This window comes from Manis javanica, chromosome 5 (genome assembly GCF_040802235.1).
Source record: "Manis javanica isolate MJ-LG chromosome 5, MJ_LKY, whole genome shotgun sequence".
NCBI lineage: Eukaryota > Metazoa > Chordata > Mammalia > Pholidota > Manidae > Manis > Manis javanica.
In genome coordinates this window covers 48,990,340-49,062,428 of record NC_133160.1, presented here as the reverse complement: position 1 = coordinate 49,062,428, position 72,089 = coordinate 48,990,340, and the positions used below count along the sequence as shown (strand labels likewise).

General features: G+C 36.0%; 1 protein-coding gene across 3 annotated transcripts; it reads left to right on the top strand.

Moving 5' to 3' along the window:
* Nucleotides 1-21,721: 21,721 nt before the first annotated feature.
* USP38 (ubiquitin specific peptidase 38) lies at nucleotides 21,722-58,898 on the top strand. 3 transcript variants are annotated; one of them, XM_017668819.3, is made up of 10 exons: nucleotides 21,722-23,017; nucleotides 24,515-24,650; nucleotides 30,681-30,810; nucleotides 32,508-32,609; nucleotides 35,964-36,122; nucleotides 44,020-44,213; nucleotides 48,824-48,917; nucleotides 49,116-49,222; nucleotides 50,391-51,747; nucleotides 56,748-58,898. In XM_017668819.3, exons 1-10 carry the CDS (start codon nucleotides 22,336-22,338, stop codon nucleotides 56,907-56,909), a joined length of 3,123 nt encoding a protein of 1,040 aa, XP_017524308.2. In that variant the 5' UTR covers nucleotides 21,722-22,335; the 3' UTR covers nucleotides 56,910-58,898. The 3 variants fall into 3 exon arrangements, with proteins under 3 accessions (XP_017524308.2, XP_017524309.1, XP_017524311.1); XM_017668820.3 differs by having other exon boundaries at nucleotides 22,649-22,926; XM_017668822.3 differs by lacking the exons at nucleotides 21,722-23,017; nucleotides 24,515-24,650 and adding an exon at nucleotides 25,116-25,231.
* The last annotated feature ends 13,191 nt before the right edge of the window (nucleotides 58,899-72,089 follow it).

The following is a 72,089-nucleotide window of genomic DNA, read 5'->3' as shown; positions in this document are numbered from 1 at the left end:
GAGGGACTGCTATAGATGGAAGTGTTCCTAGGTTTGGAGAGCTGTCAACGGAGGTAGTGAAACCACAGTAGAGAGGGTGGAGTAGCTGATTGCAAGGCAAATGCAGAATTAAATTGACAATCCCCAATGTCAATCAAGGGACAGAAAAAAAGTACAGAATTTGATACTTAATATATAAAGAATGAAGGAGGAAGAAAAAGGAAGAGAAATAGAAAAGAATCTTGAGATTGTGTTTTTAACAGCATACTAAGTGAGTTAAGTTAGACCCTTAGATAGTAAGAAAAGTAACCTGGAACCTTTGGTAACCACGAATCTAAATCCAGCAATGGCAATAAGTACATACCTATCAATAATAACCCTAAATGTAAATGGACTGAATGGACCAATCAAAAGACACAGAGTCACTGAATGGATAAAAAATCAAGACCCATCTATATGCTGCTTACAAGAGACTCAATTCAAACCCAAAGACATGCACAGACTAAAAGTCAAGGGATGGAAAAGGATATTTCATGCAAACAACAGGGAGAAAAAAGCAGGTGTTGCAGTACTAGTATCAGACAAATTGAATTCAAAACAAAGAAAGTAACAAGAGATAAAGAAGGACATTACATAATGATAAAGGGGTCAGTCCAACAAAAGGATATAACAATTATAAATATATATGCACCCAACACAGGAGCACCAGCATATGTGAAACAAATACTAACAGAACTAAAGGAGGAAATAGAATGCAATGCATTCATTTTAGGAGACTTCAAAACACCATTCACTCCAAAGGACAGGTCCACCAGACAGAAAATAAGTAGGGACACAGAGGCAATGAACAACACACTAGAACAGATGGACCTAACAGACATCTATAGAACTCTACACCCAAAAGCAACAGGATACATATTCTTCTCAAGTGCACATGGAACATTCTCCAGAAGAGACCACATACTAGGCCACAAAAAGAGCCTCAGTAAATTCAAAAAGATTGAAATTCTACCAACCAACGTTTCAGACCACAAAGGTATAAAACTAGAAATAAATTGCACAAAGAAAGCAAAAAGGCTCACAAACACATGGAGGCTTAGCAGCAAGCTTCTAAATAGTCAATGGATCAATGACCAAATTAAAATGGAGATCCAGCAATATATGGAAATAAATGACAACAACAACACAAAGCCCCAACTTCTGTGGGACGCAGCGAAAGAAGTCTTAAGAGGAAAGTATACAGCAATCCAGACATATTTAAAAAAGGAAGAACAAACTGAAATGAATAGTCTAACGTCACAATTATCAAAATTGGAAAAAGAACAAATGAGGCCTAAAGGCAGCAGAAGGAGGGACATAATAAAGATCAGAGAAGAAATAAACAAAATTGAGAAGAATAAAATAATAGAAAAAATCAAAGAAACCAAGATCTGGTTCTATGAGAAAATAAACAAAATAGACAAACCTCTAGCCAAACTTATTAAGAGAAAAAGAGAATCAACACACGTCAACAGAATCAGAAATGAGAAAGGAAAAATCACAACAGACCCCACAGAAATACAAAGAACTATTAGAGAGTACTATGAAAACCTATATGCTAACAAGCTGGAAAACCTAGAAGAAATGGACAACTTCCTAGAAAAATACAACCTTCCAAGACTGACCAAGGAAGAAACACAAAAGGTAAACAAACCAATTACGAGCAAAGAAATTGAAGCAGTAATCAAAAAACTACCCAAGAACAAAACCCCTGCGCCAGACAGATTTACCTCAGAATTTTATCAGACATACAGAGAAGACATAATACCCTTTCTCCTTAAAGTTTTCCAAAAAATAGAAGAGGAGGGAATACTCCCAAACTCATTCTATGAAGCCAACATCACCCTAGTACCAAAACCACACAAGGACCCAACCAAAAAAGAAAATTACAGACCAATAGCCCTGATGAACGTAGATACAAAAATACTCAATAAAATATTAGCAAACCGAATTCAAAAATATATCAAAAGGATCATACACCACGACCAAGTGGGATTTATCCCAGAGATGTGAGGATGGTACAATATTCAAAAATCCATCAACATCATCCACCACGTAAACAAAAAGAATGACAAAAACCACATGATCATCTCCATAGATGCTGAAAAAGCATTTGGCAAAATTCAATACCCATTCATGATAAAAACTCTCAGAAAAATGGGTATAGAGGGCAAGTACCTCAACATAATAAAGGCCATATATGATAAACACACAGCCAACATCATACTGAACAGCGAGAAGCTGAAAGCTTATCCTCTGAGATCGGGAACAAGACAGGGTTGCCCACTCTCCCCACTGTTAGTTAACATAGTACTGGAGGTCCTAGCCATGGCAATTAGACAAAAAAAAGAAATACAAGGAATCCAGATTGGTAAAGAAGAAGTTAAACTGTCACTATTTGCAGATGACATGATATTGTACATAAAAAACCCTAAAGACTCCACTCCAAAACTACTGGAACTTATATCGGAATACAGCAAAGTTGCACAATACAAAATTAACACACAGAAATCTGTAGCTTTCCTATACACTAACAATGAACCAATAGAAAGAGAAATCAGGAAAATAATTCCATTCACAATTGCATCAAAAAGAATAAAATACCTAGGAATAAACCTAACCAAGGAAGTGAAAGACCTATACCCTGAAAACTATAAGACACTCTTAAGAGAAGTTAAAGAGGACACTAACAAGTGGAAACTCATCCCATGCTCTTGGCTAGGAAGAATTAATAGAGTCAAAATGGCCATCCTGCCCAAAGCAATATACAGATTTGATGCAATCCTTATCAAATTACCAACAACATTCTTAAACGAACTTGAACAAATAGTTCAAAAATTCATATGGAAACACCAAAGACCCCCAAATAGCCAGAGCAATCCTGAGAAAGAAGAAGAAAGTTGGGGGGATCACACTTCCCAACTTCAAGCTCTAATACAAAGCCATAGTAATCAAGACAATTTGGTACTGACACAAGAACAGAGCCACGGACGAGTGGAACAGATTAGAGACTCCGAACATTAACCCAAACATATGTGGTCAATTAATATTTGATAAAGGAGCCATGGACATACAATGGGGAAATGACAGTCTCTTCAACAGATGGTGATGGCAAAACTGAACAGCTACATGTAAGAGAATGAAACTGGATTGCTGTCTAACCCCATACACAAAAGTAAATTCCAAATGGATCAAAGACCTGAATGTAAATCATGAAACCATAAAACTCTTTAAAAAAACATAGGCAAAAATCTCTTGGACATAAACATGAGTGAGTTCTTCATGAACATATCTTCCCGGGCAAGGGAAAGAAAATAAAAAATGAACAAGTGGGACTACATCAATCTGAAAAGCTTCTGTACAGCAAAGGACACCATCAATAGAACAAAAAGGTACCCTACAGTATGGGAGAATATATCCGTAAATGACAGATCTGATAAAGGCTTGACATCCAAAATATATAGAGCTCACTCACCTAAACAAACAAAAAGCAAATAATCCAATTAAAAAATGGGTGGAGGAGCTGAACAGACAGTTCTCCAAAGAAGAAATTCAGATGGCCAACAGACACATGAAAAGATGCTCCACATTGTTAGTTATCAGAGAAATGCAAATTAAAACCACAATGAGATATCACCTCACACCAGTAAGGATGGCTACCATCCAATAGACAAACAACAACAAATTTTGGTGAGGTTGTGGAGAAAGGGGAACCCTCCTACACTGCTGGTGGGAATGTCAATTAGTTCAACCATTGTGGAAAGCAGTATGGAGGTTCCTCAAAATGCTCAAAATAGACTTACCATTTGACCCAGGAATTCCACTTCTAGGAATTTACCCTAAGAATGCAGCACTCCAGTTTGAAAAAGACAGATGCACCCCTATGTTTATCACAGCACTATTTACAATAGCCAAGAAATGGAAGCAACCTAAGTGTCCATCAGTAGACGAATGTATTAAGAAGATGTGGTACATATACACAATGGAATATTATTCAGCCATAAGAAGAAAAAAAAATCCTACAATGTGCAACAACATGGATGGAGCTAGAGGGTATTATGCTCAGTGAAATAAGCCAAGCAGAGAAATACAAATACCAAATGATTTCACTCATCTGTGGAGTATTAGAACAAAGGAAAAACTGAAGGAACAAAACAGCAGCAGTATCACAGAACCCAAGAATGGACTAACAGTTATCAAAGGGAAAGAGACTTGGGAGAATGGGAGGGTAGGGAAGGATAAGGGCAGGGAAGAAGAAAGGGGGTGTTATGATTAGCATGTATAATGTGGCAGGTGGGGGAAAGGGGAGGGCTGTGCAACACAGAGAAGGCAATTAGTGATTCTACAACATCTTACTATGCTGATGGACAGTGACTGTAATGGGTTTTGTGGGGGGGACTTGGTATAGGGGAGAGCCTAGTAAACATAATGTTCTTCATGTAATTGTAGATTAATGATAACAAAAAAAATAGCAGACTGTGCTTATAATAGCTTGATAAGTGAGTAGAGTTAGATAGTAAAGAAGGTAACCTTGAACCTTTGGTAACCACACTCCAAAGCCTGCAGTGGCAATAAGTACATATCTTTCAATAATCTCCCTAAATGTAAATGGACTGCATGCACCAATCAAAAGACACAGAGTAATACAATGGATAAAAAAGCAAGATCCATCTCTATGCTGCTTACAAGAGACTCATCTCAAACCCAAAGACATGCACAGACTGAAAGCCAAGGGATGGAAAAAGATATTTCACACAAACAACAGGAAGAAATAAGCAGGTGTTGCAGTAGTATCAGACAAAATAGACCTCAAAACAAAGAAAGTAACAAAAGATATAGAAGGACATTACATAATGATAAAGGGCTCAGTCCAATAAGAGGATATAAACATTATAAATATATATGCACCCTACACAGGAGCACCAACATATGTGAAACAAATACTTACAGAATTAAAGGAGGAAAGAGAATGCAATGCATTCATTTTAGGAGACTTCAACACGCCACTCACTCCAAAGGATCCACCAGACAGAAAATAAGTAAGGACACAGAGGCACTGAACAACACACTAGAACAGATGGACCTAATAGACATCTATAGAACTCTACATCCAAAAGCCACTATTTACAATACCCAAGAAATGGAAGCAACCTAAGTGTCCATCAGTAGATGAATGGATAAAGAAGATGTGGTACATATACACAATGGAATATTATTCAGCCATAAAAAGGAAACAAATCCTACCATTTGCAACAATGTGGATGGAGCTAGAGGGTATAAATAAGCCAGGCAGAGAAAGACAAACACCAAATGATTTCACTCATATCATGTATAGGAACAAAAAAGAAAGACTGAAGGAACAAAATAGCAGCAGAATCACAGAACCCAAGAATGTACTAACAGTTACCAAAGGGAAAGGGACTGGGCAGAAAGGGAGGTAAGGGGAGATAAGGGTGCGGAAAAAGAAATTGGGCATTATGATTAGCATGTATAATGTAGGGTGGGGAATGGGGAGGGCTGTGCAACACAGAGAAGACAAGTAGTGATTCTACAGTATCTTACTACACTGATGGACAGTGACTGTAATGGGGTTTGTGGGGGGACTTGGTAAAGGGGGGACCCTAGTAAACATAATAATCTTAATGTGATTGTAGATTAATGACAACAAAATAAATAAAATTTTAAAAAATTTAAAAAAAAATACTGTGAGCTCCTAAAAGGAGAACAGATAAGATGATAATAATATTGAAGAATGGAACATGTCTGTCTGCTGAGGGAAAGTGAGGAGAGTAAAGAGAGATTGGTGATACAAGGATGACTGATGAAGCAAGATATCACACGAAGGTGAGATGAGATGGAAGGCATAGCATCAGGGTTAACAAAAAGGGGAGAGACATTTTCTCCTCTGAGATTTAGAAGGAAGATGGAAAACATGTAAAAACAAAAGTTTTTTTCCAAGGAAGGGGGAAATTAAGGGAGTTGATGTGATAGTCATCAATCTTTCCAATGGTGTAAGAATGAAGGATGCTACCAAGGAGAGGCAGGGGTGCATGGGTGCTGGGAGAATATGAAATATTCAGAGATGAAAATGAAACTTGTTTAACAGCAATGAGGGCACCACAGATGGTGAATAACATGAATTAGCAGTGTAATCAACTAATCTAGTTTCCCAAATTATTCTAAATAATAATTCACAATCAGGGAACTAGAGTAGGAGAATTGAATTCTAGGGTTGACCCAACATTTGAATCCAACTATGAAAATTTAACTAAATTAAGTAATACCTGTGGCCTGTGAATACTGATCAGTTGAAACTCTTTCCTTGCTGTAAGGAAGATGTTTTATTAATCATACAATACTCTATAGGGAATTAAAGCTACTGTGGTACATATCATTGGTAAGAATCAAAAAACCTTGGAGTACAATAAATGAATCATTTAAAAAACTAGAATTTGCCTGTGCTGTAATATAAATTGAATAGCTTGGTTAATTTATCCTTGTGATCCATCACTTCCAGATGATTTCACCAGAACCAAAATATGGAACGTAATTATGGGATATATTAAGATAAAACATTTTTTGGTTAGAAAAATACAGGAGCACTGACTTTACCCTATAAATACCTTTAAAAGGGAACATGCTTTCTTTAGCTTTGGGACAATATACTCGGGTATTACCTCCAAAGTTTCCATTACAGGCTTAGAAAAAAGTGCCTTGTTATCCTTTTATCTCAAAGAAACCAATAAGCAAACAAAGAAAACAACTTCTAGCCTTTCCACCAATCCCACCCCTCTCTTTTCATAGGACCCTTTGTAATACAGAAACTCTGTGATTAGTACTTGCATCCATATTATATAGTCAAAAATAATAAATATATTCAACTTAGTAACTTTATTTTCTTCAATGTTTTTAATAGACATTTTCTTCTTAATAAACTTACCACACTCGCCAGTTTTCTGAGCTTTCTAAACCCATTCAAGATCCAGACAAGGACGGTATGCTCATCCCCTAATGACCATCCTCATAAATACAAATGACAGTCTAAACCACAACTTTTACCTTTTCAGATGGAAAGGAAAAAAAGGAAGGAAAGAAGGAGAGTGGGAAGAAAGGAGGGAAGGAGACAATGGAAGGGGAGAAGGGACTGGGTCTGAAGAGCCAAAAGATATGGTCCAGTAAAATCCTACACTGCTGTTTTTTTCTCAGCCAAACTACCAACAAATAAAAGAAGGAAAGGAAATATTTGTTGTGTGCCAGTATGTGTCAGACACTTTATATGTATATTAGATTAGGAATCTGTAGACAAGGTGGTACTATCTTCATTTTGCAGATGAAGAACCTGAGGTCCAAGTACATAACTTACTCAAAGCCACAACATAAAAGAGAGGATAATAATTCCACTTCAGTCTGTTTTGAAAAACAGTGATATTTCTTCTTCGCTAATCTGCAACTGAAAGTTAAAAAATATACAACGTTATTTAAAATCAGGAAGAAAAGTTGGCCTCCTTTTCTCTCAATTCTTTGTTACTTTGCCACCACAGCAGTTGGCTTGATGGAGCTAGACGGAATACTTCCAATAAACTCTGTGGATTGCTCTTCACATGAAAGTGCTTTATAGTTGAAGCTGACTCAAGCACCATCTTCCTAAAATACATGTACTTTCTTCTACCTTGGAGCCTATAACAGACTATCACATCTTGTTATATTCAAGAAATAAAGCCCTCTGATAATATATCTTTGAGAAAGAATATGTACAAAGCCTCAGAAATAAGGCAATAAAGCATTACTTCACATATTTACTAACCTACAGATTGCCAATGTCCACATCCTCTTAAGAAATCTTTTCAACAAACATACATGTTTTTTCCAGTTATAGTAAAGGAAGGTACACACATAATTCCTAAAGATTTATAATACCAATAAAGAATTTATTTCCTGTCAAATTTCTCTTTAAAAATATTGGTATGTGCCAAATGGGCATGTCCCCACAAGGATTTTTACTGAAACCAAGATTCACTATTAGACAATGAATGAGTGCTTTATGCTGGAAGATACTGTGCTGGATGCTGATACTAGGTCAAGAGCAGGAAGGAAGATAAACATGACCTCTGTCCTTATACAACTTACCTCCTAGTATAGAAGAAAACATTCAAGAACTACAGAAAAAAATTATTATAACTGTGAAAAGTGCTAGAGAGAAACACAGAAAGTTTTGAGAATATTTTGCTGAATATTCAATCTATTTTTTGAATTAGGTAAGGCTTTCCCTAAAGATGGGACATTTAAGTTGAAACCTTAAAGAGTTACTTAGTGATATACTTGAGAAAAGGGACCATAATAGGGAAGATCTACCATGGTTAAAAATAATAATAATTATTATTATATATGTAACATAAATGTAACATAAATAATACATACAGCTATATATGTGTCTACAGCTAGCAGAGCACATACAATTATATATATATAATACATATAGCTTGTACAACACATATAACGTTCATATACAAATCAACATATCTAAACATTTACATATGCATATATAATATACATATATAGCTTTCACATTAAAGAAAGCTCTTTAAAATATAATAAATAATTTAATAAATAATAGAGGGGTTTGTTGCAAACAGAAGTAATTATTTTATTTCTGTAAAAAATTCCAAAATGTATAATTTTTCAGAAAAATTTCATGAAAGAACATGCAACTTAAGCCAAGCATTGGGCCATGTACCTTGCATATTTTATCTAATTCACTCCTACAACAAAACTGAGGTAGTTATTGACAGACCCTGGTTTTATTCTCTCTATAATTTGATGTGCCAAAGTGTGTCTTGCACACTAATTGTCACAGCAGAAACTTTAAAAAGAACCTGAACATTTTACATTATAAAGCTCCTGGTCCTACCTTCCATCTAAATCTTCAAAATCTGTACATAAACATTGCACAGTTATCCATTATAGCCCTCTCCCCCTGTCTTAGCAGATGAGATTTCAAATTGTATGAATGCCACAATCACATAGCAAGGAAAACTGCAACCATGCCACAGCCACCTGCTTTCTACCTCTTCCTATTCACATCCTCCTGTGGTTACATCTCATCTCTGAGCCAGTCAATACCTTGGTTGCATGCAACCAGAAAATTGTTCTTCTATCAACTTTAAACAGCCGTTATGGTAGATCTGAGTTCCTGCTATAATTAAGGGACATACATCTCTAGTCAGGGAGAAGATAAGTGGGTTGATCAAAAGAAGAATTAAATGAAAATTCCCACCCACTGTTTTTTCTTGTATTATATGTGGATGATTTTAGGCAACATTGGGGGAAGATTTTTTTATGTTCCTATAAATATTTATGTCCATTTATTAGGTTTGGGGTTCCCCTACCATTTCTTTACTTTGATTTGATATTCATCCAGTTTAACTGCTTTGATCTTTTGGGATCTTTTAAAATCAAATTTCAAGTTTCAAATTTTGTTTGAATGTAACAATGGGTAAAATGTCTGTAAATCAACAAGATGCTACTGCTATTCAAATTCCTCTCAAGCAAGAGGGCAGATATTTATTGCTTAGCTTTTGAGGAAGATTCCTTTTTGCTAATGAAAGTCTTTGAGATAGCAGCAATAATTGATGTAAACTGAAAGTAATGGATAATGTCTCAATTATCCTCAAGGACTTCAGATCCCTTCATAACTTCATACACCATCCTGTGCTTTATAGGGCAGTCATTTTGCCAACAGGCATTTTACTCATGACTAATCTAAGCCCAAGCTTGTCCTTGAATAGTCACTGAGGTTGCATATTTGTTTCATTATAGCTTCAATTCTGAACTTAAAGCTTCTACGAAAGATTTTCATTAAGATTAATCTCATTGTGCTCTTTATACCTATTGATTTTAGCCACCACAAAAAGCCAAAGTAAACTTTCCTCTTTGGGACTCTAATAACCATAAGGCTCTGCATATGCCCTTCTCTGACCCTATTTCTTTTCTTGAAATCTTTCCTTTTCTGCCCGCTGAGACTCAGACATCAGCAAAATCACCTTCTCTGAACATTCTCTTCACTTCTTGCTTTAAAACCCAATCCAGCCTGCAGCCCAAACTCTCCAACTCTACCACCAGGGTGCCTGCAGGTGGCAATGACATTCTTGCTTCCCTTCCTCCCTTCCACATCGCCAAGCCCATCATGACACCAAACTACAGCACTGAGTCCCTTTCCCTGTTATAGTGCCTCCACTATCTCCAGGCCAGTATCCCTCCACCCCATTCCTGAGAGATTTTATTCCTAACTCCATGACATTATAACTTCCTGTCACAATTCTCAGTTGACTTCAATGTCCACATAGATGATCCATCCAACATATTGTCACTAAGTACCTTGACCTCTTGTCCTCCAATGATTTATCCTCCAGCCTGCTCTAGCTATTTACTCACATGGACATACCTCAATCTTTGTCTTAACCTCCTACAACATCTGTCTACGCTGATGGACAGTGACTGTAATGGGGTATGTTGGGGGAACTTGGTGATGGGAGGAGTCTAGTAAACATAATGTTCCTCATGTAATTCTAGATTAATGACACCAAATAAATAAATAAATAAAATAACCCTAAAGAATCCACTACAAAACTACTAGATCTAATATCTCAATTCAGCAAAGTTGTGGGATACAAAATTAATACACAGAAATCTGTTGCATGCCTATACACTAATGATGAACTAGCAGAATGAGAAATCAGAAAAAAATTCCATTCACAATGACATCAAAAAGAATAAAATACCTAGGAATAAACCTAACCAAGGAAGTGAAAGACCTACACCCTGAAAACTACAAGACACTCATAAGAGAAATTTAAAAAGATACCAATAAATGGAAACACACCCTATGCTCATGGACAGGAAGCATTAATATTGCTAAAATGGCCATCCTGCCTAAAGCAATCTAAAGATTCAATGCAACTCCTATCAAAATACCAACAGCATTCTTCAACAAACTAGAGCAAATAGTTCTAAAATTCATATGGAACCACAAAAGACCCAAAATAGCCAAAGCAATCCTGAGAAGGAAGAATAAAGCAGGGGGGATTATGCTCCCCAACTCTGAGCCCTACTACAAAGCCAAAGTAATTAAGACAATTTGGTACTGGCACATGAACATACTCATATATCAATGGAACAGACTAGAGAGTCCAGATATAAACCCAAGCATATATAGTCAATTAATGTATGATAAAGGAGCCATGGATGTACAATGTGGAAATGACAGCCTCTTCAACAGCTGGTGTTGGCAAAACTGGACAGCTACATGCAAGAGAATGAAACTGGATTATTGTCTAACCCCATACACAAAAATAAATTAGAAATGGATCAAAGATATGAATATAAGACATGAAACCATAAAACTCTTAGAAGAAAACAGACAAAAAGTTCTTCAATATAAATATGAGCAACTTTCCCTGAAAGCATCTCCTCGGACAAGGGAAACAAAATAAAAAATGAACAAATGGGACTACCTGATGCAAAAAAGCTTCTGTACAGCAAAGGACACCACCAGCAGAACAAAAAGGCAACCTACAGTATGAGAGAATATGTTTGTAAATGACATATCTGACAAGGGGTTAACATCAAAAATATATAAAGAACACACAAGCCTTAATACCCAAAAAGCAAATAACCCTATTAAAAAGTGGGTAGAGGACATGAACAGACAATTCTCCAAAGAAGAAATTCAGATGGCCAACAGGCACATGAAAAGATGCTCCACATTGCTAATTATCAGGGAAATGCAAATTAAAAACACAATGAGATATCACTTCACACCAGTTAGGATGTCCAATATAGAAAAGACTAAGAACAACAAATGCTGGCAAGGATGCACAGAAAGGGGAACCCTCCTACACTACTGGTGGGAATGTACACTAGTTCAACCATTGTGGAAAACAATATGGAGGTTCCTCAAAAAACTAAAAATAGAAATACCATTTGACCCAGGAATTCCACTTCTAGGAATTTACCCTAAGAATGCAGCATCCCAGTTTCAAAAAGACATATGCACCCCTATGTTTATCACAGCACTATTTACAATAGTCAAGAAATGGAAGCAACCTAAGTGTCCATCAGTAGATGAATGGATAAAGAAGATGTGGTACATATACACAATGGAATATTATTCAGCCATAAGAAGAAAACAAATCCTACCATTTGCAACAACATGAATGGTGCTAGAGGGTACTATGTTCAGTGAAATAAGCCAGGCGGAGTAAGACAAGTATCAAATGATTTCACTCCTCTGTGGAGCATAAGAACAAAGCAAAAACTGAAGGAACAAAACAGCAGCAGACTCACAGAACCCAGGAATGGACTAACAGTTGCCAAAGGGAAAGGGACTTGGGGAGGGGGGAGGGAAGGGAGGGAGGAGTGGAATAAGGGGCATTACTATTAGCACACATAACGTAGAGGGGGTACATGGGGAAGGCAGTATAGCACAGAGAAGATGACAAGTAGTGACTCTATAGCATCTTACTACACTGATGGACAGTGACTGTAATGGGGTATGCGGTGGGGACTTGATAATGGGGGGAATCTAGTAACCACAATGATGCTCATGTGATTGTATATTAATGACAGCAATGTAAAAGAAAAGAATAAATTATTGCATCTAGCCCCTCCTCTAACCAAAAAAACTAGCAGAATGCCTGATGGGCATCTTTGGATTTTAGAGGAAATACATTACTCATTTGATGTTTTACTCCACCCCACTCCATTTACTGAATGGGGAACCTGAAAAGCTGCTAGTTTTGAGTGGAGCCAAGAAGAGAACTCTATGCCAAAGGTTCAGGAGCTGTACAAGCTGCTCTGCTGTTTGAGCCACATGATCCAAAATATCAATGATACTTGAAGTAGAGGTTGCAGATCGAGATGCTATTTGGAGCCTTTGGCTGACCAAAGAGGTGAGTCACAACACAGACCCTAAGGATTTGGTGGCAAAATCCTGCCATCTTCTGCAGGTATCTACTCTCCTTTTAATAGTTCTTGGCTTATAACTGGGGCTTAATAGAGATTGAATGCACAGCCATGGGCCACCAACATACCATGTGACCTGAGCTGTCCATCATGAATTGGGTGTTATCTGACCCACCAAGCTATATACACGGCATGCACAACAGCACTCCATCATAAATCAGAAAGGGTGTATGTGTGATTGGGCCTAAGCAGGCCCTGAAGGCACAATAAGTTAACTGTAGAAGTTACCGAACGACCACAGCCCCACTCCTACCACACTACCCTCTCTCTCCTAGTCTGCACCTACAGTCTCACGGGGAGTCTGTCATTTGACAGAGAAAGACAAAACTCAGCCTGGTTTATAGAACGTTAGGGATAATATGCAGACACCACCTAAAAGCGTACAGCTGCAGCACTACAATCCCTCTTTCTGGGAATCCCTCAAAGTCAGTGATGTAGGGAAATCCTCACAGTGGGAGAACTTGGAGAAAACAGTGTACCTACTTGTTCATATTGACTGGAAGGAGAAATGACCAGACAGACATATTATTACATACCAGTTTAAGGCCTGTGGCCAATCACTTTTTCCCCAGCCACCCAGTCATCAAATAATGGACTCATGAACAAAGCGGCCATGGTGACAGGGAGGGAGGTTATGTATGGGCTCAGCAACATGGACTTCCAGTCACCAAGGCCAAGCAGGCTATGACCATTGCTGAATGCCCAACTTACCAACAGCAGAGACCAACACTGAGTCGCTGAGAAGCTACCATTCCCCAGGGTGGTAGCCAGCTACTTGATGGCAGGTTCAGTACATTGGGTGGCTTATTGGAATAGACATTTATTCTGGATATGGATTTGCCTTCCCTGCATACTTCTGCGAAAACTAGCATCCATGAACCTACAGAATACCATACCTACCATCACAGTATTCTACACAGCACTGCTTCTGATCAAGGAACTCACTTTATGGCACATGCAGTGCAGCAACGGACCCAAGCTCATGGAATGCACTGGTCTTGCCATGTTCCCACCAACCAGAAGGAGCTGGCTTGATAGGATTGTGGAATAGCTTCTTGAAGATGCAGTTATAGTGCCAGCTTGTTTTCTACAGCAAAGTTTTCTAGAAGGCTGTATAGATTTTCATTCTGTATCTGATATATGGTGCTATTTCTCTCACAGCCAAGATTCACAGATCTAGAAATCAAGGGTTATAAATGGAGTGCACAATGAACCCTGGTGACCTAGTAGCAACATTTTTGCTCCCTGTTCCTGTGACCTTACACTCTGCTGGTTTAGAAGTTTTAGTTCCAAGGGGAGAAATGTTTCCACTAGAAAGAAACACAATGATTCCACTGAATTGGGAGTTAAGATTGTCACTAGGCCACTTTGGACTCCTCATACATATGAATCAACAGGCAAAGAAGGAACTGTGCTGCCTGGGGAGATTGAGCCTCCATAATTGTGTCAGCCAATTCTTTATAAAAAGTCTATAATCTAAGGAAATATAATAAAGTAGAAATTGGACTGCTACTCTAGAATGGAGATAAGAAATGTACTTTGGGATACAAGAGATCCCTTAGGGTATCTCTTAGTATCACCATGCTCTGTGGAAGTGGAATCTATAACATCAATGAAGTTTACAACAATCCAATCCATGCAGGACTACTAATGGCCCAGACTCTTCAGGAATGAAGGTTTGGGTCACTCCACCAGGCAAACAACCTGCTGAGCTGCTTGCTAAAGGCAAAAGGAAGACAGGATAGTGGGAAAAGGTTATTATACATACCAGCTATAACCACACGACAAATTACAGGACTATAAATTGTCATAAACATTTCCTCCTTATTTTGTTAAGAATGTTTGTCTACGTAATATGTTTAATATATATAAAACAAAAATACTTGTCTATATATTTTTGCACATATACAATGTATATTATATAATTATACCATATATACAATTTGTATATATTAATATATATATATAGCAAATAGCAAATATTCTTTCCTTTCTTATTCCCTTGCTACATAAGATGTAACATATAGTATTCAAGAATTGTTAATTTTACTACATAGTATTTAAGTTATAGGGTATCAAAAGTAAACATCACTCAAGGACTTTACCTTCTCTTCTGGGGAAGGGGTTAGTGTTTCTGGTTGTATGCAGTGTGGTATTCCGGTCTTGTTATTGAAGATTAAGTATGGTTTAAGGAGATGTGTATTAGTGCCAAGCTGACAAGGGGTGGACTTGTGATTAGTTTCATGCCCTCTTGACTGGGTCACAGGGTGCCTAGAAATTTGGTTCAATATTATTCTCCATATAATATTTAACCAAGTTTCTTCCTCTGATCTGTCTATAAGGATGTTTCTGGATGAGATTAACATTTGATTCAGTAGATTGAGTAAAGCAGATTGCTCTAGCCAATATGGGTGGGCCTCACCCAATATATTAAAGGCCTGAGTAGAACAAAAAGGCAGAATAAGAAAGAATTCCATCTGTCTACCTTCAGACTGGGACTAAAATTATACCATCAACTCTCCTGGGACTCTAGCCTGTCAACTGGAGATTCTAGTACTTCTCAACCTCTATAACTGTGAGAGCCAATTCCTTATAATAAATCTCACATGATTCTGTTTCCATTAGTTCTGTTCCTCTGGAGAATCCACACTAATACAGTATAAAGCTATCCATCACCACAAAGATCACCCTCATGCTATCCCTTTGTGGTCATACCCAACGTCCTCTCTTCTCTCCATCCCACCTACCATCCCTAGCCCCTGGCAACCACTAATCTGTTCATCTTAAAAATTTTTTCCTTTGAAGAATGTTATTTACAGTTGATATTTGAACATTATAGGGATTAAGGCACCAACCCCACCAAGCAGTTGAAAAACTGCATATAACTTTTCATCCCCCAAAATACAAATACTAACAGCCTACTGTTGATTGGATGTCTTACTGATATCATTAACACATATTTTGTATGTGCTATGCATTATATATACTGTATTCTTACAATAAATAGAGAATTTTTCTCAATTTGTTACAAACCTCAAAAAAATTTTCCAATATATTTATTGAAAAAAATTCATGTATAAAACAGACCTGCACAGTTCAAACCCTTGTTGTTCAAGTGTCAACTGTAAATGGAATCACATATTATGTGACCTTTGAGACTGGCTTTCTTCAATTTAACAAAATGTCCTTGAGATCCATCCAAGTTGTGCCAATCAAGAGTTCATTCTTTTTTATTTTAGTTAATTACTTATTTACCGATTTTCTTAAAAAATTGTGGTAAAATATGCATAAGGCTTACCATTTAACCACTTCTAATTGTACAGTTCAATGACATTAAGTACATTAATGTTGTAAAATCAACACCTCTCCATTTTCAAAAATTTTTATCCTTCCAAATAGAAACACTGTACTCGCTAAACAATAATTTCCCATTTCCTCCTTTCACCAGCCTCTGTAACCTCTATTCAATTTTCTGTCTCTGTGAACTTGACTATTTTAGGTACCTTATATAAGTAAAATCATATATTTATCCTTTTGTATCTGGCTTCTTTCACTTAGACAGTTTTATTTCATCAGAGTGAAATCTGCATTGTAGGGTAGCAGTACAATTCCCCTTGATAGTTAGGATCAACAGCTCCAGCCAGGATAGTAACTCCATTCTTTGCCTGTTGATTCCCAGGTATGAGGAATCCAAAGTGGCCTACTGGAATATTTTAACTCCCAGTTCAATGGAATCATTGTGGTGTTTCCACATAGAAGTATTCACTTATCTCACGTGTTCAAAGTCATCCATGTAGCATGTACTTCATTCCTTTTTAAGGCTGAATAATATTCTTTTGTGTGTGTATATATACAAATACACACACCATGTTTTATCAACTCATCTGTTGATGAACATTTGGGTTGTTTCCATCTTTTAGATACTGTGAATAATGCTGCTATGAACATTGGTGTACAAGTATCCTTTCATTCTTTTGGGTATATACCTAGAACTGGAATTGCTGGATCAGATCATAATTCTGTTTAACTTTTTGAAGAACCCACCAAATTTCCCACAGCAGCTTTACCATTTTACATTCCCATCAGCAATGCACAATTTCTCCACATCCTAACAGTTTTTTCTTAAATAGCCATGCTAATGGGTCTGAAGTGGTATCATCATTGTTTTGATTTTTATCTCCCCAATGACTAGTGATATGAAGCATCTTTTTATGTGCTTATTGGCCTTTTGTGTACCTGTGTATCTTCTTTAGAGAAACACCTACTCAAGCCCTTGCCCACTTCTGAATTGGGTTGTTTTGTTGTTGAGTTGTAGTCCTTTATATATTCCAGATATTAATCACATACCAGACATAGGCTTGGCAAATACTTTCTTACGTATGGTATTTTCACTCTCTTGATAGGGTCCTCTAATGTATTCACTGCTGAATTTTAAGAGTTCTTTATTCTAGGTACAAGTCTTTTGTCAAATATCTGGTTCACAAATACTATCTCCCAGTCTTAGCTTGTCTTTTCATTCTCTTAACAGGGCCTTTCACTAAGGAGTTGTTTTTAATTGGATGAAGTCCTATTTATTGATTTGCTTTTGATGTAATGTCTAAGCACTTTTACCAAGCCCTAGCTAGCTCTTGCAAATTTTTTCCTGTGTTGTCTCCTAAAAGTGTCATGGTTTTATGTTTTACATTTACATCTATGATTCACTTAATTTTTTTTGATAAAGTGTGAGGTTTAGGTCAAGGCTTGATTTTTGCCTATGGATTTCCAATGCTCCAGCTCCATTTTTTAAAAGGCTACCTTTTCCCACTGAATGGCTTTTGCACCTTTTTTAGAGTTCATTTGACCATATTTATGTGCATCTATTTTGGATATACTCTAATCTGCTCCATTGATCTATGTGTCTATCTCTCTGCCATATATCACACTGCTTGATTACTGTAGTACATAATAAAAGTTAAATTTGGATAGAATGATTCCTCCCATTTCATTCTTCTTTTTCAAAGTTGTTGTTGCTCTTCTGATTTCTTTGCCTTTCCATGTAATTCCAGAATAATTTATAATTTGTTTGTATCTACTAAAAAAATCTTGCTGGAACTTTAATAGGAACTGTATTAAACCTATATAACAATTTAGGGATAATTAACATCTTTACAATATTTGAGTCCTCTAAGCTATGAAAACAATATGTACATTCATCTTTAGGTCATCTTTGATTTCTTTCATCAGTGTTTTGTACATTTCAGTATGAGTCCTGCACATGTTTTATTAGATTAATACCCAAGTTTTTTGTGTTTTTTAGTGACTGTAAATGGTATCATACTTTTTGTTGTTTTAGTTTCCACATTTGTTGCTAGTGTGTAAAAGTATAATTGATATTTTCTCTTATCTATGTACTTAAACCTTGCTGAATTCACTTACTAATTCTAGAAGCTATTCTTTTTTAAACATACATTTTTTTAAAAGTTCATTACATCTTTTTTAAAGTTCACTTGACCATATTTGACCATTTATAATAACTCAATAATTAGATTGTTTACTTTGTACCTGGTACTTCTTTAACAACTAGATATGGAGGTTACTAAGAAAATTAGAATTTCTTGACCTAATGGAGCTTAGATTCTAGAGGACAGAAAAGGACTGTAGGCAATTAAATAAGAAATAAGTTAATTTCACATAATGGTTAAGTACTGTAAAGAAATAAAGGAATATAATAGACTAGTAGATAATCTAGAAGTGGCTACATGAGATGACAACATCTGAGCAGAGACTTAATTTACAGGATCCAGAAAAGAAAATGTCAGTAGTACAAAAGCCCAAGAACCTGAAGGAATCTGACTTTAGGAAGAACCATAAGAAGCCAGTGTGGCTCACATAGTGAGGAGGAGAGTGGTAGGAAAAGACTCAAGAGCTGCTTCATGTAGGACCTTGTAGCCAATGGGGTAGGCACTTGAATTGTATTCTAAATAAAATGGGAAGCACTAGAGGATCTAAAATATAGTAGTGAGATTAGCTTAGTGAATATTATATAAGTTGTAAAAAAATACAATACAATCATACCAAAGTGGTTGGTATATTTCTTTCCAGTTATTCTTACAATTTAAGAAATGTACATTAACATAAACTGCATAAAAGGGATTATTTATAATTATTTCACATGGTGGTTTATTAATCACAGCTCTTTCTAATCTACAGTTTGCTTTTGATTCTCTAGGGTGATATAAATATACTAGCAGAAAGTTAACCTCAGAGTAGAGCTGTTGCAGTTGGCCAACTCTAACCACAGCCTTTGGAAATGCCTTTTCTCATTGCTCATCATGAACACATACACATATAGACACACAAAATTTTTACGTAATAGCTATTTATTTAACCTTGAATGGCTTCATTACCTTAAAACACAGCTATTAATATCTACTTTCAAAAGTTTGTTTTGAGAATTAAGTATAATAGAGTGAGTCCCAGGCAAATAGAGGGTACTTAATAAATGATATTTCCCTATCCTCAGCTTTTTCTTTCATTCCCCATCACTTAGCTCCCATTCCCAGATCCAAGATAATATAAAACCATTTAATTAGCAATTGGGGCCTTTACACAAAATCTTAAAGCCTGCAGTTACAGCACCTATTAATCCAATGACAAGTGGCATGGCACTTTGCAACACAACCTTTCCATAGACTTCTGAAAATATTTTAAAATGTTGAACACAAACATGGTATTATTAAATAACTTTGTTATGTTTTAAAGTAAATTGTTTGAAATTGGCCACTTTCAATTGAAATCTTATAACCATAGAAGAGCCTATTATACACATTTTTTTTTCTGATGACAAAAGAAGAAACATGCTTTGAATAGTTTGGCCTAAAAGCCTACTAAATATTTTCTTTCATGCATCTATCAATCAAGAAATACTTTAAAAATACTGAGTCACGGTGCTTTTGGAAGCCTGACAGTATGAAACTATGTTATCTGTATTACACAAACTGAAAACAAATTGCATTATGTTCTCTCAGACATCTTACTTTACATTAAAATTCTCAAGACATAATATTAACAGAAAGGGTGAGGGGGATATTAATGATCCAAAGTAATTTGTCAAGTTAACTAACCATTATATTTTTCCCCTGTCTTCTTTGGAGTAATCATTTCACTACTGTTGTTCAGCAATCTTCATTCTCAACTGGCTACCTAGCAAATCTTCCATAAAGGCTCATTCCAAATCTCTCCCACACTTCAAATACAGTCCTATCATTTATTCTCTTAATGCTTCATTTTTGTCTTCCAAAGGGCACCATTACCACATAAGTCAAACTAGTTTTACCCTCCACCTGTTTGAAAAAGGTAGAGTTCTATCATGCTACTTATTATATTTATCAATTACCTCATTTCTTTTTTATCTTCAATCTCTTGTCACAAACCACTCAGTCTGGTATCCCCTACCCAGTTCCTATCTCCTTTTAACTGCCATTCTTCCTAAAATTATAATTGATGTGTTAATATATTAGTGTAATCATTGTGTAAGTTGTTTTTTCAAAAAACACTGTTCAGCAAAGTAAATAACTTATATTTTGCTCATTTTCTATTGGACATTTTTAGCGAACTATTCAAGTTTTGTCATATTACAGGCCACTTGAAAGGAGTGACACACAGCAGCAATTCACGGGAGAATTCGCTTTATTAGGGGAAGGTGCTGGGTTATATAGGAAGGGGCATGAGGTGATTGAGGTGTCACTTCTACGGGGCTGGTGGATATTGGCTAGGTGCTGGAATTAGAGGGGGCGAGGGGTGAGTTCGCCATCTTATGGGTGGGGGCCCTTCACCACTCATGTCTGATTTCACAACAGTATAAGCCAACTCTGAACCGGGGTACAACTTAGGCAATTACCAATTTAATTAAAACCTAAATTCTTACTGTGAGTCTTTGAAACTTGAGAGTACAAACATGATGGCTGCAACTTTTTATTATAAACCATCTTCAATGTCAGCATATATGTATATTAACTACTGTGAAATTTCCACTTGGTTTTCTATTTTTCAAAGTACTCTTTAATACGACACAGGCATATATACCTGTCTTTCTTTCTCACCTGCCACTATCCTTACTGTCTGTCCTACCATTTTTTGGACAGCTTATACATTTTCGATATGCCACAAATGCTCATTAGTTATTTGCCAGGGCTTTGATGAAACAAACGTTCTGACACGGATCGTCGCTAGATGTGTCCCGCCATCTGTACTACAGCCCTTACTCCAATAACACTGCATTTAAAAAGGCACCTGCATTTAAGAATCCCTGCTCATTTCTTAGTGAACGAACCAAGACCCTAGGCATTTCTCCCCAATCAGAGTTCTGGGTTCTCTTCCTTACTTTCTCACCAAATGCTCTTCCGCTCGTTTCCAAAACTTTCTCATTCACAAAATTTTACATAAATAGTACTTTCTCGTGCTTTCACGAATAACCTGGACAGAACCTACAGTGGTCGGAAACGGGGAAACTGCTATCCACGGCTTCCGCTGCAGCCGCTCCTTCCGGAAAACCGCCTGTGACTCTACCTGCCCTCACCAATGACGCGAGTCATCGCGTGACTCGCTTGGAGGAGGTGGCCGCGCCTACGCAGGAGTGAAGAGGCGGGCGGGAAATCAGAGCGCAGCCGACAGTCCGCGACTTCGGCGGAGGAGGAGGAGAGGAGGGAGGAAAAGGAGCGGGGAGGGAAGACGAGGCGGCGGGGCGGGCTTTCGGGAGGTGCCTAGGTCTTCGCTTCCTGTTTACCGGAAGTTCTAAATCCGGGTCAAGGGTGTTCCGCTCTTCTCCGCAACTGATCCAGCAGCCCCCGTGACAGCGGCTCCTGAGTCAGCCCAGGGTCTGTGTCACCTGACGCCCTGCTGGAGTCCCGACGCCCACACCCGCCCTGGGAAGCAGACGCCGTTCCTGAACCTGCTGCCTCGCAGCCCGGGCTCTGAGCGCCCGTCGCCGCCGCCGGGATAGAGGCGCCTGCTGGCCCTTCCGCTCTGATGCCGCGAGGGACCGCGGGCCTGAGGCGGTGGCGAAGTGCGGGCCTCTGGCTGCTTAGGCCCGCCGCGGGCCGAGCCGGTTCTTGCTCGCCCCGGGCTTGCCGGTTCCTGCCCGGGCTTGGATGGGTCCCCCTGCCCAGTAAATGTGGCTGCTGAGCCGGCGGCGGCGGTGGTCGGTCCCGCTGCTGCTGCGCTCCGAATTCCCCGCCGCCGTGTGCCTCTCCTGCCTCACGCCGGGGCCGTCGCCGCCTGCTCTTCATCCCCCGGCCGTGGCCTTGCAGCGGAGCGACAATGGACAAGATCCTGGAGGGCTTGGTGAGTTCATCGCACCCGCTGCCCCTAAAGCGGGTGATAGTGCGGAAGGTGGTGGAATCGGCGGAGCATTGGCTAGACCAGGCTCAATGCGAGGCCATGTTCGACCTGACGACCCGGCTGATCCTGGAGGGCCAGGACCCCTTTCAGCGGCAGGTGGGGCACCAAGTGCTGGAGGCCTATGCGCGGTACCACCGACCAGAGTTTGAGTCCTTCTTCAACAAGACGTTCGTATTGGGCCTTCTTCAGCAGGGCTACCACTCGCTGGACAGGCAGGACGTAGCCATCCTGGACTACATTCATAATGGTCTGAAACTGATCATTAGCTGCCCGTCGGTGCTGGACCTCTTCAGCCTGCTGCAGGTGGAGGTGCTGCGGATGGTGTGTGAGAGGCCGGAGCCGCAGCTGTGTGCCCGCCTGAGCGACCTCCTGACCGATTTCGTGCAATGTATCCCCAAGGGGAAATTGTCGATCACCTTCTGTCAACAGCTGGTTCGAACAATAAGCCATTTCCACTGCTTGTCCACCCAGGAGAAGGAGCTGCGGGAATATGTCTCTCAGGTGACAAAAGTGAGTAACTTGCTACAGAATATCTGGAAGGCTGAGCCCTCCACGCTCCTGCCTTCCCTGCAAGAAGTATTTGCAAGCATTTCTTCCACAGGTAAGGGTCAGTACATTCCAAGAAAATTTCTTTTGGAAATTAAGTACGTTTGCTTCACTGCCCTAAAATCATTCTTAACGGAGAGCAAATCAATACCCTCAACCAACATTTGATTCCCATCCACTACACTATTCAGGCTGTATCTTTGTACCGTAAAAAACAGGGCTCCCATTTTTAAGGTGGAGGACCTCGAGGTCTAAGACCTTTGGGATGAAAAAAATTGCTTAATTATCCAGCCTCTGCTCATGCTATAGAATGCTTTGAGGATGACAGCTACTATATAAAGTTTCTATTCATTAGTGACTAATGGCAGTGTAATGTTTACCATTTATTATTGTGCTGTGACCCTATCATCTTGTTGTAATGAGTTTTTACCCCCCTTATTCATGGACTGTTCAGTTTGTTTTATTACTGGATTATCCCAGTTAACTATGTAGTTTTTGAATTTTGACATTTTCTGTCTACACTGGTGCTTCTGAAAGAGGATGCAGGTAGGATAAGGTGATAAGGGGAGGCAAAGGATATGAGGACTTGAACAGGTGTTTTTGCACTCTAGAAGTAGCCCAGAACTGCATCCTTAGAAAACGCAGAGGGTGTCAAGTGATACTTGGCAGGAAAACGCTTTTCTCACCTGATACCTGTGCATATGCATTCCTTGCTCGGACCTCGAGCCCCCAGCTCTGTTAGTTGTGAAACAATAGATCCAAAATCGTGCTTACTTCCTCTACTAGCCACTACCATTCACCCTTGATGTTGTTCGAAACTTTTGAAGTGTCTTCCTTGTATACTAAGACCTAGAAATAAGAAAATTTTAACAGTCACCATGCATTCTGATTAATTAAATACATTTTCTGAAAGAATTACCAGCTATAATTGCAGTATCTGAATTGGTGTCTTTTATTGTAATTTTTCTTATATTGCCAGAACTGCTAGATTTCCCCAGAACGTTTTCAACTATAGCAATAAAGATGCTCACCTTGGATTTGCTTAATTTTTAAATATTTTAAGCAGAGCCCCCTTCAGAATTCACCGTAATTTCTTCTACTTTGAGAGATTTTTAAAATCTTAGAGCAATGTAATGGCTACTTCTAATTTATAGTTACGGTACTTTGAAGTATCTAAAGTTGGAATTTAAAAGATAGCTTGTGCTTCTCTTTTGACTACTGCTTTACAGATGTGTATTTTAACACAACAAAATCTTAAAGAATGTAAGGAAATAATTTGGACTAAATATAGTGGTAGTGAACAATAGTTTTTATATTGCCGTAGTTCTGTCTGTAGAACGATCAATCGTTGCTACTCTTAGTCTGTCATTTCTGTAACTTAACATTCCTTGTATGATAATGTCCCCCCATGAGGTGAAATTTAACAACTGCTTCCTCATTAACACCTTTGCTGCAATTAAATTTTTTTTTTGTGGTAAATTATTGTTCCCTCTAAATACTTCACTTGAACCTTCTTGCAATATTCCGTTTTCTTTTTTAATTAAAAAAATAGGTGCATCATTTGAACCTTCTGTAGCATTGGCAAGCCTTGTACAGCATATTCCTCTTCAGATGATTACAGTTCTCATCCGGAGCCTTACTACGGATCCAAATGTAAAAGATGCAAGTATGACCCAAGCACTTTGCAGGTATTTCTTCATGACAGTGTGGATGGTAATTGTAGATTTGGGAGGAAGAGATAGTTTCTTGTATTTTGTGGGTAACGAAAAACTTAGAGAAATGTTTAAAACTGAAATAATGGAATCAAATATATAAAGATTCTACAAATTCGTTGGAATGAATTGTTTACCTATTGTAGACTTGATAGTCATCCCAGTAATTCACAAATCCATTTCCAATTTAGCTTTTTTTTTTAATTCCAAATATATACACATACATACTTACTGTACAGGTAGGAGTTGGTTGGAATAACTAAAGTTTACTAATTTCTGTGCTCATTGTTGTTTCCTGCAGCCTATATCTCTTCGCTCTGGGATCTTTCTTTTTTCTAAGTATATACTTTTACTTTCTCTTTAAACCAGGATCTCTCGGTTAGTATGCTCTTAACCTTCATCTGTTTGAAATAGGTTTTTTCTTCCTTATTCTTAAACAGATGATTTGGCAAATTACAGAATTCTAATTTGATACTCATTTTCTCACTACTGCACTGTCTTCTGGCATCTGTTTTTGCTGGTGTGGAGTCTCCTATCAATCCGGTTGTCATTCCTTTGTGAGTAGTTTGGCATTTTTTGTAACATTTATGTTTTTCTCTTTATCCTTAATGTTTTGCAGTTTTATTCTTGTTTTTGAGGTATAAACTTAATATTATTTATTTTTCTCAGCACTTTTGTGCTTTTATTAGTTTAATCATTCATTCATTTATTCAAATCACACTTACTGGGCACTCACCATGAGTTCCAGTATTTCAAGACCTCCTTGAATAAATGGATAAAAATATCTGTCCTCACTGGCCTAATTTCTAGTTGGGGTGGCAGATAATAAACTAATAACATATTTCATTGATTCTAAGATGCATCCTGGTTTCAGAGATTTTACAGTGTGCTAGTCATTGGTGTTCTAGTTTAATTAGCAGTACTTTTCCTGCCTTAATAGTACATAAACTATATACATCCTAAAATTGGTTTTGTTTCATATTTGATTAAATCTGATCAGTAAAATAATTTATGGATAATGATGAGTATGTTTGGAAAAAAAAGCAGATAGGAAGAGGGTAGAGCCAGAGGAAATAGTTTACAATTGTATGTAGATGGATGAGGACGGCCTCATTAAGAAACTGACCCTGGAGTAAAGACAAAAGAAATGAGGGAGCAAATCTTGCGGAGATCTAAGGGGAAGAGCATCAATATTATCTTACAATTCACTAATTTTTTTCTTCAGAGGTACCCATTTATAGATCATTCCAGCTATTGAGTTTCCTTGTTTCAGTGAGTATATTTTTCTAATTGAGTTTTTCCTCTTTGTTCTTGTTTCATATTTGCCTATTTCTGTTCTGTAAATTTTTTTCTTTTCTTTTTTTTTTTTTTTTTTTGTGTGTGTGTATACCACATATAAATAAAATATAAGGATTTGGAACAGAATGGTTTCTGTGCACCTGTTATAAAATTACAATCATGACGTAATATATAAACTTACATATTTATGTCAGGTTCTCAGAAAGTTGCATGTGTACACATCTCACTATAACAAAACTGGGTACTTTGACCACCTTCTCCCCCTTTTCCTCCAGTGTTTAAAAAGGCCTCTTGTAGCTTTCCTTCCTTCTTCCTTGTGCTCTTAAACTTAATTGAATCAATTTGCCTATAACATTTGCTTCCAGTTTCTTACTGCTCATTCCTTTAACTTCAGCAAGATTTGTGAAGGTGCTTTGTATATTGGATGAAAGTCTATATAAATATTGCTCCTTCTATGTGGCCTCTATCCCCACTGCTCTCAATTAATGGTGATCTCCTTGCTTGTCATATTTGATGTTTTATATTTTTATTCTCATCTTGATATCTTTATATGCATAGTTCTTGAAATTCTAGAAGTCTTGTGACACTGCTGTCAGCATTTTCTTCATATCTGTTCTTTTTATTTTCCTTTTTCCTCTGTTTTTATCAATTCTCAGCTATATGTGGTTGATTTCCAAGTCTTATGTAAAGTTCTCATTGTTCATTTACTTTTAAAAACACTCTTATCTCATCCTTCTCTCCATAATGAAACGCCTTCTGTGTCCTTTTGAGCAGGAACTCTCTTGTCATTGTGACTGCACCAACACTAAAATTTCTCTTTAAGATGACTATATCATAAATTATGTTAGCCTCCAAACATAATAGGAACATTTAGAGAATTACAGATTTAACATCTGAAAGTGAAACTAGAAATCAGCTGGCCTATCACCTCCATTGCCTAGGTAATAATAGCTAAGATTTTTTGTTACATGCTGTAAATCATTACAACATAGTATTGCAGTTGGTCTTTTTGCCAGCAATGACTTATCTCTCTTTTCTAAGTCATCCTGACCTACTCATTTTTCCCTTTTGATCAAGAAACTACAGTGACTCCCACCACTTACTAAATCAGGTGCAAGTCCCCATTCTTGGCATTCTGAACTCTTGTCAATTTTTCAACCTTTTCAAAACAACCATAGTAGCCAACTAATGAATTTATGTTGTTTTTAAAATACATTTGGAAATTGTTACCTCTTCGTTTCTATGGAAAGTTGTGATCCATTTTTTGTATTGCATTTCCAATTCAGCCTACATGATTCTATTTAACTTATAATCTACCTGGAGTAATTATTCTCAAATTAAAAATATAATTGAAAAGGATAGCAACATTTACTTTTACCACACTACCACCTTATGCCTTCCCATACTCTACCCTTCCCTACCTATAGCAGTTATCACAATTTACTGTCATTTTCTGTTATCCAAAGAAATGCAAATACCATACCAGGACCAGATAAGTAATGTTAAAGTATGAAATAGGTGAGATATAGCTGCAATAATAAGAAATGGAGTACACAAGCACATTCTAAAAGGAAAACTGATCCTCAACTCCAGTTGTCTTGTTGCCACAAGGAAATTTGAGTTCAATATTGTTGATATGCTTTTTCAAAGAAGACTGAAGTCCAGTTTATGTGAAATTTCCCAATTTTTAAAACATGGAACAAGCAAAACTGAAAGATCTAGCCTTTAAGCTGCCATATTAAAGTAAAAATTGGTTTTATTCTCCACAAATTAAGATTAAATATATTTTTGTGGCCTTTTATAATATCACCAATTTAATATTAAGGTTTTCAAGTTGCATGGGTGTTTTTATCTATAAAAAGAAAGGGTTTCACTTACTCAACAAATCTGAGCTCCTCAGTGCCAAGCACTATCCTAAATACTAAGAAGCCAAAGGTCAAAGATAAAAGATGTTATAAAAAGACAGGATCACTGCTCTTAAGCTTACCGTCTAATGGAGGAAACAAGACTTCAAAGTACATAAATTTACATCTATAGTTAAATGTTCCTTAAATAGTAAGAAATTAAAATTAATATGTCAGGGTAAGGGTCCTTGAAAGTCAAATAGCAATATAGCAACCAGTACATTGGTGGATAAGAGTACTATAGTTAACCATAAAAATAACGCATCTGACAATGCCTGTGCCTGAGAGAATGTGGGCATATGCAAGTCCAAACATTTTGAAGCAGAACTGGAGTATAATTAAATAGCCAAAAGCATTACATTATATACCAGTAGAACTTGGCTTATATACCAGTATGGCTATTTATTAAATTGTGTGACTGTTGACAAATTTGACAAATTTTCTAACTTTTCTTCCCTATTTGAGGGCAGAAATCATATCTTACTATTATATTTTCAGCACTTAACAAAGCACCTGTTAAATAATAGACGCTCAACTATTTGCTGAGTGAATGGCTTCTAATTTGTGTTACTTCTAACCTAAGTTTCTCTCAGGTGATCAGGAGACTGGGTACACATGGAATAAGGTAAAGAGTAGAAGCTTATGAGATGGGAAGCCAGAAATGGGGAAGATAGAGGAAAAGACCAACTTGGGTGCTTAGAGATAGTGAAAAGACAGAGCCAAATGGAATTTTCTGCTCTGTCCAGTCTCACTCTTTACCAATACTCCCCTTAGACCTGAGATAAAGGGAGTTCTGGCCTTGGGCCCTGTGTTCTAGAGAGCCTAGTCTAGTTCTGTTTTGGAAGTACCACCACTCATGAGGCAGTGAGTGCACAAAACTAAGGAGATATGCTGACATTTATTCCTCTAAACCACATCTTTTTTGTGTGTGCATATTTACACTAAATATATATATATGTAATATGTACTCACATGGTTTTCTTTTAAATAAAAAGTTTTTAAAAAAATTTTTTTTCTAATTCAACATTATCTCAGCTCTTTCCATGTTAGGTCTCCATGGAGAGATCCATATAGCTCTATCTAATTCTTTAAAACTTTATAATGTTCCATGTTATCAATGCCATAGTGTGTTTAGCCATTTCCTTATTGATGGACATTTAAATTGTTTGCATTTTTTCTGTATCGTAAATAGTGCTACGGTGAATATACTCTTAGCAACAGTTGGAAGGTGCAAAACAACTGTCAGGGACTACTTTAATAACACATAATCATCCTTATTGGAAGAAGATGGCCAGAAAAGCAAGAAGGGAAATAACGTGTGTATAGGGAACATAGAGATAACTTGTTGTTAACATGCATTTGGACTTTGGGGCAACTCTTAATGTCTGATGTAACGTTTTAATCTTAATAGCAAAGACCTTAATGAAGATAATACTGTATTAATGTAGATAGTTATAACACAGCTGTTATAAAAATGATCATATCAGATAGTGGTGATCTCCAGGGGTGGGTTAGATAATTGGCTGAGAAGGAGCACAAGGGAACCCTCTGAGATATTAGAAATGTGCTAGTGTATCCTGATCTGGGTGGTGGTTATGTGGGTCTATACAAACAGTTGAGATTTATGGACTTCATTCTATGTATGTTATGCCTCAATAAAAAATAAAAAACATTACAAATGGGAAAAAAATGACCATAACAGTTTAGAAGTCAGTCCTTTTAACATGTTGGTTGTTCTTTTGGTCATGTGTTTTTACAGACCTAGTATTTTTATTTAGCATTTTGTTAAATCAAGGTATTTATTTATTGCCACATGTGTTAATATTTGGTGGAGGAGAGGCATTCACAGTATTTCCAGTGTCATATGTTAAATTCATTTAATCTTTTCATCAGCCCTGTAAAAGAAGCATTTTTATCTGTAGTCAGCAGATGAGGAAACTGAAGCACAAAGAGACTAAATAACTTACGTAATTAGGCTCCCCCAACTAATAATTGGTGAATTGAGATTTTTAAACCAAATCACTCTGACTATAAAAACTTTGCTTTTTCCACTATTGTATAATCCCCCAGATTGGATTTCTGGGTCAAATAATTTGAACATTTGGCCACTTACTTCCCAAAAGAGTTGTACCAGTCTTCATTGTGGTTGATGTCTAACGTTGGAGACAGTCTTCCTCAGACCCCATATTACTTTGTCTTTATTTCTAGTAACTGGGTTGATATCCAAGAAGAAAAACACTCATAAATGCAAAATGAGGCCTTTCAGCAGAGTATTTGCACATTCAGTGCCCTTTTGTCTATTTGAACTTTCCTTTTGTTGTCTTTTTATAGTAGGATTTTGTATAGTAGGTATGAAGAGACCTGTTTCACAATTCATATATAGTCTTTTTAACAGTGCATTTCATATTTAGACTGTAATCACCAGAAAGGAGAAATTTTGGTTCATGTCCATATGTCTTAGTTCAGATAGCTGTATTTGAACTGTTCTTCTTAAAGTAAACTTACCTAATAAATTCTTGATATGACTATAAAATATAAACCTTTGCATTTATGTGAAATGATAGTTTATCAAAAAATTGTTTCCTTGAAATATATTAAATAAGAAACTGTCAGCCTACAGGATTGGAACTTGAATACAAGCACCCATTATACTCATTCTACACCTGGAACAGTAATTTCACGAGTAAGCTCAGTAAATATTAGTCAGAGTGAGTGGTTATCTACTGTTACTCTTGTTATTCCTCACTAAATAATGTTGAAAATATTTACAATACTCATAGTTTTGTTTTCCTTCAATTTTCAGAATGATTGACTGGCTCTCTTGGCCTTTGGCTCAGCATGTGGATACGTGGGTGATTGCACTCCTGAAAGGACTGGCAGCTGTCCAGAAGTTTACCATTTTGATAGATGTTACTTTACTGAAAATAGAACTGGTAAGTGGGATGATGTAAATCTATTAGAATATATGGACTCACATAGTCGGTCTTTTTATCTTTGGGTGATCCTCTTTAAAGCATCTAATTTTGAATATGTTCCCATTTTTGGTTTTGTTCTGAATGACAATTTTGAATAGTCAGAAATTTAAAATGCTACTTAAGTGTAGGTAATTAAAATAATTTTGCTGTTTTCAAATATCTAATATGAAAAGTAATTCCTCCCATTATATCTTGAATCCAGCTAAGCAAGCTTTACCACCGTTATTCTGCCAAAACTGTCTTTACACCAGTGCTTTCCAATGTTCTTAAACCCAGGAGTTACTTGTGAGTCCTCTCATTTGACCTATCAGCAGCATTTGGCCCAGTTGACCACTTCCTCTTGAAGCACTTTCCTCACTTCATTTCCAGGACATTATACTGTCCTGATTTTTGTCTTATTAGTTCACTGGCATCTTGTCTCCAGTAGTGGAACTTTCTAACTTGAGAGTGTCTTAGAGTTTCATCTTTGGTCCACTTTGTTCTCGATCCATACTCGCAGCATATGTGTCCCACAGCTTTAAATGTTTCTAATTTAGTAACTACCACATGCATTTCTAGTCTATTATTCTCCCGTGAACTCCATATTCAACTCATGTATCCAGCTGTCTATACATGGTTCTCAAATTCAGCTTACCCACAATCTAATCCCTGATTTTTGCTCCTGACCTTGTCTTCCTCATCTTAAATGACTACTCCATCCTCCACTTGCTCAAGCCAGAAACCTCAAAGTTGTCATTGTTTCTTCTTTTTCGCTCTCCGCTCATATCCTACAAATACTATTGACTCCACCCTTGAATATATCCATAATCATACCACCTTTAACCAACTACATCACTACTGTCTTGATCCACAGTCACCATCGTCCCTTGCTATACTGGTTGCAGTAGCCTCCTTGCTCCTGCCCTTGGTCCTCTCTAGGTGTCACACAAGGTCATACCTAATCTGGCCCACTGCTGCTTCTTTCATTCAGTCTCCCAGTGTTCCTGCCTCAGTCTCTACTCTATTTATACTGCTTTCCTTTCCATAGCTCCAGTACACCAGGCTGAAGGCCTCAGGGTCTTTGCCCTGCTAAATTATGCCCCTCTCCCAGATAACCTGCAAGGCTTTCTCTCATTCGCTTCAGCTTTATAGTCGGATGTCACCTTTTTCGTGAAACATTTCTTAAATCTTTATAAAATTGTAGATTCTTTTGCCACTCATCATTCCCTATTCATATCTTACCTTGCTTTTGTAACACTTCTCTCTGTTACTTCTTATTGTCCCTACTCACCCTCCTACATAAGCCCTGCAAGATCAGAGATTTATTTTTAGATCTACTGTTGTATCCACAGTGCCTAGAACAGTGCGGAACAATAGTAGTGCTCTATTAATATTTGTTGAATGAATAATGGACCTGGTACACATGGTTTGACAGATTTTTATTTGATCAGGGGATTTAAGAGTTGGTTGGCCTTTATATTCCCTTGATCGCTATAATATTTTTTCCCAACTCTCTTCCTTTCCCAGAATTTAAAAACATATGTTATGATAGAACTTTCTAGGAAAGGGAATATTCACAGAAATCATGTTTGGCCCTCGGAAGATAATCACTAATCAGGTTAGTTATCGGTGTTTTCCCTACACACTCTTAAGAGGATGTCTTGTCTTTTTTGAAGGTTTTTAATCGACTTTGGTTTCCTCTTGTGAGACCCGGTGCTCTTGCAGTTCTTTCTCACATGCTGCTTAGTTTTCAGCATTCTCCAGAGGCATTCCATTTGGTAAGTCATGACACAAGCTTTCTACATTGAAAAACATTGTTTTAAAATTTTGGTCTAATATTGAGTCACACTTGTATATAGTGAAAAGATTGTAGGTTGGAACTAAATCTATTTCATGTAGTTTTATAATTTCTTAGAAAATTGAGATTATGGGATCTGCCTGCAAATAATGTATTTTCAGAATGTTTTGGGTCTCAGAAAAACTGCTTCACTTGCAACCACTACCAGCAATTGAAAGTTACTGCTCCACAGGAGAGTTGTCACATGGCAGTGTCACTGGTGGTGGTGGTTCATATGAATACCATAGAAGGAGAAAAAGGTTGAAAACCATTGACTGCTTTAGAATGGCAAAAAAATGAAAACACCAGTCTTTGTTTTATAGCCCCAAAATTTGGGCTTTTCATTCTCTCTCAACTCATATCCTACAAATTCTGTTGACTCCACCTTTAAAATATCGAGAATTTTCCACTTTCAGCCACCTGCATCATAGCTTTGGATTTGATGTGATTTCATTTTTTTGATCATCAGCTATTGCAGGTGAACAATGACAGAAAGTTGTTCAGGGAACCTGTCCATTCATCTATCCAGGGCATCACAGAAAAACAGTGTTCTGTGGGGTTACTTGCTTCCTCACGTTTTGCAGGACTACAAGCTCATTATCAACATACCCACAATGTAAAAATCATAGGAATACTGACCCACAACAAACAAATTCAAAAGAGACTGATAAAGAAATACAGAATTCCAACTGCTGATTATTAGATAGAAATATAAGTAGCCTCAGAGAACCATATACTCAACATAGCCTGCTTAGTGCCTCATTTCTGCTGAAGGAAAATCTGCAGGCTTTGTAGTAAGTAAACCTAACTAACAAGTACTTAAAATTATGCTTTATCATTTAGGGTGAGTGATTTCTGCAGTTAATTGCCATAATATCTGAGTTTGAGCACTAGTCAGTAACCTTAGCTCTGTCTGTTACACAAACAAAACTCAAACTTGAGCTAATAAAGCACTTGTACTAGCAGAGTCTTCCAAGGAAAGAAAATAATTATTTGTCCCTGTTTCAAGCTCTATCAAAGGTCGTTTGAGAAACAGTTTATTTCAGAATTTCCAGGAAGGAGATTCGTTAACAGAACTTAATCACCCATTCTAATGTTTGTTGCCCTTTACACTGAGGACATTCCTTAATCTCTCTGATTTATGCTATACGCTAAGCCTGTTCCTTTTCTAACAATTCTCTAAAAGACTGGAAGTTATCACCTTACTTTGTATTGCTTTTTTTCCTGAAAAAAGTAGTTGAAATAACAAATGGTTGACTTTGAAATATTTGGCTTATTGAAATAAGCAAGTATGAAATCATTTATTTAAGAAAGAGATCTAAAATTGAAAATTGTGTATGGCTTAGTAAAACCTAAAAACAGGTACGTAATTACTGCATACATACTGTGTATACCCTGACCTGCTTCTCAACTAAAATTAACTTGGTCCTTTCATAGTGGGTCATATGGTAGTTAAATCACCTATAACTCTGTAAATAACTCAGCAAAACGACTCTGCTTTAGGAGTGGTAAGTATGAACAATAATCTGGAATCAGCAGCATCATTATTCATTATATGTTTAGAGTATTTTAGAGCAAACAAATTGATATTATATGTTCTTACATACTAAGGTGCTTTTCATATGCTTTATGTAAGTGGAAAAAATTTAAACAGAGGAAAAAATATCAAAGTGCCTAATTATAATGTGTTATACACATTTTCTCAAATTGTAATTTAAATTTAATGAATAATACAATAATGTCTACATTTAGACTTGCTCACTCAGAAAAAAATCAACTTTCAAGCATTCATAATATTCAGAAGCTTATATGTGATATCTATATGCCTGTGAAGAACTTAGTCTTATTTCTGTTTTAGTGATCATTTTAACCATATAGGATGTAGTAGTAGATACCTATATTGCAAAAATCAAATCTACACAAGGAAAGCTTTTGGAAGATTTGGAATTGTAAATTAAATAATTATTTAAAAAATTATTCCCTCTTCTCTTCCATCTCTCTCCCTTCACCACTGAAGAAATAAAATAATTTTGGATTTCTGATTATTTAGCAAGAGTATCTTATAGACATGACTTTATGGAGCAAAATCACAGTTCAGATTTCCTTAGAAATGTAGGTAACCTAATGAAGTGAACTCAGTAGGAACTGGTAATTTCATGGTTAAACTAATACCTTTGATGGAGGTAAGATTAAAGAAGGCAGTACAAAGGCTGAAATGTGTTTTAGGACCTCAAGATTAAAAGTAAAATCAGAGCAGAATGAGAATAGTGGTGTTAAGAATATGATTGTTCTTTTTTATAAGGGGGAAGGAAAAGGAGTTGATGGGAATATTATTATAATTGTTATTACTGTTTAATGATAAGACCATAGAGCTATAAATTCACTTTTATCACAAGTTAACAACCAAAAAGTTAGTTTGACAAATAGAGCATAATTTATTTTACATATGTAGTGTAAATATGTAGTATCAGATTATAATCAATAATTAGAACAAGGATAGCACTACTTATAATATTAATGTAATGAGGCATTTCTGCAAAATAGTTAATTGTGTTACAACCTCTTAAATATGTGATAGGCTCTATATTGACTCTTTAACTTTATAATGAAAAGACATTGTTGCGCTTATTGTAAATCCTGAGCATTTTCTATGTAAAAATAATAGAAGTTTCTGATTCTTTTCACTTTTAGAACCATCTCCTCTTTTTGAAGGTAGGGCATGGGGATTGTTAATAAGGATAATCATGTTAACAGAAAGTGCCATCCCTATGCTTATCTAAAAGAAAGGGAATCCTGTAGCCTGAGCTATAATTTTAGTTACATGCGTAAGTTATTCAAAGACTCTTTAAGTAGACTTTAATGTGCAAAGTATGTGTGATTCTTTCAAGAGAAAAACTTAAAATTCACAGTAGGTGGAGCTCTTAAGCTAATTCTGAGTTTTTCTTAAATTGTTCCTGTTAAACAATCTGGTAACATTTTTCAACTTAAGTCATTTTTTAGAATGACAGCAGTGACTGTAAGGCTCCTATTTTGTACCTTAGCTTCTGTTTAGATGGAGTATAGGATGAAGAGGGGGATCTAACATGGAATTACAATTCTATGTGACCCTGAAAACTAGATTTAACTTGATATTCTAGAAATGTTTAACTTCATAACTTTCTTAGAAAACATCTATGACTGAATATACAGAAAAACTATTTGCTGATCACGTAACATTTGCATTCTGTTTGTAAGTTAGAGAACCTGTTGCCAATTTGTATAAATTCAGGAATGTTTGTCTTTTTTTCTCTTTCAGATTGTTCCTCATGTAGTTAATTTGGTTCACTCCTTCAAAAGTGATGGTCTGCCTTCCAGTACAGCCTTTTTAGTACAATTAACAGAATTGGTACACTGTATGATGTATCATTATTCTGGATTTCCAGATCTCTATGAACCTATTCTGGAAGCAATAAAGGTATGATGATAGTCACACTAATATTTGTGGAGCTTCAGGCCATGATGTGATAGATGAATGTGGTGAAACATCCCTATAATTATTCAATTTGCTACTTTATGGTAACATACTTTATATTTGAAAAATGCAATTGGCCTCAGGTTCATTAATCTTTAGAGGGTAATTTATTTCTTTATTGCTATAACTAACCTAAATTAATAACTATATATCTTCAGTTCCACAATGCCATTGATCATAAGACATATTTCTAAATTTATACCAGCTTTTGGGGAAATTTGCCAAGGATATGCTACATTAAGTGAATACATTAATTAGAGTTGCATCCCAATATCAGAGGTGTTAAAATATGTAAGCTACATCTTAGAATCAAGGAAAGGCAGTTTAATGTTGACTTTGGTTCCTTTCCTGTTTTCTTACTCCATTTTTGCTGTGGCCTGTTTAAGAGTGTATTTCAGAAAATCTTCACTTGAATTATTTGTGAACTTAGCCTGTTTTTCAACTCTGTATAAGTATTGGATCTATAAAGCACTGATTCTGTTTATCTTGAAGAATGGGTCACAATAAGCATACTTTCGTCTTAGTAAACTTACTATATAATCAGGTATAGCAGAAGAATTGGAGTGTTGAACTTGCCTCATCCATACTTAGAACTGATTTCTAATAACTTATACTAACTATTAGTAATGTTCCATTTTGAGGTCTGAAATGTAAGTCTCATTATCTTCTGTATCTGAAAGGAATACAAAACGTTCTTTCTACTACATAGCGGAACTTGTTTTGGTTGAGCTCAGAACAGTACTTTTCAGCATTAGTATGTATCATGGTATGACACTGACACTTCAGAAGTGATTATTATGTGTAGGAGCTTTTTGTCATGGATTTGATAGTAATGGTAATCTCTTTCTATGATATCCACATGTCCATAGAGGAAAGCTATGCTGTGTTGTTAATTGTTGTTCTTAGTTCTTTACATGTTGAAAATTCTGATAACTGAAACAGACTCAGAAGAAGAGTCTCTTAACCCAAGAGAAGTACTTTCTGTTAGCTGTCAACAACAAAGTCATCAGAAGATGAAAATACCTTCAAATAATGTTTGTTTTCTAAGATCTAAGTACAAGACAGTAATAGCAGTCCAGAAAAGCATTCAGATTTTACCATCTTTTCTTATTCTTTTTTTCTTTTTAATCTACAATTACATGAAGGACATTATGTTTACTAGGCTCCCCCTTCACCAAGTCCCCCCGACATCCCCGTTCACAGTCACTATCCATCAACATAGTGAGATGCTGTAAAATCACTACTTGTCTTCTCTGTGTTGCACAGCCCTCCCCGTGCCTCCCCAACACTATACATGCTAATCGTAATGTCCCCTTTCTTTTCTTCCCGCCCTTGTCCCTCCCTTTCCACCCGTCCTCCCCAGTCCCTTTCCCTTTGGTAACTATTAGTCCATTCTTGGGTTCTGTGCTTCTGCTGCTGTTTTGTTCCTTCAGTTTTCTTTTGTTCTTATACTCCACATATGAGTGAAATCATTTGGTAATTGTCTTTCTCTGCCTGGCTTATTTCACTGAGCATAATACCCTCTAGCTCTATCCATGTTGTTGCAAATGGTAGGATTTGTTTTTTTCTTATGGCTGAGTAATATTCCACTGTGTATATGTACCACATCTTCTTTATCCATTCATCTACTGATAGACATTTAGGTTGCTTCCATATCTTGGCTATTGTAAATAGTGCCGCGATAAACATAGGGGTGCATTTGTCTTTTTCAAAGTGGAGTGCTGCATTCTTAGGGTAAATTCATAGAAGTGGAATTCCTGGGTCAAATGGTATTTCTATTTTGAGCATTTTGAGGAACCTCCATACTGCTTTCCACAATGGTTGAACTAATTTACATTCCCACCAGCAGTGTAGGAGGGTTCCCCTTTCTCCACAACCTCGCCAACATTTATTGTTGTTTGTCTTTTGGATGGTAGCCATCGTTACTGGTGTGAGATGATATCTCATTGTGGTTTTAATTTGCATTTCTCTGATGACAAGCGATGTGGAGCATCTTTTCATGTGTCTGTTGGCCATCTGAATTTCTTCTTTAGAGAACTGTCTATTCAGCTCCTCTGCCCATTTTTTAATTGGATTATTTGCTTTTTGTTTGTTGAGGTATGTGAGCTCTTTATATATTTTGGATGTCAACCCTTTATCGGATCTGTCATTTTCGAATATATTCTCCCATACTGTAGGATACCTTTTTGTTCTATTGATGGTGTCCTTTGCTGTACAGAAGCTTTTCAGCTTGATATAGCCCCATTTGTTCATTTTTGCCTTTGTTTCACTTGCCCGGGGAGATATATTCAAGAAGAGGTCACTCACGTTTATGTCTAAGAGATTTTTGCCTATGTTTTTTTCTATGAGTTTTATGGTTTCATGACTTACATTCAACTCTTTGATCCATTTCGAATTTACTTTTGTGTATGGTGTTAGACAGTGATCCAGTTTCATTCTCTTACATGTAGCTGTCCAGTATTGCCAGCACCATCTGTTGAAGAGACTGTCATTTCCCCATTCTATGTCCATGGCCCCTTTATCGAATATTAGTTGACCATATATGTTTGGGTTAATGTTTGGAGTCTCTATTCTGTTCCATTGGTCTATGGCTCTATTCTTGTGCCAGTACCAAATTGTCTTGATTACTGTGGCTTTGTAGTAGAGCTTGAAGTTGGGGAGTGAGATCCCCCACCCACTTTATTCTTCCTTCTCAGGATTGCTCTAGCTATTTGGGGACTTTGGTGTTTCCATATGAATTTTTGAACTATTTGTTCCAGTTCATTGAAGAAAGCTGTCGGTAATTTGATAGGGACTGAATCAAATCTGTATATTGCTTTGAGCAGGATGGCCATTTTGACGATATTAATTCTTCCTAGCCAAGAGCATGGGATGAGTTTCCATTTGTTAGTGACCTCTTTAATTTCTCTTAAGAGTGTCTTGTTGTTTTCAGGGTATAGGTCTTTTACTTCCTCGGTTAGGTTTATTTCTAGGTATTTTATTCTTTTTGATGCTATTGTGAATGGAATTGTCTTCCTGATTTCTCTTTCTATTGGTTTATTGTTAGTGTATAGGAAAGCCACAGATTTCTGTGTGTTAATTTTGTATCCTGCAACTTTTCTGAATTCCGATATTAGCCCTAGTAGTTTCAGAGTGGAGTCTTTAGGAATTTTTATGTCATTTGCAAATAGTGATAGTGTAACTTCTTCTTTACCAATCTGGATTCCTTATATTTCTTTGTTTTGTCTGATTGCCATGGCTAGGACCTCCAGTACTATGTTAAAAAACAGCAAGGAGAGTGGGCATCCCTGTCTTGTTCTCGATCTCAGAGGAAAAGCTTTCAGCTTCTCGCTGTTCAGTATGATGTTGGCTGTGGGTTTATCATGTATGGCCTTTATTATGTTGAGGTACTTGCCCTCTATACCCATTTTGTTGAGAGTTTTTATCATGAATGGATGTTGAATTTTATCGAATGCTTTTTCAGCATCTATGGAGATGATCATGTGGTTTTTGTCTTTCTTTTTGTTGATGCGGTGGATGATATTGATGGATTTTCTAATGTTGTACCATCCTTGCATCCCTGGGATGAATCCCACTTGGTCATGGTGTACGATCCTTTTGATGTATTTTTGAATTCGGTTTGCTAATATTTTGTCGAGTATTTTTGCACCTACTTTCATCAGGGATATTGGTCTGTAGTTTTCTTTTTTGGTGGGGTCTTTGCCTGGTTTTAGCATTAGTGTGATGTTGACTTCATAGAATGAGTTGGGAGTATTCCCTCCTCTTCTATTTTTTGGAAAACTTTAAGGAGAATGGGTATTATGTCTTCTCTGTATGTCTGATAAAATTCTGAAGTAAATCCATCTGGCCTGGGGGTTTTGTTCTTTGGTAGTTTTTTTATTACTGCTTCAATTTTGTGGCTGGTAATTGGTCTGTTTATATTTTCTGTTTCTTTCTGGGTCAGTCTTGGAAGGTTGTATTTTTCTAGGAAGTTGTCCATTTCTCCTAGGTTTCCCAGCTCGTTAGCATATAGGTTTTCATAGTAGTCTCTAATAATTCTTTGTATTTCTGTGGGATCCGTCATGATTTTTCCTTTCTTGTTTCTGATTCTGTTGATTTGTGTTGACTGTCTTTTCCTCTTAATAAGTCTGGCTAGAGGCTTATCTATTTTGTTTATTTTCTCAAAGAACCAGCTCTTGGTTTCATTGATTTTTGCTATTGTTTTATTCTTCTCAATCTTATTTATTTCTTCTCTGATCTTTATTATGTCCCTCTTTCTGCTGACCTTAGGCCTCTTTTGTTCTTCTTTTTCCAATTTCAATAATTGTGACATTAGACTCTTCATTTGGGATTGTTCTTCCTTCTTTAAATATGCCTGGATTGCTATATACTTTCCTCTTAAGACTGCTTTTGCTGTATCCCACAGTAGTTGGGGCTTTGTGTTGTTGTTGTTGTTTGTTTCCATATATTGCTGGATCTCCATTTTGATTTGGTCATTGATCCATTGATTATTTATGAGCATGTTGTTAAGCCTCCGTGTGTTTGTAAGCCTTTTTGCTTTCTTTGTACAATTTATTTCAAGTTTTATGTCTTTGTGGTCTGAAAAGTTGGTTGGTAGGATTTCAATCTTTTGGAATTTACTGAGGCTCCTTTTGTGGCCTAGTATGTGGTCTATTCTGGAGAATGTTCCATGTGCACTTGAGAAGAATGTGTATCCTGTTGCTTTTGGATATAGAGTTCTGTAGATGTCTATTAGGTCCATCTGTTGTAGTGTTCTGTTCAGTGCCTCCGTGTCCTTACTTATTTTCTGTTTGGTGGATCTGTCCTTTGGAGTGAGTGGTGTGTTGAAGTCTCCTAGAATGAATGCATTGCATTGTATTTCCTCCTTTAATTCTGTTAGTATTTGTTTCACATATGTTGGTGCTCCTGTATTGGGTGCATATATATTTATAATGGTTATATCCTCTTGTTGGACTGAGCCCTTTATCATTATGTAATGTCCTTCTTTATCTTTTGTTACTTTCTTTATTTTGCAGTCTATTTTGTTTGATACTAGTATTGCAACACCTGTTTTTTTCTCTCTGTTGTTTGCATGAAATATCTTTTTCCATCCCTTGACTTTAAGTCTGTGCATGTCTTTGGGTTTGAGGTGAGTCTCTTGTAAGCAGCATATGGATGGGTCTTGCTTTTTTATCCATTCTATTACTCTGTGTCTTTTGATTGGTGCATTCAGTCCATTTACATTTAGGGTGATTATTGAAAGATATGTACTTATTGCCATTGCAGGCTTTAAGTTTGTGGTTACCAAAGGTTCAAGGTTAGCTTCTTTACTATCTTACTGTCTAACTTAACTCACTTATTGAGCTATTATAAACACAGTCTGATGATTCTTTATTTCTCTCCCGTCTTATTCCTCCTCCTCCCGTCTTCATATGTTGGGCATTTTGCTCCATTCTCTTGTTAGGAGTGCTCCCATCTAGAGCAGTCCCTGTAAGATGCCCTGTAGAGGTGGCTTGTGGGAGGCAAATTCCCTCAAGTTTTGCTTGTCTGGGAATTGTTTAATCCCACCTTCGTATTTAAATGATAATCATGCTGGATACAGTCATCTTGGTTCGAGGCCCTTCTGTTTCATTGCATTAAGTATATCATGCCATTCTCTTCTGACCTGTAAGGTTTCTGTTGAGAAGTCTGATGATACCCTGATGTGTTTTCCTTTGTAGGTGACCTTTTTTCTCTCTCTGGCTGCCTTTAATACTTTGTCCTTGTCTTTGGTCTTTGCCATTTTAATTATTATGTGTCTTGGTGTTGCCCTCCTTGGATCCCTTGTCATGGGAGTTCTGTGTACCTCTGTGGTCTGAGAGGCCATTTCCTCCCCTAGTTTGGGGAAGTTTTCAACAATTATTTCTTCAAAGACACTTTCTATCCCTTTTTTCTCTCTCTTCTTCTTGTACCCCTATAATGCGGATATTGTTCCTTTTGGATTGGTCACACAGTTCTCTTAAAATTGTTTCATTCCTGGAGATCCTTTTATCTCTCTCTGCATCAGCTTCTCTGCATTCCTGTTCTCTGTTTTCTAGTCCATTAATGGTCTCTTGCATCTCGTGCATTCTGTTTTTAAGTCCTTCCAGAGCTTGTTTTATTTCTGTATTCTCCCTCCTTAGCTCTTGCATATTTCTCTGCAAGTCCATCAGCATGGTTATGACTTTTGTTTTGAATTCTTTTTCAGGAAGACTGGTTAAATCTATCTCCCTGGGTTCCTTTTCAGGGGAAGATGTAGCAGATGTCGAAGATGTAGCAGATGTCGAAGCTGTGTGGGTTAGTCTTGTCTGGGTCTAATTTTTTTGCCTTTTCATGTTGATAGGTGCAGTGGTGAGCTATTGGCTTTCTGTCAGCTGGGAGTGCTAAGGCTTTCCACTAGCTCCTGGCCTCTTTACTGGGACAACTGCGACTCCTAGAGGCTTCTGTTGGGCAATTGTGTGTAGACTGAGTCTCTGTATCTTGGCCAGCTGGTATGGAGGAAGCTCCCTTGCTTGGGCGTGGCCAGCCTCAGGCTGCTGATCTGCTATGGCGGGGCCCCAGAGGGGTAATGGACGGGGGGCTGTTTGGCTCTTTACCTCTGTGAGGGGTCTCAGAACTGTTGCCCAGGGGGTTAGTGCGCCCGGAGTTCTCTGGAATTTCCAGCTGCTGGACTGTGACCCAGGATGCTTCCGTCCAGCTGTGGCATCCCTGTCCCTTTAAGACTTTCAAATAGCACTTGCTTTTCTTTGTCACAGGGGTGCCAGCTTTGGGACCCGCTCACAGGTCTTGCTGTCCTGTTTCCCTAGTTTCCAGCACTCCACACATGCACTGTGTCTGCGCTCTGGTGCGGATGGCTAGGGCTGGGTGTTTAGCAGTCCTGGGCTCCCTCTCCCTCCATGCTCCAACTCCTCTCCTCCCGCCAGAGCTGGGGTGAGGGGCGCTTGGGTCCCGCCGGGCTGGGGCTTGTATCTTACCCTTTTCACCAGGTGCTCGGTTCTCTCAGGTGTGGATGTAGTCTGGCTGTTGTCCTGTGTCTTCTGGTCTCTCTTTTAGGATTAGTTGTATTTGTTGTATTTTCAAAAATATATATGTTTTTGGGAGAAGATTCCCACTGTCCTACTCATGCCGTCATCTTGGCTCCCATCCCTATCTTTTCTTATTCTTAAGTGCTCTACTCATGCTTGAGGTCATATACACTTAAAACTTTATCTCATATGCCACAAAGTGTGTAAGAATACTTTGTATCTCATAGTAATTTTCTGTATGGTTAAACATTAGATTGAGTTTTATTTTTCAAAGTCAGAAGTCATTGTGATTAGATGCCTTTTCATTTTTCATTCACTGGTTATGTGAGCTTTTACTTCTAATGGGTAATACTGGGTAAATACTAGCAGTTAATGAAAAGGAGATATTTCTTAATTGTCATTACAGAATTTGAAGGCAGATTACTTGTGTAGCTTATTCAGTTGTGTGCTAATTTAAGTCCTCATTCTTTGCCTTTGAATAGCACTACAGTATACTCTGACCTCAAAGTTTTATTCTGAAAATATTTTGCTGGCAAATAGGAAATAAAATCAGCTCAAATGTGACTTAATTCCTGATTCTTGAGTATTCTCAACTTGATAAACTGTGCCTTTAGGAGATATTTATTTTTGGAGACAGTTATTTTGGCTGTGTGGTTATCATTTGATTTTTTGATGAGACTTGTCAAGTACTATTCAGTGATTTCAAAACTGAATGAGAGAAAAGAAAGGTTAAATGTCAGTGGAAGAATCTTTATGGTTAAATTAATAACAAAAATAGTTTATCTTTTTAAACTGTTTTTCCTCTTTATGATCCACAGGATTTTCCTAAGCCCAGTGAAGAGAAGATTAAATTGATTTTCAGTCAAAGTGCCTGGACTTCTCAATCCAATTCCTTGGCATCTTGCTTGTCTAGACTTTCTGGAAAGTCTGAAACTGGGAAAACTGGTCTTATTAATCTAGGAAATACATGTTATATGAACAGTGTTATACAAGCATTGTTTATGGCCACAGAGTAAGTTTGAATTTGAACCTTTTCTTTTTTTTCCCATTTTTAATTGTAGAGATTGGTGCATGATATAAAGTGTAAGATGGTAGGATTGTCTTCACATTATTTCTTATATAAATGGCAGGAATAGTAATATTTTCATATAATTGCCTTATTTAAAAATGAAATTTCTTTTAGTGTTGAGACACTATTAAAATGTTAATTTGTATATAAATGCTACTTTATATTGTGTATTGCATTTGCTACCTTTTTAATTACCTTAATTTGATGTTTATTAATGTAACAGAAGGGTTAATTGAGGTTATTCCAAATAGTTTGTGCCTTCAAATTCCAGCTTATTACATAATTATACTATGAAACTGTAGTTTTTTTAAGCTATATATATTTTGAGGGAGTCATGCTTAGTTTTTTGAGATGTAAATCACTTCCTATTTATCAGATCAAATGACCTACTTGTTGCTGTTAATAAGGTTTAAGCTCTGTTTCCCACCCCAAGGTGACAGTAAACAAATGTATAAACAGACAACATGCTTCTTTGCTTCTTACAGATTTATTTTCAAATTCCTGTTCTTTTGCAGCCAAATACATAAGAAATCAAAAGTTATTAGCTATGTGAATGCTATCTGTAAAGGTGCAAAATAAAGATAAACTTTTCCTAAAGGCAAAAACATAGTTGAATTTTTCTCTTCATTACTAGTAGTGTATTTATAGAGGTTGACCAAAGAGTTTATAAATTGAGTTCCAAGCCTTTGTATTTTTTTATACTTTAACTGTACATTAATTTTTTTAATTGTGGCAAAATACACACAATAGAAAATTTATCATCTTAACCACTTTAAAGTATACAGCTCAGTAGTGTTAAATACACTCACAGTGCTGCGCGACCTGTCTCCAGAGCTCTTTTCATTCTGTAGAACTAAACTCTGTACCCATTAAATAGCAACTCCCCATTCCTTCTCCCTGCCCCTGGCAACTGCCATTGTACTTTCTCTATGTATGAATTTGAGTACTGTAGGTATCTCATTTAATTTGAATCTACAGTATTTATCTTCTTGTGACTGCTTCATTTCACTTAGTATAATGTCTTCAAGGTTTATTCATCTTGTACCACATGTCAGAATTTCTTTCCTTTTTTTTTTATTAAGGTATCATTGATATACAGTTTTGTGCTCAGGTTTCACATGAGCAACATTGTGGTTACTACATTCCCCCCATTACCAAGTCCCCACGACGTACCCCATTATAGTCACTGTCCATCAGCATAGTAAAATGCTATAAAGTCACTACTTGTTGTCTCTGTGCTATACTGACTTCCCTGTGTACCCCCTACATTATGTGTGCTAATTATAATATCTATTAATCACCTTCTTCCTCCCTCCCCACCCACCCTTCCCTACCCCTTCTCTTTGGTAACGGCTAGTCCTTCTTGGAGTCTGTGAGTCTGCTGCTGTTTTGCTCCTTCAGTTTTTGCTTCATTGTTATACTCCACAGATGAGTGAAACCATTTGGTACTTGTCTTTCTCCACCTGGCTTATTTCACTGAGCATAATACTCTCAAGCTCCATCCATGTTCTTACAAATGGTAGGATTTGTTTTCTTCTTATGGATAAATAATATTCCACTGTGTATATGTACCACCTCTTCTTTATCCATTCATCTACTGATGGACACTTAGGTTGCTTCCATTGCTTGGCTATTGTAAATAGTGCTGCAATAACAATAGGGGTGCATATGTGTCTTTCCTAGGAATGGAGTTCCTGGGTCAAATGGTATTTCTGTTTTGAGCTTTTTGAAGAACCTCCATATTGCTTTCCACAATGGTTGAACTAATTTACATTCCCACCAACAGTATAGGAGGGTTCCCCTTTCTCTGCATCCTTGCCAGCATTTATTGGTCCTTCTCTTTTGGATGTTGGCCATCCTAACTGGTGTGAGGTGATACCTCATTGTGGTTTTAATTTGTATTTCTCTGATGATTAGTGATGTGGATCATCTTTTCATGTGCCTGTTGGCCATCTGAATTTCTTCTTTGGAGAAATGTCTGTTCATGTCCTCTGCCCATTTTTTTATTGGGTTATTTGCATTTTGGGTATTGAGGCATGTGAACTCTTTATATATTTTGGATGTTAACCCCTTATCAAATATGTCATTTATGAATATAATCTCCCATACTGTACGATGCCATTTTATTCTACTGATGGCGTCCTGTGCTGTACGGAAGCTTTTTGGTTTGATATAGCCCCACTTATTCATTTTTGCTTTTGTTTCCCATGCCTGGGGAGAGATGTTCATGAAGAAGTCGCTCCTCTTTATATTCAAGAGAGTTTTGCCTGTTTTCTTCTAAGAATTGTATGGTTTCATGACTTACATTCAGGTCTTTGATCCATTTCAAGTTTACTTTTGTGTATGGAGTTAGACAGTAATCCAGTTTCATTCTCTTACATGTAGCTGTCCAGTTTTGCCAACACCAGCTGTTGAAGAGGCTGTCATTTCCCCATTGTATGTCAATGGCTCCTTTATCATATATTAATTGGCCATATATGTGTGGGTTTATATCTGGACTCTCTATTCTATTCCATTGAAATATGGATGTGTTTTTCTGCCAGTACCAAATTGTCTTGATTGTTGTGGCTTTGTAGTAGAGCTCAAAGTTGGGAAGCATAATCCCCCAGCCCCGCTTTATTCTTTCTTCTCAGGACTGCTTTGGCTATTTGGGGTCTTCTGTGGTTCCATATGAATTTTAGAACTATTTGTTCTAGTTCATTGAAGAATGCTGTCGGTATTTTGATAGGGATTGCATTGAATCTGTAGACTGTTTTAGGCAGGATGGCTATTTTGACAATATTAATTCTTCCCATGAGCATGGAATATATTTCCATTTATTAGTGTCTTCTCAAATTTCTCTCAAGAGTGTGTCATGTAGTTTTCAGGGTATAGGTCTTTCTTTTGTAAATTTTTATAGCCTACCTAGAGGAATCATAAACTAAAAGATGAGTAGTTTCATTTTGTTTCCTAGCTCCAGAATGTACTATCAACACTAAGGTGCTTATTGTTTGGTTTAATATTTTATTTTGTAATTGTTTGTATTTGGGATTTTTTGTTTGTTTTTTATGAAAGTGTGTATGTGCTCTTACACACAAGTGATAGTAGGCATAAAACTGAAAGAGTCCATATCTCACCACCAAGGTCAGCTAGTCTAGCCATCTCATTTCACAAATGATAGAGAAAGCAGAGACCCAAAGCAGATAAAATAGTTTCTTTTGTAACATATGAGTTCTCCATGTTTTAAAAAATTAAATCTGGAAGTATAAAATAAATATGACATTAAAAAAGTTTTCAAAAAATCCAACATTCTAATTCCCAAAGGTAATTTATTAACAGTTTTATGTGCATTTGTCTAGACCTTTTTTGTAGTCATAAGATTTTATCTAATACAAAACCAGATGCATTTTTTTTATGTTTATAGGGAATCTTGTTTACATATTCTTTTCCAGCACCTGCTTTTATCCTTTAATTGTATCCTTTTATCCTTTAATTTGTGTTGGAAATATTCCTATGTAGGGCAATGATAGAACTATGTCATTCTGAGTAAATGGGTGTGCTATAATTTATTTAACTTTACTCCTGTTAAGTATTAGGTTATTTTGCTCATTATTAACATCTCTCTGCCCATATGTAGATATAGAGGATATTTGAACTGGATATGCAAAGTTGATGTCCAGAAAGGCTACAGCATTTGAATTTGCTAACTAATACATGATTGCTATGACCCCATACCTTTAGCAGTACTTTTTAAACTTTTTTCCAGTCTAAGAAAAAAAATGTTTGTTTTAATTTGTAATATTTTTTTGCCCCCCTCTTTGTTCACTTGTATTTCTTTTCTGAATAACCTATTCTTTCTTTATGCAGCTTTCTGTTGGGTCTTTTTCTTTTTCTTAGTAATTTATATATATTCTAGATGATAATCCTTTGTCACATGCTTTCTTCTAGTCAGTGCAATTCAGATTTGTAGAGTGTTTTCATTGGCAGTTTTCTATTTTATATAATCAAATCTGCTATTTTTCATTTATAGTGTCTGAATTTTAGGAAACCTTTCCCCTCTCTTTTTTCTTTTAAATACTTTGGTAGTTTTGTATTTTACATTTAGCCCATTACTGCTGTATGATTTAAAATCTTAATCTAACTTTCCAAGTGGATAGCCGTTTGTTCGTATGCTATTTTGGAATAGTTTATCCTTTTCCCATTTGTACTAGCAGCACACTCTTTAAATCACTGTAGCTTTATAGTATGTTTTGAGTACAGCATTTTATTTTCATGAAGATTTGAAAAAAGCTTAATCTATTTCTATTTGCTAATTCAGAAAATAGAAATATGTGAAAGCACATAGCCCATTGCCAGGCCACATAGTAAGTGCTCATTTATCATCATTCTCTCCTTCCTTCTTCAAGACATTGTGAGTAGTAACTTTGCTAAGTAAAGGGCCATCAGGTAAATGAAGTTTTACTTTGGGGATAATAAGTTTTTGAACTAACTTTTCTTTTAGTGTTTAAAAGATACTTTTAAAAAAGTGTGTGTACACATGTATACAAAAATACAAATATTTTATTCTCTTTCAGTTTCAGGAGACAAGTATTATCTTTAAATCTAAATGGTTGCAATTCATTAATGAAAAAATTACAGCATCTTTTTGCCTTTTTGGCTCATACACAGGTGAGTAGAAGTGTGTGTAGTATGCATATGTTAGCATCATTGATGATAATCTTTAAACTTCACATACCAAATGTGGTGAAGGTTAAGCACTATACAATTTTAAAGTAATAGTTATTAAACATTATATATTAAGATTTCAATAATTTGGTTCATGGTGTGAGAAGCATTTCCTTTTATTTTCTCTACCAATGTCGAAAGAGAGAAGCATATGCACCTCGAATATTCTTTGAGGCTTCCAGACCTCCATGGTTTACCCCCAGATCACAGCAAGACTGTTCTGAATACCTCAGGTTTCTACTAGACAGGTAACAGTATTTTTAAGTTATATGCATTTTTTTTATAACTGGTTATTTCTACAGAATATTGTTTTTATCTTTAAAAATACATTTTAAGTGTTAACCTTTAAAATACCTTGTGTTAATTGTATTTTTTAAGTGTTTCTTTGTTTTTATTTTGGTTTCGTTTCTTTTTTTTACACCAGATCACCAGATGTTCCCAGAGTATGGTACAAGGAGCACTAGATGCTCCCAAAACACTTTCAGATGTCTTCCTTTTCCCAAATACATATCTGTGCAAATGTAGCTGAGGCCAGATTTTCTTCATATGCTTCATCCAAAACAACATATCACAATAGATTAGATGCAGAGCAGATATAAGGCTCCAGCTATCTTCTATTAAGCCAGATACTTGAAATATTTGTAAAATGTATAATAGTGCCATTCTTCACACTAATTTTAGGGGGTTTTAGAAAATGCAACTTTTTCATATTAAAATGTTAACTATATTAACATGCAATGGACTTATTGTTATTTTTAAATGTATTGTTTTGTTCTCAGTATTTTTGAGTACAGTAAATATTGGTAGATATAACCACATAAATGAAAGTTCTTGAGTTCCTCAATTATATTTAAGTGTATAAAGGGATCCTGAGACCAAAAAATTTAATAGCTGCTCCCTTAGAACAGTTCAAAATTGACTGGGTTTGGTATATTTTATTGTCTCCTTACCACTTAGTTAACAAAACCTGTTACCTTCCTGTACCTCCCCTTCTTTGCCTCCCTTCTATTGTATGACTAGTAAGTAAAGTTAGTTGAGCTCAGTATGTGCAACCTTTCTTCTGTTCAGCTAAGGATATGTTGAGTAGTTTCTTTGTGCCAAGCTTTCTATGAAATGCCAGGCTGACAAAAGATATGTAAGACAGTTACATATATAATTAACTATAATGTAGTAAGTGCTATAAAATAGCAGTATGAAGAAATGTAATGAGAATATAGAATAATAATATCCCTAACTTCTAACATACATTCTCAAACTGTTCAGTATTCCCCTTGCTTAAAAAAGGAGAAACTTGATTTTTTAAATTAAGCATTATATCTGATAATTTGACTGTTTACATAAGACACTAATATTTTCTAATAGAAATGACATTTAAACTTACATGAAGTAGCTATATAATGATATATTCTCCTGCAGGCTTCATGAAGAAGAAAAGATCTTCAACGTTCATTCCTCACACAAGTCTGAAAGTCTGGGGTGCAGTGAAACTTCTTTACAGAAAGTAGCCAGTAAGGCGCCTGTATTGGCAGAGACCCCTTGCACAAGTGGTCGTGAGAAGACTTTAATAGAAAAAATGTTTGGAGGAAAACTACGAACTCACATATGTTGTTTGAACTGCAGGAGTACCTCACAAAAAGTGGAAGCCTTTACCGATCTTTCGCTTGCCTTTTGTCCTTCCTCTTCTTTGGAAAACTTGTCTTTTCAAGATCCAGCATCATCAGTCAATACACAGGATGGCAACCTAATGTGCACTAGTCTTGTGGGTCCTTTGGAAGAGCCAGGAGTTCATGACCCAGCAGCAGCCACCTTTTCCTGTGGCTCGGCCGTGAGAGGGAGCATGGTGAGCAGTCCTGATGCTTTCTGCTGTGCTGAAGACACTTTGGTCCCTAATGAATCTAGCAAGATTCTTGTTAATAAAAATGTACCTCAGAAACCAGGAGGTGAAACTACACCTTCAGTAACGGACTTACTAAATTATTTTTTGGCTCCAGAGATTCTCACTGATGACAACCAATATTATTGTGAAAACTGTGCCTCTCTGCAGAATGCTGAGAAAACTATGCAAATCACAGAGGAACCTGAATACCTTATTCTTACTCTCCTAAGATTTTCATATGATCAGAAGTATCATGTGAGAAGAAAAATTTTAGACAATGTGTCACTGCCACTGGTTTTGGAGTTGCCAGTTAAAAGAACTACTTCTTTCTCTTCACTATCAGAAAGTTGGTCTATAGATGTTGACTTCACTGATACTAGTGAGAACCTAGCTAAAAAATTAAAGCCTTCTGGAACTGAGGAAGCTTGCTGCCCAAAACTGGTTCCCTATCTGTTAAGTTCCGTTGTTGTTCACTCTGGTATATCTTCTGAAAGTGGGCATTACTATTCTTATGCCAGAAACATCGCAGGCACAGAGTCCTCATGCCAGATATGCCACCAGTCTGAAACTTTGGCATTAGCATCATCCCAGAGTCATTTACTAGGGAGAAATAGTCCCAGTGCAGTTATTGAACAGAATTTAGAAAATAAGGAAATGTCCAAAGAATGGTTTTTATTTAATGACAGCAGAGTGACGTTTACTTCATTTCAGTCAGTCCAGAAAATTACGAGTAGGTTTCCAAAGGACACAGCTTATGTCCTTTTGTATAAAAAACATAACAGCACCAATGGTTTAAATGGTAATAATTCAACCAGTGGACTCTGGGTAAATGGAGACCCACCTCTGCAGAAAGAACTTATGGATGCTATAACAAAAGACAATAAACTGTATTTACAGGTAAGTTGAAATACAAGCTTTATCATTTCTGGAAAATACTTAGGCAATTGATATGTAGTTAAGTGAGTGCCCTAATTTTGAAATCCCACTTCTACATTTTCAAGGAATTTACAGAGTGGTAATTCTGAAATTTGAATCTGGGTTTATATGAAATGATTTCAACCTTTATAGCTAAATTGTCTTACTTCCTAATGTCATGAGTTAATTATGAAAAGTCACAATCAGATGCAGTATAGACAACCTTATTTGTTTTTAACTACAAAGATGTGATCATTATAAAATCATTCCATACAGAAATACAGGAAGTTTTAGAATACTAAAATTGGAGTTATTTTGCATTTCCTTTAGTCCCACCTGCTAGGGGAAAGAACTGCTAAATTTCATGTTTTTCCTTCTAGTATAAATAAATATTTGAAGTGCTATTTCTTGATGTTCAGGTAATAAAGGACACTAAAAGGTAGAACAGATAAATAAAGGGTTTTTGTATTCTTTAAGGACCTGACCAATAGATTGTTATAACAATTAGTTAATAGAAGCCATGGAATAAAAGGTTCATATGAGTTTAATTTACTTATATATAATACTTTTTGCAAGGAATTAGTGATTTTATTACCAAAGTTATTGAAGATCTTGCTGAAAGTACTTTGAAACCTGACGATTTGTTACTATAAAGGGCCAACAGTAGGTGAAATTACAGGTGTATTAACTGGGTAGTAGAAATGATTTTATGAGTTTAAACAAATAAGTTTCTAAAAATTTTGTGTTTGAAAGTCACAAAACTCCTAAAAAGCACAGATAGAATAAAAGAAGAAATAGGCCACTATAGTACTGATTTTTAGAGGGAAATTTTCTCAAATGTTTTCAAATTTACTGTACAATAAAATACTCAAATTATGTGCATGAAACACTGTTAAAGGAGCATAGCAATGTTCTAGAGTGACACAAAAACAATTTCACAAAAAAAAAATCAGAAATTTAGAATTTTTGTTAGAACTAATTCACTACTAATGATCCAAACATCCAGTCTTATTAAGATCAAGGTAAGAATATATTCAAACCATCTCCTCTTTGCTAGATACCATGTAAGTCCTAGGTATTAGTAATGATTTTTAGACTCTGGAGAGGTACAGTTGAGGGTAAGAGGGTTAGGTTGAAATACGAATTTTCTATAATATAAAATATGGAAAGTAAGGCCCAGTGTGATCTTGACTTTTGGAAAAATTCAGATTATTTATGTTTCAGTGATCAGGTGGAATGTTACATTTACCAAAGGAATAACATGGGTTTTGAAAAGAAGAGAAACTACTCTAATTTCTGTGATTGGAATGCCAAAAGTGCTTATAACCCTAACAACTACTTGTATTACAGTCTACCTCTATATGATTTTACCTTGACGTTTACCCCATTAGATCCTGATTTTACAGTATTTGAGTGTGATGAGCCATTCTTTTCATTATTGCTTTAAGGCCCTTTTGTCATATAAATAAAAAGCATTATGTACTTTGTTAATGTAATTTTTCAGTGTTGTGCATTTGTTCTGAATTTCATCTTAAGTCTCAGATTGGCAAGTTGTTGGATGCAAAAAAGATAATGCCAAATTTCACATTGAGGTTTTTATTTACCTGTATTAAGATGAACTATTAAAGCTTCATTATCAAAATGACTTTTTAAAGCAGATTACAATAATAAAAACTCAACTTTTAATTAGAAACACACATACATTTAGACTGTATTATTTACTTTAAAAAATAATAATGCTACTGATAAGTTTTGAATTGTGGTATTTCCCATACTATTTAACTAAATCATTCTGGTATTTTAAGTTTGTGTTAAGAAACTATTGTTTTGCTATGCTGATGAGTAGGAATATGTGGTGGTGAGATCTCGTGTACAACAGTTTTTAGGCATCAGTTTTCGGTTTTAAACACATGGAGCATGTGTGTATGCTTTTGATCTTACTCTCATTTTTTGTTTTTACATTCATTTTTGAGGTACACAAATTTGTGCCCATTTGTAGTAATAATGCTTTATAGATTGCTAGGGTCTAGACTACAACTAAATTTTAAGAAATAGCATTATGTCTCTTACAAAAGGTTATAGAAACTTAATCAAGTCTAGTACAAGTTAAGATGTTTAATGAACATTTTGAGTTCCTTTGCTCTCCAGCAGTACTGAAGGTGAGCTTACCACTTTCATACTCACCAGGGTAACTACTTTTCTTTTTTAATACTTCTCAGGCATATCAGAAATTCACCTTGTATGGCTTTAAGAATTATTTTTAGAATTCCATGTTTAAATTTTACTAAAGTCACAAGATTGACAATGTTAGAAAAAAAACTCTTGCTCTTTCAAGTATTGGCAAAATGAGTGGTTTTGAAAAGCCTGGGCAAAACTGTGACAAACCATAGCTGTGTCATAGGGTGACACATAGGAAAGCAGTGCAAATTGTGGATCTTGAATTTTAGAAAGGGTTTTTTCTTCATATGTTTCTTTCCCCTCAGCCCAGCTTCCTTTAGGACCTTCTCTATTATTTTAGTGTCTAGGCTACAAAAATTACTCTTTTGGTTAGGAGCCAGTGAGAATCGTGTGAGTTGTTAGTATCATCATTGCACTTGAAGTTCACCTATGGCCATGTGTCCTACAGCAACTGCAGACAGTTTCTATCCTATCTTGTTGCGTTTCTTTCCTTTGTTTCTTTGGAGGAGGTGGTAGTTTTATGTCTTTAACTTTTTCCTTTACCCTACATACAGAAAGTATCCATAAAGGTATATGCAGTTTAAAAGAAAACTAAAAGATGGATTAATTTAATGTTAACAGATTTATTTGAATGAGAGAGCTAAATATAAAGTTATTTGTCCCAAACCACCAGTAACTCCTTTCTAAGACTAAACCAATACTACACTACTGAAATAAGAATTCATTTTAATACTTGATATTAAAATTGGGATATAAATTACATATGCTATGAGAGTCAATTTTTTACATTATGCACAGTGTTCTCACCTATATAAAAGAAAATGAAAAACAGTTCTCCCTACTTTTATGCATTTGTTTAAGCTTATCTTCTGAAAACAGATTATCATACATTTTTTTCTGTCTGCTATATATTTATATAAATAAAGTAGGTAAGAAAGTAAAAAGCAATATTACTTTATGGTGATGCTCTCTCTCGTAATATAATATAGATTACATGTGTCTCAAGAGTAGTGGAGTTATTAATTTTTTACTTTGCATCTCCTTCAACATTACTTCTGGGGAGAAATCACTTTTTAATTGAAAAAAAAGTCTTTGATTAAAAGACCAGGCAAAATTCTGTATCCTTTGGGAGCACAACTTATTGAACTCTGCCTTGCATATGCATTCAGTTGTATTTATTTCATTAGAGAACATGATCTGTATGTGAAACCAGTTCTGCTACAGTCATATTTTCATTGTGTGTCTGGATATTTTAATAGGTTATAGAGCTAGAGCAATGAGGATTTTTGTGTATTTTTGTGTCTATTTTTGACATCTATAGTTTTATTTTGTATCTATAAAACATAACAGATTTTACAGATTAAAGAATAAATTAATACATCATTTGAAAAATACTGTATGACTAAACATTATACAGAGGAACCAGCAATTATAAATGTTGCAAATGACACAGTAAATGAAAAAAAGTTTTCAAAAAATATCCTCAAGGTTACATTTTAAAAGCCAATTTAAACCTTGTCAAGGACTGGTAAATTAGGCCATTCTGTTACAGGGATTTCTTATCTAAGATGGCATTCAGCTATAAAAATATGTTACTCTTGATCATTTTTTGTATTGGGAATTGATCAGTTGTCACTGTGTGCTACTAAGCAATAAGGTGTCTGTCCATAATGTGAGGGACAGATGTCAGAGTGAGCCTGTTTTTTTTTTTCTCCATAATAAGAAATTGGGCATCTGGTATAAAGGGTAGAGAGTAGTTAACTAAAACAATTTCATATATAAATTATAAAATAATACTACCTTGACTGATGGAACAAAGTACTGGGCTTTTAGTTGAAAAGTTGGAAATAGTACAGTTTTTGTTGTTAATATTAACTGTATTTTGAAAGTTCTTCAGTATGATCATGCCTAACAAGTTAAGGGTAGCTTTTAGACCTTGTTGACACCAACTTCATATGACAGTTACAGACCCTTTCCCAGAAAAATGGGCACATGCCAGAATGTTTTGCATATTCTTCCAAGGTGTTTGTGCCAGTTTTAGAATCCAGTTTAATACCTTGCCAAATGAATTTGCTATTATTTATTCACATATGCTTCTTTTGAGGCTAAGTACCTAACAGTGTTCTAATCTGAGATCATTAATATTTATTGAGCACCTGATACATGTCTGGCACCTAGATGAATATGACTGGTTCCTGATAAAAGTTCTAATAATCTAGCAGGGAAAATTTTTAATTAAAGTGTAAGGAGATAGGCTCCATTTTCCTTAGCAGTGTATTTTAGATCTGCCTTACCTTATTTACTAAGAAGTATTGTAAGGAAAGGGTTGAAAGAAATTGAGGCTTCTTTCATTACTTATACCTTTTACTGTAATTATCCACTTCTAAAATAGCCCCACCTGACAAAGAGTAGATAACCCATTGTCACAACCTTTGAATTCTACATTTATGTGTGTTAGATTCCGATATGTGTTGATGAGTATAGAAAGAACTAGTATTTCTGTAGAGTAGTTCTAGGACTTCAGTTTCCTCTTCAGTAGTGGGATATTGAGAAAGAAGAGCTTTTAGGATCTGCATTCTTAGAGTGACACCTGGATTTTCCTCTCTATTTTGTTGCTCTATCTGTGATTATATACTTACTTTAGTAAGATTTGGTAAAGATTACTGTAGTCATTTTTAAATTACTGGGATTTGAAGGATGCTTATTAAGGATTGAAGAAGCTATAAAATATTTATATAGGTGATATACCCATCCATTCATTATATTTAGGGTTTTAATTTCATAAAAATTCTTTTTAATTTTAGGAGCAAGAGTTGAATGCTCGAACCCGGGCCCTACAAGCTGCATCTGCCTCCTGTTCATTTCGGCCCCATGGATCTGATGACAGTGACCCACCAGGAAGCTGTGGACCAGCTGGTGGGGGGGGTGGAGGGGGGTTCAACACGGTTGGTAGGCTTGTGTTTTGATCCTGAGTACAGACTGCAGTGCTCACAAAACATCCAATAGTATGACTGTTAAAATCTCAAGACTGTAGGAAATATCTTTTTTCTTTTCGTTAGACCCTTATAATTTTAGAAAACACTCAGTGCTTGTTTTTATTTTCTTGACAATACATTTATTGACAAAATACATCATGGGGAAAAAATCTACCTCTTAAAATTCCATTTGCTTATAAGGTTAGACATGCTTGACCATAAATTTTTGAAAGAAAATAGGTACCTATTCCCTAATTAAGCTGCATTAAATTTAGTAAAGGCACTTAAAAGGTCCTATCAGTTTTTGCTGAACAAAAAATATAGTTCTAATATAGTATATTAGCATCTTTTATAAAATAATTGATGCTATGGGTGACGGAAATATTATTTAGAAAGAAAGAAAATCCTTTATTTCCCATGTAGTTAACCCATTATTAAATTCAAATCTCTGAAAAGACTAGAGATAATACAGTTTCTAATGAAGGCAATAATGGAAAATTTATCAAGCTATATAGTATTTTTCAGATTTCTTTAGTGCTGTCTTCAGCATTACTGTATCTGCGTTTCAAATACAAATGTTTTTTAAAAAGGACCGTTTATACATACGTGCTGAATTGATTTTAAGAAAGGTGCATGCTACTGTAAGAGTAACATTTTACCTATAAATTGCTAACTTTGTAGTATTTCTAATTGTTTATGGATTTTAAAATTCTATTTCAGGGAGTATATCTTCTGTGTTTTGAAGGAGGTGAGTTCTGTATGTGCCTTGAAGTACTATAATTCAGAAATAGGAATCTTTGGCTGCAGAACATTTTTAATGAAATGCTGGGAGGTAATTTTTTTGTGCTAATGTTAAAATTATAACTTTCTGAAAGTTATTAGATTTTCCTGAAGTCAAATCCGATGGTTCTAAATCAATAAGTGTGACAGTTCATTTTTAACTCTTAGAAGAATTTGGAGGAAATAAACCTAGTCAAGTAATAAAATCTTTTTTGATTTGGTTACTTAACCCTAGGGTCATTAAACATTGATCACATATTTTTAGAGTTGTAAATTCTTTTTCATTTTGAGTCATGTGTTTTACACAGTTGTTTTTCTATTTCAGAGTTTCAGATAAAAAGTTGAAAAGTCAGACCCTACATAGTCCCACAAGTCAGTTCTCTGGGGTCTTGATTATGCAGTCTTCAAGAGTTATCCCAATTGTCCCCTTTCCCAGAGATTTAACTTACCCATAGTTGTGCATTGTTCTGAAGATTGTTCTCATATTTATTTTGAAAACATTTAAAGGAAAGAATGTTCTTTGGTGATTTGAGGTTTATCTTTTTCTCAAGCTTTTAATCGTGATACTTAAAAACGAAACATCTTTATACCACTGCCTCCCACTCCAAACCTGTTTCCAGTCACCAGGAAGATTAGATTGGATTAGTTAAAAATGGGAAACTCTTTGCAGAATTGATCTGAGATTTTTGCTTCTCTATAAATGAATGAATCAGAGGGATTTTTATCATACTTCCCTGTGAGTTTTTTCTTGTCCTAACAGTGAATTTCTAGTTTCTTTGGTTCCATTGGCCAGGTAATGATTTATCATCAGATTATATCAGTGTTAGTAGTTAATTGAAATTGGTAAATTTGTTTTTTACGTGGTATATTGATGTTGGACTCAGCTGCTTCTAGGAACTTTGATAATCTACAGAGTTTTATCTATGACTATCAAAGCATTTAAGTATTTTGTGTCAAAATAATATGTACTGAATTTTCAAAATGATAAAAAAATGAAACTTTAAGTCATGTAACAATACTGAGCATATGAATAATGATCATATTCAGATGATAACTTCATACCAATACTGAAGACCTGACATTAAAGACTTCCTTTTAAGATTAAAAATATAGTAACATTAATCATTTGCCCAATTTAAAGTATTTATTCCTATAGGAGACTTGTAACCTGAATAAAAAGATGCTTCATTCAAAAATCTATCCAACTGAACTTTTTTATTTTTTATTGAACCAATAATTATTAAGATTGCTCTGATCATTTTATTCCTCACTGAGTAGTTAGCATCCCTGTTACTTACTTGCAGCTTTACTGTATTGTCATAGTAGGTTTTCTCATTTCCTATATTCCTAACCCTTGTACTTTCCTCTGCTTCTTGTATATGTTACATTGTCTGACTCTGAAGCCTGACTGCTACTATTGCTATTTCTTTTTAGTTCAGTCCAAGGTAAATGAAGCTGCTCATTGCTGCTGAAAAGAGCACATTAAATCTCACTACTAACAAAAATGAAAAACTGGATTCTAAGTCTGTTCCTTTCAAAGATTACTGACACAGTGAGAAAAGTAGAATTTTTTCAGAGATAATGCAAAGAAGAAATTATATGTAATGTAATAAATCCTTGCTACTCCATCCACTAAACAGGTACCTGTGCAACTCTGACTCGGGACATTATGTAGCTCAAGGTGGAGAAAGAAATCTAGGCATCCTCCATCCAATCTTCTTCCCTCTCTTTTCCAGCTAAATAATCAGAGAAGCAGGGCAGCTTTGGGCTAGAGATCTCAGACTTTTGTCTCCATACCATAAGATTCCAGAAGAATCCTTTGGATGTAGAAATAAAGATCCCTCGTGATGCCTAGAGATAAAGGGGTTCCTTGTGACAGGTTGAAAAAAACCTATTAACTGACATCGATAAGAACAAAAAATATTTGAAAACTTACGTCTCAAGTTCACAACTGCAGTATTCTTTCTTACTAAGTTCTATGCCTTTTTAATAATGTTATTTACAAAAGTAGTTTTCACATACTACTGCTTTAAAAACTTTACCCTCTTGTAAGAGGAAGTTGAATGCTTATTGTGTGCCCCACACAGTTTAAGAAAAACACAATTGGCATAGTTGTCCAGTATATGGATGTTAATGAAAAGCACCATTTTGATGTATACTTTGCTCCAGGACTTAATTCTCAGTATATCTTTTCCCGTGATTGCATGCTTAGCATAGTACACTCTATGCAAAGAGAGCTTTTTAACTGAATATTTCAGAAGAAATAACTACTCAGTGAGTAGTTAGCATCCCTGTTACTTACTTGCAGCTTTACTGTACTGTCATAATAGGTCTTGTCATTTCCTATATTCCTAACCCTTGTACTTTCCTCTGCCTCTTGCATATGTTACAGTGTCTGGCTCTGAAGCCCAACCGCTACTATTGCTATTTATCTTTAGTTCATTTTCATGTCTAGTATCTTTGCTGATATGAATGCTATACTTTGTATATCCTTTCATCCCTGCTTTTTTCTAAACGAGTTTAGATTTCTAAAACTATTTCTTAATTAAGGAAGGATAGGTTTTCCACATTTTATAAGAAGTTAATAGGACATGTTAACTGAATTTATTAGTAACTCACTGACATCATCTGGAAGAAGTTAAGATTTAACTTTGAGTAATGTAATGTAATGCCGTAACTAAAAAGTTAAAGTGCAACAGCTAGGATATTTCAATTAAAAGTTATTTCAGTGAAACATAAAATGTGTAAAATAAGAGCTGCTCCATGTATATCTATACACATGTATATATATATGTGTGTGTGTGTGTGTGTGTATGTGTGTATATATGTAAGCATTTACCAGACTGTTACTTGTCATCGTGGTGTTAACCTTATTTTGTTTTACTAAGTTAATTTTCTTAAGAGTCCTTTTTGGAATTGAATAAGGAAACCCAAAATAATAAATGGGGGATTCAAAATAAGCAGTGCTTTAAAAGAAACAACTGTCTGATAAAGAAATTGCAGCTTCCCCATATAAAAAGAAATTCCTATAGAAATTATTTTTAAATAAATGAAAGAGTTCCATAAAATCAAGTCTTTTTAAAATGTCAAAGATTTATTATGTAAAATCTTTAGCCCCAATATTATGTAACTAGTGTGGATTAAAAATAGAATCTAAGAAGTCAGCCAAGTGTGTTGCCAGTGCTCATCAGTGTCATTTATAGCCTGCTGTTGTTTTTCTCTTAATCTCGTGTCTTCACGTTTTGCTTTTTATGCTGGACATACACACACACACTCACCTTCCTTGATTTCACAGGGATGAAAAAGCTTTCCTTAGCTAAATCAGTAGCTTTCATCCTTGCATTCATTATAGAATCACTTGGAGAGCTTTTAAAAATCATGCCGTATCTGGGGGGTGGAATCTGGGGAAGACAGTATAGCACAGAGAAGACAAGTAGCGACTGTGTGGCATCTTATTACACTGATGGAAGGTGACTGCAATTGGGTATGGGGGAGCTTGATAATATGGATGAATGTAGTAACCACATTGTTTTTCATGTGAAACCTTCATAAGAGTATATATCAATGATACCTCAAAAACATTTTTTAACAAAAAAATAAAAATAATACCATATCTAGACCCCACCTCAGGCCAACTGACTTACATGGGAACTGGGCATCAGTATTTCTTGAAGTTCCTCCTGTAATTTTAATGTGCAGAATTGGTATAGAATCTATAGGCTAGAAAAGGAGTTTTTTTCATAGGGCTAATCCAAGGGGACTAACATATATTATCTACCATATGCTGGGCACTGGTAGATATTTATATGTCTTTTAACTAATAACCAGCCCTGTAAGTGGGTTTATAGCTTTGCTCTCCCTAATCACTTTATGGATAAGGAAAATAAAGACTCAGATTAAGACACTCGAAAGTTCAAATTCATGCAGCTAAAAATAGAAAATTGAGATTTTTAAAAGTGAGAATTGAGACTTAATCCAGGTCTTTATAACTCCAAAGTCAATGCTCTAATGGAGTTGCAGTAACAAGTAAGATAAAAATGTAAGCAAAAAACTTAAGCAAATTACATATTAGTAAAGGCTTACAATAAATGTTATGAAATAAAATTTCCACAAATAGTTTATCCCTTCCTACTCCAATTCAAAAAAAGCCTAATTCAAAAAAAAAATCTACTTTGTTAAAATTTCTTAGTAGTGATCTAAATAGTTGAGAAACATGCTTCTTAGAAGACTCACTTGCTATCCCTGCTTAATCTCTGCTTACTTTACTAGCCTAATCTCTTCTATTCTTCCATGTCTGTCCTCCTTCAGTCACATTGGATCTTTCATAGATCTTATTCAGACAACATCATGTACTTGTCATCTCCAGGCTTTTGCACATGCAAGTCTCAGTATAGCGCACCATTCCCCTTACCCCACTCTAACCAACCTGCTTTTGGTCAACTAATTCCTGCTCACTTAATTCTATGCTCAACTCTTCTCATACTAACCTCCCAAACTGATTGTTTCCCCTTTTATTCTGGGTTGTCTCATGCTAAGCCTTGAAAAGGCTTAGTAGAAGAGCTAAATTAGCCCTAGAACAAAGAATGATCCTTTACACCTAAAAAAGACTAAAAGCAGGCTTTGAATGGATCAAACTCCTCTGTAATTGAACTTTTTAAAGTAGTACAGTAAGCCTAGTATTTAAGAAAGTAAAGTTCACACTATCCAGCATCTGATAAATTATCAGTCATTCAAAGGAGGAAAATATAACTCATCCTCAGGAGAAAAACCAATCAATAGAAACAGACCCAAATATTATGGAAAGGAAGGAATTGACAAACTAGGAGCTTTAAAAAATGTAAAGAAAAACATGAACACCATGAAGAAAGAAATGAAAAATCCATGAAGCTTAACCAACAGAATAACATAGAGGAAATTACACCAAGATACATCATAATCAAGTTAATTAAAAACACTGATAAAAATTCTTAAAAGCAACCAGAGAGAAAGAATCCATTACATGTAGAACATAGGTCAGCAAAGCAAACTATATATAGCCCTCAAGCCAAATCTAACCTGCCTTGTGTTTTGTCATAAATAAAGTTTTATTGGAACACTGTCATACCAATTTGTTTTTCTATTGTCTATGGCTGTTTTCACACTATAAAAGCAGAGTTGAGTAGTTAAGACAAAGACTTACATGGCCTGCAGAACCAAAAAATACTTAGTATAGAAAAAATTTGTGACCCCCAATATAGAGAAACAGAAGAAATACAGTCTTACTAGAAAATACACAAGCTAGAAGGCAATGGAATGACTTAGACCTGAAAACAGAGACCTGAAGATGGAAAGAAAAACAGTAAACAGTGAATATTCATTGTATCAGTAAAAATGTCATTCAAAAGGAAGAAACACATTTTTTGACCAAAGCTGCAAGACTTATTCCTTGAATATTTGTACTACATGATATGTTAAAATTCTTCAGGCTGAAGATAATGATACCAGATGGAAACATGGATCTACACAAAGGAATGAAGAGGGCTGGAAATGGATTTGGCACCATGGACTCAATTTACTGAATATACAGAAAAGAGGGGGCAGCTTTGGAAAACTCAAGACACACTGTGCCCCTGAGCAGCAACTTGGACCTCCTGCTGGATCGACCATGCATTTAGCACACACCATTACAGACAGACAAGAGACTCCCATCCAGAAAAAGGAGTATAAACATAGACTAGAGGTTTGGCAAACTACACCCTGTGAGAGCCAGCCATCTGTTTATGTAGAAAATCCAAAATAATTAACATAAGAATGTTTAGTTTACATATAAACTTTCAGTATAAATAAGTTAAGCAAGTTTCATGAACATAAAGCACACAAAATTCAAGTGTATATGTACCAGGAACAAGTATTTGAATATAAAATTTAATAACCATGTACAATAATATAAAACATCAGTTTTTAGGAACCTGACAGATGTACAAGTACAAAGTACCCAGTACTACAAAACATTACCTAGGAAATTAAGACCTAAATAAACCATTGCTTAAGAAAGCCCAATATTATAAATAGCTAGTTTTCCCCAAACTGACCTATAGAATCAATGCACTCCCAATCTTGGAATTCTTTTTGTATTCATTAGGAAGATGATTTTAAATGGAAATAGCAAAATTCTATTCTATGGAAAAATAGCCAAAACTCTCTTGGAAATGAACAAGTAGGATGACTTTGTTTACAGGATAACAAGGTGTATTATCAAGCTAAATTAAGACAGTGTGTGTGCTGCTTATTCTTTTCAGAGGAGAGACTGCAGAAATCGACCCATATTTATATGCCCACATGTTTGTTGACAGAAGAAAGATGATGATCTATCTTGGTTGGCTTGTGACTGAGACCAGTCCCAGAACACAGAACTTGCAGTTCTAAAATCAGGAAAGTTCCAGGAAAATTGGGATGAACTGGCCATCCTAGACAAAGGTGGCACTTCAGAACAGTGAGGAAGGATGTTCTTTGCAATCAATAAATTGTGGCAAGGCAATTGAATAATCATGTAAAATAAACTTATTTTACTATATGTAAAATGCACTTTATATTTCACATTATATACAAAAACATTTCAGGTGAAATGTAAATCTAAACTGAAAGGCAAGATAACACTTAGATTACTTAGTAGAATGTCTTCAAAACCTCAAAATATGGAAAGATTTCTTAAAACTTCCTTTGTCATGAAGGAAAATTGATAAAATGAATAACAAAATGGAAAGCTTTTTTGTTCATTAAAGACATCACTAAAAATAAAATCATGGAATGGAAGACATTGGCAACTCAAATGAATATATAAAGAATGCTACAAATCAATAAAATCCATAGAAAAATGAGGGAAAAATGAAGCAGACACTTGAAAAGACAAGATTTCTAAGAACATACAGAAAGATGTTAATTTCATTGATCATAAAGAAATGTAAATAACACCACAATATTACACCATTAATGCACATAGAATGAATAAACTTAAAAAGATTGATGCTATAAACGTTAATGAGTATGTAGAATTTACACTGCTTACGGACACCTTAACTGATAAATCTACTTCAGAAAACTGACATCTGCTAAGACAACATCCATATACTCCATTACCTAGAACCCACTGCTGGGAATAGATTCTACAGAAATGTGTGCACAAAACACATTTTTAAATTTTCGAAATAGTAGTAGTTATAATAGTCTAAAACTTGAAATAACCAAAGTGTATATGAAGAGTAGAATGGGTAAATAGTTACTGTCATGTATTAAATTTCCTATTCAAAAATGAGTGAACTCCAGCTGCACATCAAAACATGGATGAATTCCAAAGCATAATATTAAGGAAAACAAACCAGACAGAAAGAAATGCATATGCACAATTCCATTTATTTAAAACAGGCAGGATGTGGATATAGGAAGTTTACCTTTGGAGAAAAGGAAGGGGAAAATGATCAGGAAGGATTGTGAATGGGGGAGTTCTCTGGTGTGATTAATGATATTTTTTACCTGGTCATTTACTGGTTGTGTTCACATTATGATATGATGCATATCAAACTATATGCTTACAATTTTGTACTTTTCTGTATGTCTTTTGTCATTCAAAAGAAAATTATTTCAATTTAATTTTAACTGAAGTGCTCTTGAGACTGGCCTAGCAGAGTTAAGACTGGAGGCCAAAAAGCAGTTAAGAAGCTCCTGCAAGAGCTCTAATGACAGTTCATGGGCTAAGGGAGTTGCAGGAAATTGGAGAGGATGAAAATTAGTTGTTGACATATATCTAAACAGTATTTTAAAATTTGAGTTATGTAAATTAAAATGTCAGTTCCTCAGGTGTACTAGGTATATATTTCAGTGGTCAGTGGCCTGTGTGGCCATGACTTCCATAATAGACATGATGAACCATAGTGATAGTAAACTAAATTTTGTAATTTTATGCCTCCTCCCCATTCTGGGTACACATTATCTTGGGTACCCTTTTAAAAAATTAAATGCATACCTATTTTACAATTATGAAATAAATGAAATGCTTAAGAAAAGGGTGAAAATTTCAGGCTCAGTCCTATTTAGAGAATGAACTATATGTGACTTCTGAAAGAGAAATTTATAACAATAACTTCCCCATTGTAAAGGCAACAGAGACGTATGTTAATGCTGCTCCCATTGACCACTTACTAAACAGTCTGTACATGGCTATAAGAAAGGAAGTAACTCATAATGTTTGCTTGCCCTTTTAAAACATCTTGTCTTCTTTTTAAGTTTGCTTTTATTTCTTGTGTTTTATGTTATACTCTGTCCTACAGTTCCTACACTGACCCTAGTTTCTTTAAACAGACAATAACAGAGGTCAGTATTTTTCACGATGTCTGCTTTGTGGTATATGATCTTGATAATGAAAATCACAACATTCCAGTAGAGGAGAGCTCTGCTGCCATTCAGATTCTGTAGGATGATCTATACCTGGCAAAGTCCAAGGCATGAGTTTATAAATAGTATTCATGCTGTATTTTTGGCAGCCTATACTTCCAGAAAACTTCATTTTCAAGTATGAAAGACAAGCTTAACCTTAATTTGGTTCTGCCTATCTAGAGCAGTTTGTTCTCAAACATGGTCCACAATTAATGAGGAAAATATTTAAATTCAGTTTCAAAACATGGAAAAGTAATTTACTATAGTAATTAGTGGTGCACCTCTGTATGTTTCTGCTGAATAATTTCCACCCTCTTGGCTTACAGTAATAGCAGAATCAACTGCATAATCAGATTAGCCCATGATCAGAGACAAGTGTATTACTTTCCTTACCCATGGCTCAGATAAACACAGAACTAAAAGAAAATAATGATGATGATAACAAAACTTGCCTCTCAATCTCCACTGCCCTTCCCTGAGTCCTCGCAAAATAGGAATAAAGAAAACATTCCAACCTAAACTAAGAATCTTGCTTTGGGATGTGATTTCCCAGAATATTCTTTTCTGTCTTGAGTGAGGACACTTGGCTGCCAATATAAATGTCAGCAATTATCTGGAACAGTTGATTGAATAGTCCACTACACATTGTTGGAACATCATGCTTCGACACCTATAAATATATAAAGGACAGAGTTTGTGTTACTAGAGATGAAATAATAGGTTGGCCACCATCTGGCAAATAAGCTATGCCCCCATATCTACCCCTGACTCAGACAAAGTGCCTTAAACAATCTGTCTCCGTTTGCTAAACAACCTGTCACTTGACAACACCTAGTACACTGAGGCTTGCTTGATTTTGAGGTACAACAATGGAAGTATAATAGTGTCTTTTTTATAAAGAGGATCATCTTCATAAAAAACATGTATGGTCACAGTTGGCAAGACAAGTGGTAATCCCAAACACATTACACAATGACTTACTTTCTCCATGGAAACTTTACAGAGTGGCTAATGGAGCCACATGACTAATGAGTACACTTGAGCATTGTTCTAGCCTTCATTTCCTGCTTCCTCCGAGTTATCTTTAAGAGAGATTTTATCATATTCAAGACGGCGTGAGAGGTGAGACAGAGAACTCCCAAAACCACATATACTACGAAAATATAGTTAATACAACTAATCCTAAAAGAGCAAAAGAAAAGGCAGCACCTGGAGAACAGAGAAGACCTCACGAAGTAACATACCAAAGCCTTGATCTAGTGGGACCCAATCCCTGTCCCACCCCAGAAATTGAGCCAAGAGAGGGTGGAAGCCTAAGACTGCTAAACAACCAGTCCTGGAGGTCTGCTTTGGAGCACAAACCTACATTCTGCGGTGCTCTGGAGGTTGGGGGGGTTGGGAAGCAGAGACAGGCAGTGTGCTTGAGAGACAGACATTCTGGCTATTTGTGGAGGACAAGGCTCCACATCTGGCCACTCTGGGACAAAGGAAAGGTGGGTAGTCTGAGAGGCTTCCTAGCAGCTACACGGCTGCTGAAGGGGCTGGAATTGCATAGAGCTTGCTGCACGAGAGAAGGGATAGGTGGACAAGACTGTCTGGGAGCACTCTGCCCAGCAGGGTGGGAACTTTGAGGAGCTTCAGGCACTCCATACCCCTGGCTGGCTACTCAGCTCCAAGGCCCCCCAAAGTGACATGCAGCATGCTGTGCCTTCCTCCTGACCTGCCCACACCTGCTAACAAACCAGCAGTCACTGCACTGGTGTCAGACCAGCCAGAGGGAGGGGCCGCCTACAACAGCTAGAGACGCAAAGCACAGAGGCTTAGATATGTGTGCTCAGCACACTGGCTCTGACACCAGACAGGCGCAGCAGCCAGGAAGCAGGAAACAGCTCTTTCCTCTCAACAGGCACCAGTACCACTCCCCTGCAACCCTGAACCTCACTCTAGTGGCTGAGCAGCTCCAGAGACTAGAGCTTCTGTGCACTACAGGGCGACACATAGAAATATGAAATGTCAAATGAACCTGGTTCAGACCAAAATCTCACAAGCCCCAGAAAAAGAGCCAAATGAAACTGAACTCACCAATCTTCCTGAAAGAGAGTTCAAAATAAAAATCATAAACATGCTTGGAGGAATAGAAAAATATTAAAGAACTCAAGAATGAATTTAAGAAGGATATTCCATCATTAAGAAATTCCACATCTGAAATGAAACATACAATGGAGGGACTTGAAAACAGATTAGATTTACTAGAAGAGACAGTAAATGGAAAAGAAATTAGAGAAAAGGAATGCAAAGAAGATGAGGCAGAGAGAGAAAAAAAGATCTCTAAGAATGAAAGACTATTGAGAGAACTGTGTGACCAACCCAAACGGAATAATATTTGCATTATACACATACCAGAAGAAGAAGAGAGAGAAAAGGGATAGAAAGTGTCATTGAGGCGGTAATTGCTGAAAACTTCCCTAATCTGTAGAAGATACTCTCACAGGACATAGAGATGCACAGATCTCCCAAAACAAGGAACCCAAGGAACACAACATCAAGATATATAATAATTAAAGCGGCAAAGATCAAGGATAAAGACAGATTTTTACAAGCAGCTAGAGAGAGGAAAAAGATCACATGCAAAGGAAAACCTGTCAGGCTATCATCAGATTTCTCAACGGAAACCTTACAGGCCAGAAGGGAGTGGCATGATATATTTAATGCAATGAAGCAGAAGGACCTTGAACCAAGAATACTCTACCCAGCATGGTTATCATTTAAATATGAAGGAGGGATTAAACAATTTTCAGATAGGCAAAAGCTGAGGGAATTTACATCCCACAAACCACCTCTACAGTGCATTTTGGAGGGAGTGCTATAGATGGAAGTATTCCTAAGGCTAAATAGCTGTCACCAGGGGAAATAAAACAACAGCAAACTAAAACAATTAATTAATAAGCAGATGCAAAATCAAATCAACTACCAACAAAGTAAATAAAGGGATAAACAAAGAGTACAGAATATGGTACCTAACATATAAAGAATGGAGGACAAAAAAGGAGAGAAAAAAAAAGAACCTTTAGATTGTGATTGTAATAGCATACTGAGTGAGATAAATTAGACTGTTAGATAGTAAGGGAATTACCCTTGAACCTTTGGTAACCACGAATCTAAAGCCTGTGATGGTAATAAGTACATACCTATTGATAATGACGCTAAATGTAAATGGTCTGAATTCACCAATCAAAAGACATATAGACACCGAATTGATAAAAAAAAAAAAAAAAAGACCTGTGTATATGTTGCTACAAGAGAATCACTTCAAACCCAAAGACATACACAGACTGGAAGTAAAGGGATGGAAAAAGATATTTCATGCAAACAATAGGGAGAAAAAAGCAGGAATTGCAGGACATGTATCACACAAAATAGACATCAAAACAAAGAAAGTAACAAGAGAAAAAGAAGGACATTACATAAAGAGGTCAGTCCAACAAGTGGACATAACTATTATAAATACCTACGCACCCAACACAGGATCACCTACATATGTGAAAGAAATACTAACAGAATTAAAGGGGGAAATAGAATGCAATGCATTCACTTTAGGAGACTTGAACACACCACTTACTACAAAGGACAGATCAACCAGACAGAAAAGAAGTAAAGAGACAGGGGCACTGAACAACATGTTAGAACAGATTGACCTAATGAACATCTACAGAACACTCCATCCAAAAGCAAGTGCACATAGAACATTTTCAAGAATAGATCATATACTAGGCCACAAAAAGAGCCTCAGTAAATACAAAAAGATTGAAATTGTACCAACCAGCTTCTCAAATCACAAAGGTATGAAACTATTAATAAATTACACAAAGAAAATGAAAAAGTAAACAAACATATGGAGGCTTAATAAAATGCTCCTAAATAATCAATAGATCAATGATAAAAACAGACCAAACCATATATGGAGACGAATGACAATAGTAATACAACACCACAAAATCTGTGTGATGCAGTGAAGACCATGTTAAGGGGGAAGTATATTGCAATACAGACTACCCCAGGAAAGAAGAACAATCCCAAATAAATAGGCTAAATTCACAATTAACGAAACTAGAAAAGGGAGAACAAATGAGACCCAAAGTCAGTAGAAGGAGGTACATAATAAAGATTAGAGCAGAAATAAACAAAATTGAGAAGAATAAAACAATAGAAAGAATCAATGAAAGCAGGAGCTGGTTCTCTGAGAAAAATAAACAAAATAGATAAACTGCTAGCCAGACTTATCAAGAAAAAAAGAGAGTATACTCACATAAACAGAATCAGAAATGAGAAAGGAAAAATCATGACAGACACCACAGAAATACAAAGAATTATGAGAGAATACTATGAGAAATTATATGGTAACAAACTGAATAACCTAGAAGAAATGGACCAATTTCTAGAAAAATAGAACCTTCCAAAGCTGACCCAGGAAGAAACAGAAAATTTGAATAGACCAATTACCAGCAAGGAAATTTAATTGTTAATCAACAAACTATGTAAGAACAAAACGCTGGGACCAGATGGTTTCACTGCTGAATTTTATCAAACATTTAGTGAAGACCTAATAACCATACTCCTTAAAGTTTCCAAAAAGTACAAGAGGAGAGAATACTCCCAAACTCATGCTATGAGGCCAACATCACTCTAATAACAAAACCAGGCAAAGACACCAGAAATAAAAAAAATTACAGGTCAATATCCCTGATGAACATAGATACAAAAATACTTAACAAAATATTAGCAAACTGAATTCAAAATACATCAACAAGATCATCCATCATGATCAAGTGGGATTCATCCCAGGGATGTAAGGATGGTACAACATTTGAAAATCCATCAACGTCATCTATCACATCAACAAAAAGAAGGACAAAAACCACATGATCATCTCCATAGATGCTGAAGAAGCATTCGACAAAATTCAACATCAATTCATGATAAAAACTCACAACAAAATGGCTATAGAGGGAAAATACCTCAATATAACAAAGACCATATATGACAAACCCATAGCCAACATTATACTTAACAGCGAGAAGCTGAAAGTTTTACCTTTATGATCGGGAACAAGACAAGGATGCCCATTCTCCCCACTTTTATTCAACATAGATCTAGAGGTCCTAGCCATGGCAGACAACACAAAGAAATAAAAGACATCCAGACTGGTAAGGAAGAAGTCAGAGTCCCTGTATGCACATGACATGATATTGTACATAAAAAAACCCTAAAGAATCCACTCCCAATCTAATAGGTGAATTCAGTAAAGTTATAGGATACAAAATTAATAAAGAGAAATATGTTGCATTCCTATACACTAACAATGAACTAGCAGAAAGAGAAATCATGAAAACAATTCCATTCACAATTGCATCAAAAAGAATAAAATATCTAGGAATAAATCTAACCAAGGAAGTGAAAGATCTATACTCTGAAAACTATAAGATGCTCATGAGAGAAATTAACGAAGATACCAATAAATGGAAACACATCCTGTGCTCATGGACAGGAAGAGTTAATATTTTCAAAATGGCCATCTTGCCTAAAACAATCTACAGATTTAATGCAATCCCTATCAAAATACCTATAGCATTCTTCAATGAACTAGAGCAAATAGTTCTAAAATTCATATGGAACCAGGAAAGACCCCGAATAGCCAACAAACCTGAGAAGGAAGAATAAAACAGGGGGGATTACAATTTCAAGCTCTACTACAAAGCCACCATAATCAAGACAATTTGGTACTGGCACAAAACAGACCCATAGACCAATGGAACAGACTAAAGAGCCCAGATATAAACCCAAGCATATATGGTCAATTAATATATGATAAAGGATCCATGGATATGCAATAGGGAAATGACAGCCTCTTCAACAATTGGTGTTAACAAAACTGGACAAGTACATGCAAGAGAATGAAACTGGATTATTGTCTAAACCCATACA

Excerpts from the sequence above, each read along its gene's own strand:
- USP38 (XM_017668819.3), top strand. The coding sequence starts at position 22,336 with ATGGACAAGATCCTGGAGGGCTTGGTGAGTTCATCGCACCCGCTGCCC. Across the intron at positions 23,018-24,514 it reads TGCAAGCATTTCTTCCACAG|GTGCATCATTTGAACCTTCT; the intron begins GTAAGGGTCAGT and ends TTAAAAAAATAG. Across the intron at positions 48,918-49,115 it reads CCTTTTTGGCTCATACACAG|AGAGAAGCATATGCACCTCG; the intron begins GTGAGTAGAAGT and ends CAATGTCGAAAG.